Here is a 72,089-nt window from a genome sequence, read left to right as displayed (position 1 = left end):
GATTCTGTATTCAATGTACTATTAAAATATATAATCGATGAATTTTTGGCTCGTCTTAAAATATTGGAAATCGATACTTTTTAACGCTAACCCTATGCGACGCAACCTTATTTTATGTATATCAAGTTAAAAAATTTGTACGCTGGCGTCTGTTTGGTACCAAATGATTCTGTAATCAATGTACTATTAAAATGTATAATCGATGAATTTTTGGCTCGTATTAAAATATTAGAAATCGATACTTTTTTACCGCTGACCCTATGCGACGCAACGTTATTTTATGTATATCAAGTTAAAAAATTTGTACGCTGGTGTCTGTTTGGTACCAAATGATTCTATAATCAATGTGCTATTAAAATGTATAATCGATGAATATTTGGCTCGTCTTAAAATATTAGAAATCGATACTTTTTTAACGCTGACCCTATACGACGCATCCTTAATTTATGTATAGCAAATGAAAAAGTTTGTACGCTGTTGTCTGCTTGGTACCAAAAGATTCTGTAATCAATGTTCTATTAAAATGTATAATCGATGAATTTTTGGCTCGTCTTAAAATATTGGAAATCGATACTTTTTACCGCTGATCCTATGCGACGCAACCTTATTTTATGTATATCAAGTTAAAAAATTTGTACGCTGGTGTCTGTTTGGTACCAAATGATTCTGTAATCAATGTACTATTAAAATGTATAATCGATGAATTTTTGGCTCCTCTTAAAATATTGGAAATCGATACTTTTTACCGCTGACCCTATGCGACGCAACCTTATTTTATGTATATCAAGTTAAAAAATTTGTACGCTGGCGTCTGTTTGGTACAAAATGATTCTGTAATCAATGTACTATTAAAATGTATAATCGATGAATTTTTGGCTCGTCTTAAAATATTGGAAATCGATACTTTTTACCGCTGACCCTATGCAATGCAACCTTATTTAATGTATATCAAGTTAAAAAATTTGTACGCTGGCGTCTGTTTGGTACCAAATGATTCTGTAATCAATGTACTATTAAAATGTATAATCGATGAATTTTTGGCTCGTCTTAAAATATTAGATATTGATACTTATTTGACGCGGACCCTGTGCGACGCATCCTTATTTTATGTTTATCATATTAAAAAGTTTGTACGCTGGTGTCTGCATGGTACGAAAAGATTCTGTATTCAATGTACTATTAAAATGTATAATCGATGAATTTTTGGCTCGTCTTAAAATATTGGAAATCGATACTTTTTACCGCTGACCCTATGCGACGCAACATTATTTTATGTATATCAAGTTAAGAAATTTGTACGCTGGTGTCTGTTTGGTACCAAATGATTCTGTAATCAATGTACTATTAAAATGTATAATCGATGAATTTTTGGCTCGTCTTAAAATATTGGAAATCGATACTTTTTACCGCTGACCCTATGCGACGCAACCTTATTTTATGTATATCAAGTTAAAAAATTTGTACGCTGGCGTCTGTTTGGTACCAAATGATTCTGTAATCAATGTACTATTAAAATGTATAATCGATGAATTTTTGGCTCGTCTTAAAATATTGGAAATCGATACTTTTTACCGCTGACCCTATGCAATGCAACCTTATTTTATGTATATCAAGTTAAAAAATTTGTACGCTGGCGTCTGTTTGGTACCAAATGATTCTGTAATCAATGTACTATTAAAATGTATAATCGATGAATTTTTGGCTCGTCTTAAAATATTCGAAATTGATACTTATTTGACGCGGACCCTGTGCGACGCGTCCTTATTTTATGTATAGCAAATGAAAAAGTTTGTACGCTGTTGTCTGCTTGGTACCAAAAGATTCTGTAATCAATGTACTATTAAAATGTATAATCGATGAATTTTTGGCTCGTCTTAAAATATTGGAAATCGATACTTTTTACCGCTGATCCTATGCGACGCAACCTTATTTTATGTATATCAAGTTAAAAAATTTGTACGCTGGTGTCTGTTTGGTACCAAATGATTCTGTAATCAATGTACTATTAAAATGTATAATCGATGAATTTTTGGCTCGTCTTCAAATATTGGAAATCGATACTTTTTACCGCTGATCCTATGCGACGCAACCTTATTTTATGTATATCAAGTTAAAAAATTTGTACGTTGGTGTCTGTTTGGTACCAAATGATTCTGTAATCAATGTACTATTAAAATGTATAATCGATGAATTTTTGGCTCCTCTTAAAATATTAGAATTTGATACTTATTTGACGCGGACCCTGTGCGACGCATCCTTATTTTATGTTTATCGTATTAAAATGTTTGTACGCTGGTGTCTGCATGGTACGAAAAGATTTTGTATTCAATGTACTATTAAAATGTATAATCGATGAATTTTTGGCTCGTCTTAAAATATTGGAAATCGATACTTTTTACCGCTGACCCTATGCAATGCAACCTTATTTTATATATATCAAGTTAAAAAATTTGTACGCTGGCGTCTGTTTGGTACCAAATGATTCTGTAATCAATGTACTATTAAAATGTATAATCGATGAATTTTTGGCTCGTCTTAAAATATTCGAAATTGATACTTATTTGACGCGGACCCTGTGCGACGCGTCCTTATTTTATGTATAGCAAATGAAAAAGTTTGTACGCTGTTGTCTGCTTGGTACCAAAAGATTCTGTAATCAATGTTCTATTAAAATGTATAATCGATGAATTTTTGGCTCGTCTTAAAATATTGGAAATCGATACTTTTTACCGCTGATCCTATGCGACGCAACCTTATTTTATGTATATCAAGTTAAAAAATTTGTACGCTGGTGTCTGTTTGGTACCAAATGATTCTGTAATCAATGTACTATTAAAATGTATAATCGATGAATTTTTGGCTCGTCTTCAAATATTGGAAATCGATACTTTTTACCGCTGATCCTATGCGACGCAACCTTATTTTATGTATATCAAGTTAAAAAATTTGTACGCTGGTGTCTGTTTGGTACCAAATGATTCTGTAATCAATGTACTATTAAAATGTATAATCGATGAATTTTTGGCTCCTCTTAAAATATTAGAAATTGATACTTATTTGACGCGGACCCTGTGCGACGCATCCTTATTTTATGTTTATCATATTAAAATGTTTGTACGCTGGTGTCTGCATGGTACGAAAAGATTCTGTATTCAATGTACTATTAAAATGTATAATCGATGAATTTTTGGCTCGTCTTAAAATATTGGAAATCGATACTTTTTACCGCTGACCCTATGCGACGCAACATTATTTTATGTATATCAAGTTAAAAAATTTGTACGCTGGTGTCTGTTTGGTACCAAATGATTCTATAATCAATGTGCTATTAAATGTATAATCGATGAATTTTTGGCTCGTCTTAAAATATTGGAAATCGATACTTTTTACCGCTGACCCTATGCAATGCAACCTTATTTTATATATATCAAGTTAAAAAATTTGTACGCTGGCGTCTGTTTGGTACCAAATGATTCTGTAATCAATGTACTATTAAAATGTATAATCGATGAATTTTTGGCTCGTCTTAAAATATTCGAAATTGATACTTATTTGACGCGGACCCTGTGCGACGCGTCCTTATTTTATGTATAGCAAATGAAAAAGTTTGTACGCTGTTGTCTGCTTGGTACCAAAAGATTCTGTAATCAATGTTCTATTAAAATGTATAATCGATGAATTTTTGGCTCGTCTTAAAATATTGGAAATCGATACTTTTTACCGCTGATCCTATGCGACGCAACCTTATTTTATGTATATCAAGTTAAAAAATTTGTACGCTGGTGTCTGTTTGGTACCAAATGATTCTGTAATCAATGTACTATTAAAATGTATAATCGATGAATTTTTGGCTCGTCTTCAAATATTGGAAATCGATACTTTTTACCGCTGATCCTATGCGACGCAACCTTATTTTATGTATATCAAGTTAAAAAATTTGTACGCTGGTGTCTGTTTGGTACCAAATGATTCTGTAATCAATGTACTATTAAAATGTATAATCGATGAATTTTTGGCTCCTCTTAAAATATTAGAAATTGATACTTATTTGACGCGGACCCTGTGCGACGCATCCTTATTTTATGTTTATCATATTAAAATGTTTGTACGCTGGTGTCTGCATGGTACGAAAAGATTCTGTATTCAATGTACTATTAAAATGTATAATCGATGAATTTTTGGCTCGTCTTAAAATATTGGAAATCGATACTTTTTACCGCTGACCCTATGCGACGCAACATTATTTTATGTATATCAAGTTAAAAAATTTGTACGCTGGTGTCTGTTTGGTACCAAATGATTCTATAATCAATGTGCTATTAAATGTATAATCGATGAATTTTTGGCTCGTCTTGAAATATTAGAAATCGATACTTTTTTACCGCTGACCCTATGCGACGCATCCTTAATTTATGTATAGCAAATGAAAAAGTTTGTACGCTGTTGTTTGCTTGGTACCAAAAGATTCTGTAATCAATGTACTATTAAAATGTATAATCGATGAATTTTTGGCTCGTCTTAAAATATTCGAAATTGATACTTATTTGACGCGGACCCTGTGCGACGCGTCCTTATTTTATGTTTATCATATTAAAAAGTTTGTACGCTGGTGTCTGCATGGTACGAAAAGATTCTGTATTCAATGTACTATTAAAATGTATAATCGATGAATTTTTGGCTCGTCTTAAAATATTGGAAATCGATACTTTTTACCGCTGATCCTATGCGACGCAACCTTATTTTATGTATATCAAGTTAAAAAATTTGTACGCTGGTCTCTGTTTGGTACCAAATGATTCTGTAATCAATGTACTATTAAAATGTATAATCGATGAATTTTTGGCTCGTCTTAAAATATTGGAAATCGATACTTTTTACCGCTGACCCTATGCGACGCAACCTTATTTTATGTATATCAAGTTAAAAAATTTGTACGCTGGCGTCTGTTTGGTACCAAATGATTCTGTAATCAATGTACTATTAAAATGTATAATCGATGAATTTTTGGCTCCTCTTAAAATATTAGAAATTGATACTTATTTGACGCGGACCCTGTGCGACGCATCCTTATTTTATGTTTATCATATTAAAAAGTTTGTACGCTGGTGTCTGCATGGTACGAAAAGATTCTGTATTCAATGTACTATTAAAATGTATAATCGATGAATTTTTGGCTCGTCTTAAAATATTGGAAATCGAAACTTTTTACCGCTGACCCTATGCGACGCAACATTATTTTATGTATATCAAGTTAAAAAATTTGTACGCTGGTGTCTGTTTGGTACCAAATGATTCTATAATCAATGTGCTATTAAATGTATAATCGATGAATTTTTGGCTCGTCTTGAAATATTAGAAATCGATACTTTTTTACCGCTGACCCTATGCGACGCATCCTTAAATTATGTATAGCAAATGAAAAAGTTTGTACGCTGTTGTTTGCTTGGTACCAAAAGATTCTGTAATCAATGTACTATTAAAATGTATAATCGATGAATTTTTGGCTCCTCTTAAAATATTAGAAATTGATACTTATTTGACGCGGACCCAGTGCGACGCATCCTTATTTTATGTTTATCATATTAAAAAGTTTGTACGCTGATGGCTGCATGGTACGAAAAGATTCTGTATTCAATGTACTATTAAAATGTATAATCGATGAATTTTTGGCTCGTCTTAAAATATTGGAAATCGATACTTTTTACCGCTAACCCTATGCGACGCAACCTTATTTTATGTATATCAAGTTAAAAAATTTGTACGCTGGCGTCTGTTTGGTACCAAATGATTCTGTAATCAATGTACTATTAAAATGTATAATCGATGAATTTTTGGCTCGTATTAAAATATTAGAAATCGATACTTTTTTACCGCTGACCCTATGCGACGCAACGTTATTTTATGTATATCAAGTTAAAAAATTTGTACGCTGGTGTCTGTTTGGTACCAAATGATTCTATAATCAATGTGCTATTAAAATGTATAATCGATGAATATTTGGCTCGTCTTAAAATATTAGAAATCGATACTTTTTTAACGCTGACCCTATACGACGCATCCTTAATTTATGTATAGCAAATGAAAAAGTTTGTACGCTGTTGTCTGCTTGGTACCAAAAGATTCTGTAATCAATGTTCTATTAAAATGTATAATCGATGAATTTTTGGCTCGTCTTAAAATATTGGAAATCGATACTTTTTACCGCTGATCCTATGCGACGCAACCTTATTTTATGTATATCAAGTTAAAAAATTTGTACGCTGGTGTCTGTTTGGTACCAAATGATTCTGTAATCAATGTACTATTAAAATGTATAATCGATGAATTTTTGGCTCGTCTTAAAATATTAGAAATTGATACTTATTTGACGCGGACCCTGTGCGACGCATCCTTATTTTATGTTTATCATATTAAAAAGTTTGTACGCTGGTGTCTGCATGGTACGAAAAGATTCTGTATTCAATGTACTATTAAAATGTATAATCGATGAATTTTTGGCTCGTCTTAAAATATTGGAAATCGATACTTTTTACCGCTGACCCTATGCGACGCAACATTATTTTATGTATATCAAGTTAAGAAATTTGTACGCTGGTGTCTGTTTGGTACCAAATGATTCTGTAATCAATGTACTATTAAAATGTATAATCGATGAATTTTTGGCTCGTCTTAAAATATTGGAAATCGATACTTTTTACCGCTGACCCTATGCGACGCAACCTTATTTTATGTATATCGAGTTAAAAAATTTGTACGCTGGCGTCTGTTTGGTACCAAATGATTCTGAAATCAATGTACTATTAAAATGTATAATCGATGAATTTTTGGCTCGTCTTAAAATATTGGAAATCGATACTTTTTACCGCTGACCCTATGCAATGCAACCTTATTTTATGTATATCAAGTTAAAAAATTTGTACGCTGGCGTCTGTTTGGTACCAAATGATTCTGTAATCAATGTACTATTAAAATGTATAATCGATGAATTTTTGGCTCGTCTTAAAATATTCGAAATTGATACTTATTTGACGCGGACCCTGTGCGACGCGTCCTTATTTTATGTATAGCAAATGAAAAAGTTTGTACGCTGTTGTCTGCTTGGTACCAAAAGATTCTGTACTCAATGTACTATTAAAATGTATAATCGATGAATTTTTGGCTCGTCTTAAAATATTGGAAATCGATACTTTTTACCGCTGATCCTATGCGACGCAACCTTATTTTATGTATATCAAGTTAAAAAATTTGTACGCTGGTGTCTGTTTGGTACCAAAAGATTCTGTAATCAATGTTCTATTAAAATGTATAATCGATGAATTTTTGGCTCGTCTTAAAATAATGGAAATCGATACTTTTTACCGCTGATCCTATGCGACGCAACCTTATTTTATGTATATCAAGTTAAAAAATTTGTACGCTGGTGTCTGTTTGGTACCAAATGATTCTGTAATCAATGTACTATTAAAATGTATAATCGATGAATTTTTGGCTCCTCTTAAAATATTAGAAATTGATACTTATTTGACGCGGACCCTGTGCGACGCATCCTTATTTTATGTTTATCATATTAAAATGTTTGTACGCTGGTGTCTGCATGGTACGAAAAGATTCTGTATTCAATGTACTATTAAAATGTATAATCGATGAATTTTTGGCTCGTCTTAAAATATTGGAAATCGATACTTTTTACCGCTGACCCTATGCGACGCAACATTATTTTATGTATATCAAGTTAAAAAATTTGTACGCTGGTGTCTGTTTGGTACCAAATGATTCTATAATCAATGTGCTATTAAATGTATAATCGATGAATTTTTGGCTCGTCTTGAAATATTAGAAATCGATACTTTTTTACCGCTGACCCTATGCGACGCATCCTTAATTTATGTATAGCAAATGAAAAAGTTTGTACGCTGTTGTTTGCTTGGTACCAAAAGATTCTGTAATCAATGTACTATTAAAATGTATAATCGATGAATTTTTGGCTCCTCTTAAAATATTAGAAATTGATACTTATTTGACGCGGACCCAGTGCGACGCATCCTTATTTTATGTTTATCATATTAAAAAGTTTGTACGCTGATGGCTGCATGGTACGAAAAGATTCTGTATTCAATGTACTATTAAAATGTATAATCGATGAATTTTTGGCTCGTCTTAAAATATTGGAAATCGATACTTTTTACCGCTGACCCTATGCAATGCAACCTTATTTTATGTATATCAAGTTAAAAAATTTGTACGCTGGCGTCTGTTTGGTACCAAATGATTCTGTAATCAATGTACTATTAAAATGTATAATCGATGAATTTTTGGCTCGTCTTAAAATATTCGAAATTGATACTTATTTGACGCGGACCCTGTGCGACGCGTCCTTATTTTATGTATAGCAAATGAAAAAGTTTGTACGCTGTTGTCTGCTTGGTACCAAAAGATTCTGTACTCAATGTACTATTAAAATGTATAATCGATGAATTTTTGGCTCGTCTTAAAATATTGGAAATCGATACTTTTTACCGCTGATCCTATGCGACGCAACCTTATTTTATGTATATCAAGTTAAAAAATTTGTACGCTGGTGTCTGTTTGGTACCAAAAGATTCTGTAATCAATGTTCTATTAAAATGTATAATCGATGAATTTTTGGCTCGTCTTAAAATAATGGAAATCGATACTTTTTACCGCTGATCCTATGCGACGCAACCTTATTTTATGTATATCAAGTTAAAAAATTTGTACGCTGGTGTCTGTTTGGTACCAAATGATTCTGTAATCAATGTACTATTAAAATGTATAATCGATGAATTTTTGGCTCCTCTTAAAATATTAGAAATTGATACTTATTTGACGCGGACCCTGTGCGACGCATCCTTATTTTATGTTTATCATATTAAAATGTTTGTACGCTGGTGTCTGCATGGTACGAAAAGATTCTGTATTCAATGTACTATTAAAATGTATAATCGATGAATTTTTGGCTCGTCTTAAAATATTGGAAATCGATACTTTTTACCGCTGACCCTATGCGACGCAACATTATTTTATGTATATCAAGTTAAAAAATTTGTACGCTGGTGTCTGTTTGGTACCAAATGATTCTATAATCAATGTGCTATTAAATGTATAATCGATGAATTTTTGGCTCGTCTTGAAATATTAGAAATCGATACTTTTTTACCGCTGACCCTATGCGACGCATCCTTAATTTATGTATAGCAAATGAAAAAGTTTGTACGCTGTTGTCTGCTTGGTACCAAAAGATTCTGTAATCAATGTACTATTAAAATGTATAATCGATGAATTTTTGGCTCGTCTTAAAATATTCGAAATTGATACTTATTTGACGCGGACCCTGTGCGACGCGTCCTTATTTTATGTTTATCATATTAAAAAGTTTGTACGCTGGTGTCTGCATGGTACGAAAAGATTCTGTATTCAATGTACAATTAAAATGTATAATCGATGAATTTTTGGCTCGTCTTAAAATATTGGAAATCGATACTTTTTACCGCTGATCCTATGCGACGCGTCCTTATTTTATGTATAGCAAATGAAAAAGTTTGTACGCTGTTGTCTGCTTGGTACCAAAAGATTCTGTAATCAATGTTCTATTAAAATGTATAATCGATGAATTTTTGGCTCGTCTTAAAATATTAGATATCGATACTTTTTTACCGCTGACCCTATGCGACGCAACGTTATTTTATGTATATCTAGTTAAAAAATTTGTACGCTGGTGTCTGTTTGGTACCAAATGATTCTATAATCAATGTGCTATTAAAATGTATAATCGATGAATATTTGGCTCGTCTTAAAATATTAGAAATCGATACTTTTTTAACGCTGACCCTATACGACGCAACCTTATTTTATGTATATCAAGTTAAAAAATTTGTACGCTGGCGTCTGTTTGGTACCAAATGATTCTGTAATCAATGTACTATTAAAATGTATAATCGATGAATTTTTGGCTCCTCTTAAAATATTAGAAATTGATACTTATTTGACGCGGACCCTGTGCGACGCATCCTTATTTTATGTTTATCATATTAAAAAGTTTGTACGCTGGTGTCTGCATGGTACGAAAAGATTCTGTATTCAATGTACTATTAAAATGTATAATCGATGAATTTTTGGCTCGTCTTAAAATATTGGAAATCGATACTTTTTACCGCTGATCCTATGCAATGCAACCTTATTTTATGTATATCAAGTTAAAAAATTTGTACGCTGGCGTCTGTTTGGTACCAAATGATTCTGTAATCAATGTACTATTAAAATGTATAATCGATGAATTTTTGGCTCGTCTTAAAATATTAGAAATCGATACTTTTTTACCGCTGACCCTATGCGACGCAACATTATTTTATGTATATCAAGTTAAAAAATTTGTACGCTGGTGTCTGTTTGGTATCAAATGATTCTATAATCAATGTGCTATTAAAATGTATAATCGATGAATTTTTGGCTCGTGTTGAAATATTAGAAATCGATACTTTTTTACCGCTGACCCTATGCGACGCATCCTTAATTTATGTATAGCAAATGAAAAAGTTTGTACGCTGTTGTCTGCTTGGTACCAAAAGATTCTGTAATCAATGTACTATTAAAATGTATAATCGATGAATTTTTGGCTCGTCTTAAAATATTCGAAATTGATACTTATTTGACGCGGACCCTGTGCGACGCGTCCTTATTTTATGTATATCAAGTTAAAAAATTTGTACGCTGGTGTCTGTTTGGTATCAAATGATTCTATAATCAATGTGCTATTAAAATGTATAATCGATGAATTTTTGGCTCGTGTTGAAATATTAGAAATCGATACTTTTTTACCGCTGACCCTATGCGACGCATCCTTAATTTATGTATATCAAGTTAAAAAATTTGTACGCTGGCGTCTGTTTGGTACCAAATGATTCTGTAATCAATGTACTATTAAAATGTATAATCGATGACTTTTTGGCTCCTCTTAAAATATTAGAAATTGATACTTATTTGACGCGGACCCTGTGCGACGCATCCTTATTTTATGTTTATCATATTAAAAAGTTTGTACGCTGGTGTCTGCATGGTACGAAAAGATTCTGTATTCAATGTACTATTAAAATGTATAATCGATGAATTTTTGGCTCGTCTTGAAATATTAGAAATCGATACTTTTTTACCGCTGACCCTATGCGACGCATCCTTAATTTATGTATAGCAAATGAAAAAGTTTGTACGCTGTTGTCTGCTTGGTACCAAAAGATTCTGTAATCAATGTACTATTAAAATGTATAATCGATGAATTTTTGGCTCGTCTTAAAATATTCGAAATTGATACTTAACTGACGCGGACCCTGTGCGACGCGTCCTTATATTATGTTTATCATATTAAAAAGTTTGTACGCTGGCGTCTGTTTGGTACCAAATGATTCTGTAATCAATGTACTATTAAAATGTATAATCGATGAATTTTTGGCTCGTCTTAAAATATTGGAAATCGATACTTTTTACCGCTGACCCTATGCAATGCAACCTTATTTTATGTATATCAAGTTAAAAAATTTGTACGCTGGCGTCTGTTTGGTACCAAATGATTCTGTAATCAATGTACTATTAAAATGTATAATCGATGAATTTTTGGCTCGTCTTAAAATATTGGAAATCGATACTTTTTACCGCTGATCCTATGCGACGCAACCTTATTTTATGTATATCAAGTTAAAAAATTTGTACGCTGGTGTCTGTTTGGTACCAAATGATTCTGTAATCAATGTACTATTAAAATGTATAATCGATGAATTTTTGGCTCGTCTTAAAATATTGGAAATCGATACTTTTTACCGCTGATCCTATGCGACGCAACCTTATTTTATGTATATCAAGTTAAAAAATTTGTACGCTGGTGTCTGTTTGGTACCAAATGATTCTGTAATCAATGTACTATTAAAATGTATAATCGATGAATTTTTGGCTCGTCTTAAAATATTGGAAATCGATACTTTTTACCGCTGACCCTATGCGACGCAACATTATTTTATGTATATCAAGTTAAAAAATTTGTACGCTGGTGTCTGTTTGGTACCAAATGATTCTATAATCAATGTGCTATTAAATGTATAATCGATGAATTTTTGGCTCGTCTTGAAATATTAGAAATCGATACTTTTTTACCGCTGACCCTATGCGACGCATCCTTAATTTATGTATAGCAAATGAAAAAGTTTGTACGCTGTTGTTTGCTTGGTACCAAAAGATTCTGTAATCAATGTACTATTAAAATGTATAATCGATGAATTTTTGGCTCCTCTTAAAATATTAGAAATTGATACTTATTTGACGCGGACCCAGTGCGACGCATCCTTATTTTATGTTTATCATATTAAAAAGTTTGTACGCTGATGGCTGCATGGTACGAAAAGATTCTGTATTCAATATACTATTAAAATGTATAATCGATGAATTTTTGGCTCGTCTTAAAATATTGGAAATCGATACTTTTTACCGCTGACCCTATGCGACGCAACCTTATTTTATGTATATCAAGTTAAAAAATTTGTACGCTGGCGTCTGTTTGGTACCAAATGATTCTGTAATCAATGTACTATTAAAATGTATAATCGATGAATTTTTGGCTCGTCTTAAAATATTAGAAATCGATACTTTTTTACCGCTGACCCTATACGACGCATCCTTAATTTATGTATAGCAAATGAAAAAGTTTGTACGCTGTTGTCTGCTTGGTACCAAAAGATTCTGTAATCAATGTTCTATTAAAATGTATAATCGATGAATTTTTGGCTCGTCTTAAAATATTAGATATCGATACTTTTTTACCGCTGACCCTATGCGACGCAACATTATTTTATGTATATCAAGTTAAAAAATTTGTACGCTGGTGTCTGTTTGGTACCAAATGATTCTATAATCAATGTGCTATTAAATGTATAATCGATGAATTTTTGGCTCGTCTTGAAATATTAGAAATCGATACTTTTTTACCGCTGACCCTATGCGACGCATCCTTAATTTATGTATAGCAAATGAAAAAGTTTGTACGCTGTTGTCTGCTTGGTACCAAAAGATTCTGTAATCAATGTACTATTAAAATGTATAATCGATGAATTTTTGGCTCGTCTTAAAATATTCGAAATTGATACTTATTTGACGCGGACCCTGTGCGACGCGTCCTTATTTTATGTTTATCATATTAAAAAGTTTGTACGCTGGTGTCTGCATGGTACGAAAAGATTCTGTATTCAATGTACTATTAAAATGTATAATCGATGAATTTTTGACTCGTCTTAAAATATTGGAAATCGATACTTTTTACCGCTGATCCTATGCGACGCAACCTTATTTTATGTATATCAAGTTAAAAAATTTGTACGCTGGTGTCTGTTTGGTACCAAATGATTCTGTAATCAATGTACTATTAAAATGTATAATCGATGAATTTTTGGCTCGTCTTAAAATATTAGAAATCGATACTTTTTTAACGCTGACCCTATGCGACGCATCCTTAATTTATGTATAGCAAATGAAAAAGTTTGTACGCTGTTGTCTGCTTGGTACCAAAAGATTCTGTAATCAATGTACTATTAAAATGTATAATCGATGAATTTTTGGCTCGTCTTAAAATATTAGATATCGATACTTTTTTACCGCTGACCCTATGCGACGCAACATTATTTTATGTATATCAAGTTAAAAAATTTGTACGCTGGTGTCTGTTTGGTACCAAATGATTCTATAATCAATGTGCTATTAAAATGTATAATCGATGAATATTTGGCTCGTCTTAAAATATTAGAAATCGATACTTTTTTAACGCTGACCCTATACGACGCATCCTTAATTTATGTATAGCAAATGAAAAAGTTTGTACGCTGTTGTCTGCTTGGTACCAAAAGATTCTGTAATCAATGTTCTATTAAAATGTATAATCGATGAATTTTTGGCTCGTCTTAAAATATTAGATATCGATACTTTTTTACCGCTGACCCTATGCGACGCAACATTATTTTATGTATATCAAGTTAAAAAATTTGTACGCTGGTGTCTGTTTGGTACCAAATGATTCTATAATCAATGTGCTATTAAATGTATAATCGATGAATTTTTGGCTCGTCTTGAAATATTAGAAATCGATACTTTTTTACCGCTGACCCTATGCGACGCATCCTTAATTTATGTATAGCAAATGAAAAAGTTTGTACGCTGTTGTCTGCTTGGTACCAAAAGATTTTGTAATCAATGTACTATTAAAATGTATAATCGATGAATTTTTGGCTCGTCTTAAAATATTCGAAATTGTTACTTATTTGACGCGGACCCTGTGCGACGCGTCCTTATTTTATGTTTATCATATTAAAAAGTTTGTACGCTGGTGTCTGCATGGTACGAAAAGATTCTGTATTCAATGTACTATTAAAATGTATAATCGATGAATTTTTGGCTCGTCTTAAAATATTGGAAATCGATACTTTTTACCGCTGATCCTATGCGACGCAACCTTATTTTATGTATAGCAAATGAAAAAGTTTGTACGCTGTTGTCTGCTTGGTACCAAAAGATTCTGTAATCAATGTACTATTAAAATGTATAATCGATGAATTTTTGGCTCGTCTTAAAATATTAGATATCGATACTTTTTTACCGCTGACCCTATGCGACGCAACATTATTTTATGTATATCAAGTTAAAAAATTTGTACGCTGGTGTCTGTTTGGTACCAAATGATTCTATAATCAATGTGCTATTAAAATGTATAATCGATGAATTTTTGGCTCGTCTTGAAATATTAGAACTCGATACTTTTTTACCGCTGACCCTATGCGACGCATCCTTAATTTATGTATAGCAAATGAAAAAGTTTGTACGCTGTTGTCTGCTTGGTACCAAAAGATTCTGTAATCAATGTACTATTAAAATGTATAATCGATGAATTTTTGGCTCGTCTTAAAATATTCGAAATTGATACTTATTTGACGCGGACCCTGTGCGACGCGTCCTTATTTTATGTTTATCATATTAAAAAGTTTGTACGCTGGTGTCTGCATGGTACGAAAAGATTCTGTATTCAATGTACTATTAAAATGTATAATCGATGAATTTTTGGCTCGTCTTAAAATATTAGAAATTGATACTTTTTTACCGCTGACCCTATGCGACGCAACATTATTTTATGTATATCATGTTAAAAAATTTGTACGCTGGTGACTGTTTGGTACCAAAAGATTCTGTAATCAATGTACTATTAAAATGTATAATCGATGAATTTTTGGCTCGTCTTAAAATATTAGAAATTGATACTTTTTTGACGCGGACCCTGTGCGACGCATCCTTATTTTATGTTTATCAAATTAAAAAATTTGTACGCTGGTGTCTGGTTGGTACCAAATAATTCTGTAATCAATGTACTATTAAAATGTATAATCGATGAATTTTTGGCTCGTTTTTAAATATTAGAAATCGATACTCTTTTACCGCTGACCCCATGCGACGCAAGCTTATTTTATGTATATCAATTTAAAAAATTTGTACGTTTTTATTCGAAAATACGAGTTTTTCGTAAAAATTAATTGTTAAAAAAATTTTTTATTAATTTTTATCAAATGAACTTTATGGAAGGGCATTGTATATGTGTGCAACTGTACGAGAACTGTTTTAAAAATAGCAGAACTCTTGAAATTTTGCCTGATTTTATTTATTTATAATCAAAAATACGATTTTTTCGTAAAGAATAATTGTTAACAAAATTTTCTATTTATTTTTATCACATAAACTTTATGGAAGAGCATTGTACATGATTGCCACTGTACGAGAACTGTTTTAGAGATAACAGAACGCTTGAAATTTAGCCTGATCTCATCTTTTTATTTGAAAATGCGAGTTTTTCGTAAAAAATAATTGTTAAAAAAAATTTCCATTTATTTTTATTACATAAACTTTATGGAAGACCATTGTACATGATTGCCACTGTACGAGAATTGTTTTAGAAACAGAACTCTTGAGATTTAGCCTGATTTCATTTTTTTATTTGAAAATACAATTTTTTCGTAAAGAATAATTGCTAAAAAAATTTTCTATTTATTTTCTACAAATAGACTTTATGGAAGAACATTGTACATGTGTGCAACTATACGAGAACTGTTTTAGAGATAACAGAACTATTGAAATTTAGCCGTAATTATAATATAATTTTTTTATAGTTATTATACATATATCAAATAAATTGTTTTATTAGAGAATCGTATATTTATTTATTCTATTGTATTATTTTAAAATATTTATATAATATAAGCACAAAATTAAAAATAATTGTAAAAAAATTCTTGATATTAATATATATGTATACCAATCTTAAATATCAATGATACATTTGATATTTTGATATATTTAATGTAGTGCAATAAAGCCATTCAATTTTACATAGAATTTTAGATAAAATAATTAAAAGAAATTTTTTCAGATAGAATAATTTAGATGGAATAATAAGTATATTATAGTTCACAGAAAAAAAGTAAATACGTAAAGTTATATATGTCACATAAATTTATCATTCATTCAAATAATATGCAATTTCAGTATTACTTTTATATATCAACTTTGCTGTTTCACTTTTTTAACAAAGCATATGTATATACAATTTCTAGACACAGAATCTAATATAAAAGTTTTAAAAACAGTCTAATGTGAGAAATACTCTTGCGTCCTGCATCGATAACCCACATTTTCCACGCGAAGTGTAATTGTCACGACCAGGAAGAAAGCTTGGAGATCAACGTAATTATCATACGAATAGATATCTACTAAAACACACTTTCTCGAGACCAAACATGAGGGCGACCCGCAGCTTTTTAATTTCATCCAAGAGTCTACGCAATGTCACCTCATTCTCGTTCCGATCACGACGCGGTAACGATGGGTTCCCTCATGATCATTTTAATAGCCGTCACCATATATTGCAGTGGTAAACAACTTGAGTTTTCTTTGAGCTTCGATCAAGTGATTCATTTCGATCTTCTGATTTATCTCGTCTATTTTAATGATTCTTTTTCTTCTTGCAGAGACGCAATGTGATACATCTTCAAACTTGAAAATCATAGTTGCCAAACCTGAAGATACCGGATTCGTTGAAAAGAACAATACTCATGCGACCGAGAAGGGAATCTTCTGGAAAAATCTCGATCTGTCTAATCGCAAACCGATGCGTATTGAAGAGTCAAAGAGTCTGGACAACGAGACGAATAGTAGGAAGTCGCGACTTCTAAATAGTTTAGCCTTCTTAGCTGGTCTCGGCTTCGGGGGTTTAGCCACCGCAGCATCTTCCACTGTCAAGACCATCGCCAAACTGCCACAGACACCCTTTAACTTAAACTTAGGTTCCTCCAATGATCCACCTTATCTCTCCGCCTACAATCCTTATTCTCTGCTACCTTATCCGTTCTTCTTTCCCAGTCCCATCGGATTCGCACCGATCAATCTGGCGAAACCTCAAACGACATTGCATAGTGATTTAACGCCGCAAGTGATCAGCGTGTTCGACAACAAACAGTCGATCGATCTCGCGGAGGATAATGAAGAATATTTAGACGAGGAGAAGAAGAAGTCTAAAAACAACAAGAGCATGGACAACGGAAAAGATCGCACAAACTTGCGAGCCAAAGTCGATCGGAACGCGGAAGAGAAGGTAAAGTAATTTAATAGATTGCGCCGTGATGAACAAATAGAAATTAGAGCAGAAAGCCACGCAACGTTTTATCTCGATCTCGCATCTCACTCAGCGATGAGTATTATTGTACTTTCTCAAAAGTCAAAAGTGCCGGCATTTAATTCTCGTACGAAACCAAATTAAAATTGTGAGAAGAAATATCAATTTATAATATAATATAATATTTTTGCTACACTACTATGAATATAGTTATTCATTCTTGATAATTAAATAAAAACGTATAAAGCGAGCTTTAAAAATTTTTAGTTACTTGAGTGATTTATTAAATAAACATCTTTGACATTATAAACATCTTTGACAGTTTATTGACTGACAATTTAATACAATACAAAAACAGAATCTTATGAATGTTTGTATAATGATATAATTATACTGAAGATGTTCATATAACAATGATAATTAAGGTTTCTTTATGTCTATCATTATTCTATAGCTTTTATATATAAATTGCTAGACATATTGTCTGTAACTTTATTTAGGTTCGTAATGGTATTATATATTATACATTAAAGTATCGATTCATGTATAGACCTTATACAACAGATTACGCAATCGTTAATTTCATCGTTATTTTATTTATCTGTCATATTTCTCATCATGCTATTATTAACAAAAATATTCCTTCACGTGTCTTTATTTTAAAGTATGTATAATATAGTTTTATCTAAAAAAATTCTCAATAATCAAATACTTTTAAACTAGATATTTATTTACTGTATATTTGATGTAGCATATTGCACTTTAATACGTATTGTTGACGAATTTCGTTAGATACACGAGTGCAAGGGGAGCCAGCAAAAATACGGCAATTCCTTGAAAGGATCGATCAGAGAGCGTGAAGATCTCCAAGTGGATGCCGACGATTCGCGAGCAACCTTGGATTTTCAAGCTGTAAACATCGCTGCTGACGGGAATCAGGCCGTGACAGAAGCGACTATGGCTATGATAACAAGTCCACCTAGGTTTATCTTCGGAACCACATCGGAACCATCGAAACTTTCGGAAAACACAACGCATCCTAATTCCAGTTCTACGGAACATCCGCCCTTTCCAGGATATTACGGTGGGTATCCGCAGAACATAAACCACGTGGATCTCACAACAGATTTGAACACGCATCATGATTATAATCAGATTAATTACAATTTACCGTATGAGCGACCAGCTAATTTTTATCAAAATGACAAGTATAATGTTTACTCGAGCTCTCATTTTAATCCACCCTTCCCTGGACCATTCTCGTCCGATCACGTAAACGAATATACCGGCACGGATGTTAACCGATTGTATCATTCACCGGAATATCAGACACCGTACAATAACGGTTTTAGAGCTGTAACATAAGTCTTATTCTCTATACACATTCATTAAATTTCAATTCGAATTGTGTAAAGTAGATCGTACCTGATGAATTTGTGAAAAATTAAAATCTTTGTTATACACTTATTATTCAGATCTATTATTTAAATCTATGAGATAAATAAGATCTACAAGAAATCTCAAGTCAATATAAAGATACGAAGATTCGTAATATGTTTAGAATATATTGCAATTTATCATGTATATTTAATAACACGATAAAATTAATTTTTACGTCTAGCTTGTGCAAGTTTTGAGAAGCACGTGACATTTTTTCTATAATTTACATATAGTTACTATATGTATAATTTTTTTACTTTTGATACATATATATATATTCTTATTTTCTCTACTAAAAATATATTAATAAGGATTATTATAATAAAGATTTTGAAATGCATTTTGCATAATATTTCACAACATCCATTATTGTACGAATTAGGAAAAAATAATTATTTACGAAATACTTTTAATGCACTATAATAGCAAAGATATATATATTATGCTGTCAATTATTGAAATATTATATTGTTTTTTATTTAGCTGTGCATATTTGATTCATTAATTAAATTCTTATCAATTTAAATATAATTATTATCTTAATAAATTCTATACAATATTTATTTTTAGACTTTTGATATAAATATATAATGTTTTATAAACTGGTAATTTTATATACAATTATAACATTATTTGTATCCAATTCTATATCACTATTAATTATATTTGATAAAATCGTCTAAAGTTAATGAAAAATATCTAGAAAATAAACAAATGTTTTTTAAACAATGTACATTATTACCAAGAAAATTAAAAAGAAATTGGAAAACTATATTAATCCATTAACTTTCACATTACATCACATTATACATATCAAATTCTGTGATCGAATTCTCTGACAATATTATGGAAAACAACTCTGCGAAACGTTTAAAAGTATTACTCCATTACGAAAATGATGATGATTATGAGAAACTCACGCCCTTGATAATATAAGTTTCGACACGTACGTAATTTGTTTGGACAATTGCTCGCAGGATTGCACAGTTGTTCGGGATTGATTTTGTACACAAGCCGATCAATAAAATGATAATCTGCTAATGATATTCGAAACTCGCGTTGAACGCTGTAAATAGCATAATGACGACAATGTCAATCGGAAATAAATATCGGATAATAAATAAATGATTGTTCTATCAGAATCCACCAATTGCACGTCATCGTTTGCAAGAAAGAAACCTGTTTTATTTTCGGACGAGTTTGGAGGGCTGGGCTCCTCGTCTATTTCGAGAAGGCCGCCGCTGCTGGTATTGTCTGTCTAAAGACACTTATACTTTGCAGCTTTCGCGCGTAATTTTTCAGCTGGCAGATTTTCGCAATCTAAGTTGTGCATCGACATCTAATTCGCGGCAACAAGTTAAGGAACACATTAGGAAAGAACACACATTAATACGATTATTTCACCGTTTTCCCTCTTTACCAAATTTATACATATAAATATCATTAATATGAAAAAATATTATATATTTATATGTTTCATGTAAAGGCAGAGTGTGTAGTAATTAGAAAGAAATTTGCGAAATAGATTAATATAACATACCAATATATCTAAGAGAGACAAGTAAAAAACGTGTGCAAAAAATGCATAAAAAGTGTTTATATATAATAATTCAGTGATTATGTACTTTATATAATTTTCTTCGATGAAAAGCGTGCGAAAAAAACAATAGCTTTACAGACGGGTGGGCCAATGAAACTCTGATATAGGGGATTACAGTAATTTCCCTCGATCGCGTTACACTCTCGGCGTGACACGCGTGTATACGATACACAGAGAGTGGAATATGATATAATGGCATATTGTTATGTTCATATATTAGCCGGCAATTCCGTGGATTTTCACGTATACACATGCAGATGATATATATATGTGGGTGAGCCGATACAAGGCGGCATTGCGTGCGCGATTGTGCAATAAACACGAAGGAGAGGAAATGATCGACTTCCTTTGCGGAAGTGTCCTTTTCTTTAAAAATGACGATGCTATCTAACGCCACGTGGCCGATCAATTTAATCTCCATTTCTCTCGGACACGTCATAAATAATCCCATTTCGGAGCACATGTACGCTCCGTACAAGAATATGCATATCTGAAATATGTGTTTTCTAACGAGTTATCGCACGAGTGGTTGAACAGGTTCGGTTGCCAATTGACATCCTTTCGACGTGTCGTCTCGTGAACTTTGCCGTACGGTTTTATTCCTAGTACTTAACGTATTTCTGTGCATCGCAAATCAAAAATCTGACACGATTAACTTTGATGACATGAATGATGATTTAAAAAACATTTTCAAACTATTATATCTTGTAACAATAAGAATACAAAAATTGTCAAACTGCAATAAGTATAATTTTTAGTTTTGAAATTATAAAAATACTTTATTAATATGTAGAATATGTAATAAAGAAAATTAATATAATATTTCACCCTATTTTTGTTAACGAGAAAATACAATAGAGCAGTAGCAACTTTTACCATCGTTTTCAATGTTTCAAGTATCGTCCTTTAAAATATACCGTATCGCCAAAATTATTAGATATCTTTTTGATAATCCATCATCTTTTTTCTTGTATATTTTATAATCGTTCTCACATCCCACAGGTTGTTAAGAAATATCCTAAAAATATTCTTCTCTCTAAATATACTCTCTCTAGACTTTAATAGATCTTTCAAACAGCAATGGATGTGATTCTGGAATAAATGCTGATATTGTATAAGATTAAGGGTTATTTTAAAAATTCGGACTATCAATTAATCGCGTCATGTACAATACATATCTACGAGAAATCGGGTCTCTTTAAATCTAAATATATACCGGGTGTCAGAGTTGAATGCCCTGGGATTTCCGGCCCTTGGCGTGTGCACTTCGCTTTTCCCCCTTCCCGGTCCTTTTTATTTTTCGTGTGAACACTTACTCCTCGTATATCCCTTTCTCCTACCCACTTTCTGTCGCGAACAACCTCGTTTTTTTCATGCGAAACTCAATAGCCCTATATCCTCTAGGATACTCTGCAGGACTATTTCCTGCGAGGCTGCGCCGGTCGAGCCGGATGAGAAACCGCAAATGTAAAACCCTATGCGTAGCCCTGTCTTCCAATGACATCGTATATGCAATTCAGCATATGTATTTCGCACGAGAAAGAGCGATTACTGAACCCTTAAAAAAATATCATTCTTTAACCGTAACGTAGTATATTTCAGATTCATATATACATATATATTGTTCTGAATTGTAAGAATATTTTATATGACAAAATTTAAAAATAGATTTCAATAATTAAAATTTACATTCGAATGTGTGTGTGTCGAGAACATATATAATTATGTTTATAACAGTTGTGTTTATAATTACATTTAGGAATAACAAAAATTGCAGGTGAGCGAACTTACTTAATGAGTAAATAATGGACATCAGAGTCGTTGACAATAGTCGTAATTTTATGCGATTAAAATGGCGATTTGGCGAAATGGTTGGGAGCATTATTATAGATTTTTTCTACCAGATTTTTTTTCGATATTCGCGTTTTTTACATACGTGGGATTCGAAAGGGCACTTCAACAAACGTCGCAACGTGCACGCCGACAAAATATGGTCGAGTCGCGCGTACGCACGTGCGTCGTGCACACAGAAGCGAAACGGTTCGTTCGGTGTGGTAAATGCACCACGGTCGGGTAAGAACCCTGGCCTCGTGTATGGGGGACGACAGAGGAGAGACAGCTGTGTGGCAGCTGGCAGCGCGTGCCACAAACCTATGGGGTCTCTCCTTCGAACGCGGACGGACGATGATATCCTATATTCCGTCGTACATAACTAACGGCAGGTTTCGAACAATGCAAACTTCCCGAGCGTCGTCGTGTATCTTCAAAGGTATCAAAGGGAACTTAGCTGGGCAGCTACGAATTATCGCTGCCTGGTTGCTTATCCTCGAGAGTTTGCGCAATAAAATTGTTTATGATGATTTTTACGATCGTAATTTGTATAATGTGCAGAAGAAATACAAAGAGACTATATATTTTCATAACGACATAATTCTAACTTGTATATCTTTATTGGTAAACAATAATCCTGTCTAAGATAGGAAACAATGTAGAAGACTCTCTGTGAGATTTTCTATTGATTGAAACACATATTATAATTGTGTTGAAATAGTTACATTTTCAGTATAGCATAGCGTTTTCATGACAAATGTTTTCTATATGTACGACAATAGGATTATTTCTATATATTAATAACATAATAATAACAGACAATACGATAATGAGACTATATATAAATTATTTCTGTGGAAGTAAATTATCTTAAAATTTGCAATAAAATTATAATGTTAAATTAATACGTTCCATTGCTATGAATTATTAAATAAATTTTTCGAGATTGTTATTTTAAATATATGATATTTTAAATATAAGCGATATATAAACGTATAAAAAGAATATATTTTTACGTCAAGATTTTTGTTGATACAAGTTTGAAAAGATAAGGACTATGCCGGATATTTTTTATTCTACAATTCAAGATAATATGCATTCGATTGGCGTCGGAAAGGTGCGCTTTCTTCGCGAGTTTTTCACCGGTTCGAAAGAAAAAAGATCAGCGAGTTCAAAGCTTTCGGGGGAGAGCGTTTCAGGCTTAGCGAACATCTGCCGTCGTCTGTAACGATAATAATTCGAACAGCTGATGTTCCTTCGCAGACCATCGCCTCGCCTCGTAGATCCTCGGGATCCTCGGGATCGCTTCGCTTTGTTGTCCATTCGCAAGAGAAATTCTTGCAGGACAAAAGAGAAAGGAACTTATTTTTCTGACGTTATAATAAAATTCTTTTATATAATAACTGTTTCTACGATAAATATTTTTCAAGATAAATATATTTTTATATTTATTTTTAGTTTATAAAAGAGGATTTATAACAGTTTCTGAATAATTGTTAATATATTTTAAATACTTTATATATATATATATATATATATATATATATATATATAAAGAAAGAAATATAAAAATAAAATTCAGTTATAGTAGAATAAATAATACTTGGATAAAAAAATATTATAGACGTATTCAATTATATATTGTATGCTTTTTTATTTTTTCGTAACATTATGTAAATAATTCTACGTCTATTAATAATTCTGCTTTCCAATAAATGCTAAATTAATTTACGTAACTATCTTTGTAAACTTCGCAATTGTGACTAGTACTTGTTCAATAGAATAAATTAGAATTGTCTATGAAAATGTTGGATCACATTCTCAATCAATATAAGGAATAGGAAGAATGTTATCAATAGATACACTATTTTGTCAATCATTATGTGTGACCCGAAAAAATCTATAGTATAATACATATAGCATAAATACTCTTGAAGAGAGTAAAAGCGATCGAGGCGATAATACGGAGCATCTGCACGTGAACTTACCTGCACACGTGGTGTTGGAGACACAATCGATCATCCGGACACGTCATTACCCCTTTGTGAGGCGCATCTCGTTGCGGAACAAGCGTCTGCGAGTATCGGCCGATCGATTTGACTTTTCGAATTTCAGCGCTTGTTTCCCAGGTGATCATTGCGCGAGCACGTGACCGAGGCGAGCCAATCGGAACGCTCGATGACTAGCCAGCTGGCAAGCTGAAGCGCCGCGCACAGTAGCCGCGACAACTCAAACTCGACGCAGCATTCGCACGTGGGCCTTCGTCGGTGTCGGTTGCGTTTTTGCGCGCGCTCGCGGTCGCAAAGAGAGCGCCGTTTCAGCGCGTGGTGATTCGCTAATACGCTACTCGTCCGAATAAAGAGGTGCCCGCAGCGCGTATATTCTCTTTTTCCAACCGGGTGGAGCAGCCGTCTCTTCTAAAGTGCGTCCGCGATCGCGTGGATCCCTTCCAAATTTTGCTGTGTAATACTGATTGTGTATCATCATTGGGATTATCACGGCGGCGGATTGTGGTGCGACACGTACGGACACACATATACGTATTATACATATATACGAACGGCACGCAGCGGGAGTAAACATAGGTGAGTAATCTTTTTTTCTGCTGATTCTTCGCATGAAGGAGAAATATACTTTTTTCAAACCATTATATTTTATTGCGATAAATATAGAAATATTTCGAGGCAAGTAGCGGTATCAACTTAGATTGTTTCTCCAATTGTCTTTAGAGGAGTAATTAAGTCGCGCGGCACGCTTTTTCTCTCTTCGATCGATCTATTTTCGATCGGCGCTCACCGTTCACCGTTATTTCTTTCGAAAATAGCACACGCTTGGCTACCAGATAACTCGTAAAAAAGTCATCGCTCTTGCGCGTTAGCACACGTCATATTTAATGCATACCATGTATAAAGCTGCTATCGTTGCGCTCGCTGCATGAATTTTGGAGTCGCGCGGCTCATTAACGTTGATAGCATCGTTCCTTAATTGCTATCATTACAGCGTATCGCTTAACGCGTTTTCACATCGTGTGGTTTTATAATTACAAAAACGTGTGCGACGACAAGATCGATTAATTTATAATTTCTGAGCGTATATAAATAAGAAATGTTCTTTTTTTATTTAGAGAATGACTAATGGCACTTTTTTTTATAATTCAGATATACATTTATCATTTCTATTTGAATTTTATATTTATTTTCACATCATTTTTTTACTATAGGAAATATTGATCGAGAAATAGAAGAAATTAAACAATGATAGGAAAGAATAGACATAGAAAATAAATAGAGAAAAAATAAGATAATATGATACGTTAAAAAATTATGATACGGACAAATCACGTGCGCAGCAATTTGGTTATATAAAGAATATAAAAATTGCAATTCCGATACAGTTTTATCTAGTCTTTTAATTGTTGCAAATAAATTCCAAGCACACATTCGACATTTCGTAATATCGATTTTAATCCATTTAACTGACGAGATAACAATGGTCGTCGGCTATTTCATTCTTGGAAAATGAGTTTTTATAATTACGAGAAGAAAATACTGTCGCGGAAGGAAAAGGGATCGTTCTTTTCTTCTCTTCCTCCTCACGACATTGAGACGCATTGATAAAATATTGGACGACTTAGCTCGCGCTTCCCTGAATCCCTGCTCTTTGGGATGCGATCTATGCGATCAATCGGCACGAAACTACGCGGCATCTCGACCGAATTCGATTTACTCAGCAAATTGTATATACATGTATATGGTGTGGAATCGCGTGGCGCGCAAATTTGTGCGCGCAGGAAATTCTGTTTATTCTCCTCGACGAAACCTCGCGTGGCCATCTTGCCCGCGTTCGTAAAACCGTCTGCTTCTTCTCTTTCTCTTTCACTCAGCTGTCCCCTCTCAACCCCCGTTCAACGGCCCGGTGGCAGCGACAAAGGGCTGCCACGACGACCGGGCACGTGTTCTCCGATGTTTATTAATAAACCCCGACGGTTGTGCCCGGCAATTTCGTCCGAGCCAGTACGTCTGGAAACGGGCGCAGGTGATGGCACCTCTGGCCGAAAAACTGCTCGGAATAATAATCCGCGATTATTGCAGGATATTCTATCGCATTCATTGTATAATATCCGTGAATACCACCTTATGACTAAGCGGATTAAAATGTTGCGACAAAAGGCCAGAGCTGTATGAAATTATCAAAATTATGAAGCTCGTAAACTTCAGGTTTCCATTTAGCTTATAAAGCAGAAATATAAAAATATACATATTAATATACATATTAATCATATGGTAATGTATTCCTGAAAGCATTTCGACCAGAAGGATTTTCAACGGTAAGGCTTACCTGATCGCTTTTCTTTTTTGCGAGGAAGGCCTCGCAAAAGATTGGTACTTCATAAGTTTGCACAAGAATGTGGAAGTTATTTGCTCGCGAAAGTTTGCTACGATTTTTATGTTTGCCTTATCTTGAAAGGTAACGGGACTGGTCTAGACCGAGTTATGCTAATGTACGATGTTCTTTCGGAAGTTCGCTGAGTTCTGAGGATTTTATAAAATTCTGTAAACGATACAATGGTATAGGATCTATTTTGCATCGTATTTATGTAAGATTTTTTCATATCATACACTGACAGCTGCAGATGTCTTTTTTATTATAATTTTGATAATATTAATTGATTAATTAAGAATTTTTTACAAAAGAATATTTTTTCTAGTATTCTTCTTATTATATTTTAAAGAGAGACGTCACATTATATAATTTATATGTGTGTATGTGTAGTATTTGTAGTTCTTTTAAATATCTAATTAATATGTTAATAAAATCATCATGATTATGATTTTGATATTAAAAAAAAAAAGTTATAAGCACGTAATGCATAGAGATTTCGAGACTTTTCAAGTTTTTTTTTAAATTTTCCTAATAACACGGAAAGTGTTTTTCTTTCTCTAGAGATTCTAGTACTATTTTCTTATGTAGCCGGTATATCTTCAATGCAAAAAAAGCAAGCCATGTACAATTTTCACGCTATTAACGGGCAAGTAGCGCAGAACGTTCTTCGGACGATCCGTACACCGTCGATGCCGACAGATATAAACTTTTAGCAGACATACACGCTTATTGTCAATCGTGCTTCAACAAGTGTTCCTGCACGAGATGCAAACAATTTGATAATGACGTTATCGGTTGCGTGGCGAGGCTGCGCCGTATATAGTATATAAGCATAACTTACCGTGGCAAGTTTTGCAGAAAGACGCGATGAATAACGTGCCAATTAGCTCCGAAAGGAAACAGTTTTAAAACTTAATTAACAATTACGCGCTACCATATGTAAATATTACGAAAAATTACGAGCAGGTGAATTGAATCCGCCTAAAAATCAATTAGAGTTAATTAAACGTAAGTTTGAATATAGTGGAAGCATTTGTTCTTTTTTATCTTGCCTTTTATAGAATCAATCAACGGAGATACTAATTCCTTCAATAATAAAAAGAAACGTTGCGAGAATTTTCGCGGTAATGAGTCTTAAAAAAGCCGCAGGCATGTCTTCGGGTTAATGCACTTTTCACGCTTGTGCAATTAACTCTCCTGTATATGGCTTGACATTTTTTTCTCGTAACTTGACGAAAGCCAAGCGTCGCGTTGTGTTTTCCGAAAGTCTGCGTCTATCTGCGACTTTGGCCGAGAGGATGGATATTTTCGTGGGTTTCGCGAAGCGCGTGGCAATCGGCCAGTGCCGAATGTACACCACACGGTTGATGCGATCGAAAGACGACGACGTTAACGCGATGGGAATTTGTCGTCTAAGTGCAGCACGTCTCCGAGAAGTACATTCTTCTCGTACACCACGGGGTGTCTGCATGGTCCACGTGTGAGCTATTAAAAACCAGTGTCTCTCAACGGGTGTTCCGTAGAATAGGAGACCGTTTCACGAGCGTTTTTTTCTTTCCTCTCTTTCCTCTCTTTTGAGAGAGAAAGAGAGAGTGAGAGATTTCGCATAATTTCCGTATCGCGAAATTTTTCTTTATGATTCTCTTTATTTTTCGATGCAAATAGATTTTATTGCGCGCGAACAAGACCGGAAGGACACTTTGTTCCGTGGAATGCACACAGCTGAGAATCGAAAGTTTTGTGTTTTACGATGGTGAAGGAGCCCGATTGCCGTATGCTTCCGCTGGCTTACGAACCAGCCGGCGTACGGCCATTGTTTCTACCCTTTGCAAGCGGGTACTTCTTACTACCTGAAGGGTTGAAACTGCTTCCACCAACGTCAGGACTGGTCGACACTGCACGGCTAAAGAACTCGAGAGAAAAATATATTATGACGGAAAAACAGTATTTTTTAGAAATAGAACTGTCAGGATTATAAATTATGATCTGTCAAAGAACAAAGGCTTTTGAAATAGATAGGATAGATAAACTGTATATTCTAGAATTTATTAATAACGAGGTTTTTATTTTGATTTATTGAATTCAATAATGTATTGAGAAAATTAATTTCCTAGTTTAAAATGATTGTTATCAATACTTTTAGCTTCACGAATTATCAATATTATTTTCGTAGACTATTGGAATATTTTAAAATTAAATAATGTAGAGTTATTCTTATATATTCAACTTAAAAATCTCTCTGATTATTTTTAAGCTATATTATATCGTTGAGAAAATGTTCGGACAAACTTGGCGTGAACTAGGACGTCTAGGACGAAAGATGGTGAAGGAGGAGAGGGCGGTGATGGCAATACAACAATATGATTATACGGCGTGCTGCACCGGTTTTCTGCAGCAGCTGCCGCCGTCGTTTTGGGGGATCTCGACCGGGAACGGACGATCGTTCTGTCGAAGTACCGGTAGAAAAAGGCATGGAGAGGGATGGGTAAGGAGAGTAGGCGGGGGTTACAGCAGAGGGGCCCCTCTGTCCTCGCCGTAGGGCCCGGCGAGGATAATACGGTATGGGCAAGGAGAAGCGAGAACGCGTTGGGAACATGCTGCGATGAAACGAGAGAGGAGGCAAGAAAAGGCACGAAGGAGAAAGGGCCTCTTTCCCTCTTCTACATCGGGAACCGTAGAACACATTGCAGAAACTCGAAAGACGAGCCACACGAAAAATGCCCTACTACCTGGTTCCCTCGAATCGTTCTCTCTAAGCGAGGAGCAAAACTGGCTCCCTTTTCAGGCTTCTTTAAAGAAGAGAAGAGAAGGAGAGAGAGCCTTGGATGGAGGTCAGGGTTTCTCCTCCCTGTCCTTTCTTCTTGTCCCTCGATGTACAACTTTCTTCGTCGCTCGGGGTAAAGCCCTCTCTCGCTCTTCGTCGTTGTTCCGTCAGATTTTCCCCGACAGAGGGGTTCAGCTTCTACGCAGAAGGAGATTTATTTGTTCTCTTTGTGCTCGGAGGAGTCATCGATTCGAGCGAATCGGACAGAGAAGATAGACGAAAATAATGTGAGCGTCAGACGAAACTAGAGGACGATTTGCTTTCGTCGTCCATCAGTTCTCGTGCTGCGGACTGCAGGAAGTTGCGAGCGCAGATGTATACGCGCATGTACACATGTACATATGTGTGTGCGTGCGGATGCCATGTTGCATCACTATATTGCTGATGGTATCTTCGAAAGATTTTTTTTTTTCATCTTGTATATTTTCTTCGTTAGATTGATTTTTATATGAATATTCTCTGTGTTATATAAATGAATAAATATTAAAATATTACAATAAATACTACAAATAAAATTTAAAAAATTGATCAACTTTCTTGAAAGACATTAATACATTCTTTATTTCTTCATTTCTCTGCATGTTTTCTTATAAAGAGCGTTATGATATTTTAATACAAGTTATTTATATTAATTTTTTTATTGAACTAATCATTTTATATTATTCGAATTTTTAGAGATAGAAATATTAGAAAAACATATTAATTACGTTGTGTACATCAAACACATATATCTACGCGCACTATGTTTAATGTTTTCATATAAATCTATTATTTCAATAATTTTAATATTTTTGAACGTCGTTCTCTATGTTATGGTTGAACTCACGTCATGACATGATTTATTACGTAGGCAATGTTATTTTAGATAGCGCATTACTCACGCGCACTCGGTTCTATTTTTGTGAATCTTATATTTATAAGTAAAATTTCGTTATTGAATGTATGATATACCTAATATAAAATCATTTCTTCCCGCAAAATCAATTTTTTTATACATTGGAAATGATAATATTATTTTACCGCTGTTTTGTATATCTATAGAAAATATATGCTAATGAAATTAATTTTATGCTTGAAAATAATTGTTTAAAGAGAAACGTAAGAAATATTTTATTTAATTTGTTTGTTTTATCGCTTTTGAATTGCGTTTAAAAATTGTTTCATATAAATCTCTTTTTATATGAATCTCTTCTTGTTGATTACACATTGGACTTGTTGATTATACGTTACGCGTAATTAGCGTAATTTCACATCGTTATGATAATTGTTTTCTAAAGTTCTGCTTGGCACCTGAATATATATAGTGGCGATATCTCTTTTTTTGCGTAAGAATTTCCGCGTTCATTTCACTCAATTATGATTCCCCTTTCACTAAAGTTAATGCGAGTGGAGTCTACATTCTTACAAATCAACAAAATAAAATTTCTCGGGAGAAAAGTGATAGCACTTCGTTTATCGCCGTCAGATCACAATTGTAGCGTAGCACGTACGACGTACGCATTAAAACGCACGCATCGTTATAGCGCACGCGTGTCAATTTGGTTGCAATATGTAATTGCATGAAACTCGCACATGCACATTATGTATCGATCCTGCATGACCAAGTGCAGCAGTTCTTTCACCCTCGTAGGGATGAGAAGTGAACCTTTTCATCAAAGCTTTCTAAACCGCACACGTGCGGCCTCCTTAATTGGACGCAGTTGAATTAAACAGCAACGCGGTACACAAATTAATCTCTCCGTAACAAACATGCTACTTTAAGGGCACAATGTAGATCGAGCATCATTAAATAAACGAGAACGTTTGATCGTTTGTATCGATTTCAGTGAAGCTTCCTTAATATGTTATGTGACGTGCAATTATTCTGTCCAGAACATCTAGTGTACATTAGAAATGAGAATATATTTCAATAAATAATTGAGATCTTGTTCAATTATGTTAGACTAAATTTTCTCGTTGCGTGAAGAGACAAAATAAATAAAATAAGAAAAAAGTAAGATATACATACATACACTATGATGCTATGTCTATTTTACACGGGCAAGATTTAAGGAAAGTTAGGTGTGCTATATGCAGATTTCACTCATCGTGTGTTCTCGCGTAGGATGCAATAGATATTTAAATCTGGAATATTCACGATAGACGAAAATACATACGTATTGATTTCATTCAAAATATTGTGTTCACTTTACAAGTTTTTGCTCCTGCAAATTTTATGGAATAAGAAATTCTATTATTAAGACTGAAAAGGTATAATAGAACTCAATGTTTTTAACGAGAATTAAAAATTAATTTTAGATTTAATTAATTAAAAAATTCAAATTAAATTTTGTTAATAAGTCATAAAAAAAATATTAATCTTCTTTGAGAAATTAAATATTATTATTTCTTTATATTCTCGATGAGAAAAATATAACCATCAAATTAATCTTCTCTTTATTTATATCTGTACTAAATATATACATGTATGTATATATACTACATTTAAGATATCAATTCTAAAATCAGCTGACAGCAAAACTCACAGGCTTCCTGTTGTTTTATTCTTATATATATTTTTTTCTCTTCTTATTTTAATAGAAATTTATTCTGTTTGCAGATCAGAGAGCGTTCCGTGTCTAAATGCTGCACGGCCTGTGGCGTGATTAACATTGACCGAGGTACCAAAGAAAGTATCAAGATTGAGCAAGTCGTTGTCCCGTCCGGCGGCGATCTCGCCAAAATTTGGAGGATGCTGATGCCGGGTGCCGCGGGTCTCGGTGTGGGCGCGGTTGGTGCCCCAGCGCCCGATGAGCTGGTGCAAGGGCTGGGAGCCCTGGCCGGTACTACTCCGCAGCAAAAGGATACGACATGGACGAAGCTTTTTGTCGGTGGCCTGCCCTATCATACTACCGACAAGAGTCTCAGGGAACATTTTAACGTTTACGGAGATATCGAAGAGGCGGTCGTCATCACGGACAGACAGACCGGCAAAAGCAGAGGCTATGGCTTTGTAAGTAATTAGCAAATAGATTAATGAGTAGTAGTTCGTGCGATTTAATGCGATATTGAATATATATATTGACTTCACAATATAAATATCTATTTCGTTATTACATACTTCTTTTTATCGAACGGCTGATAGGAAAAAGTGATCGATAGAATTGATAAAATTAATTAGTTAAATGCTTTGTCTATACTAACTTTATAGTTTGATATTATAAATTCAATTTGTTTTTATCTATATGAAACATAACAAGTTTAGTCTTTCTGCTTGTAAAAGTATCTTTTCTTTCACGTTGTGTAATGTATTTCCCAAGAGTTATCATATCTATTATTTTTGTATCGTCTTTATGTTATCCATATCGTTAGATACGCTGATTATATAGAAATGTTTGCCGTATTTTGTTTCTTGACAGACTAATATTGAAATGTAAAAGCGTTCTCTCTAAGTTTTATGATCATTTAACTTGTCGATCTCGAAAAACATTCGCATAAATATTAAATAAATATTAATGATGAAATACCAGATTATTTAAATATAAATGATATTGATTTTTTCTGTTTAAAACATCAATTTATTACATAATTCTTTATTTAAAAAAGTTTATCGGCAATTATCTCATAAATCAAAATACTTTTAATGTGCGCTTAAAAAAAACGTTCTCTTTATATTCGTTTGAAAAAAGTTTTTTGTAGAAGAATATATTTTTTGTACAGTTTAAATTGCATTGTGTAGCGTTAAGTCTGTTTTAAACCTATTACCTGTTCAAAAATATTACTTATATTTGAGACTAAGATAAGATTGTGTTGAATAACAAAAGATCCTTAGTCTTATTCTCTCACTGCATTCTTTGGTTCATAGAAACTTTACGATGCTACCTGCTACTTTCTTATATTTGTAATAAATGCGTACCATAAAATTTAACTTTGTTACATTTAGGACCATTAACCTTCTTTTGAAAAGTTTTTCTTTTGAAAATATCCATTGGAAAATATAGAAAGTCTAATTTATGTATGTTTGAATGACATAGTAATTCATAAAAAAATACGTAAAAAAAATATTGCGTATTCGTAAGCACATTCATTTTTTATTAATTGAAGGAATCTAATCTGTACGCAGGTAATTATGGGGGATAGACCGGCGGCAGAAAGAGCATGCAAAGATCCTAATCCTATCATCGATGGTCGCAAGGCAAATGTCAACTTGGCCATTCTCGGAGCTAAACCCAGGGGTAATTTGCAAACGAGTAAGTTTTATCATTTACAAAGTCATTTTTGTGATTGTGTAATAAGATGTGAGTGTGTGCTAGCCATTTATTTCTTCTGACATAATATTGTAATATATTCATTTATTTCAAAAATTATACAAATTCTACGTACACAGTAAGTTCCAATTATTTAAGTGAATTATTTTGGTTGATAGAAGACGTATTTGTACTGCTTTGTCTTCTATTTTTAGTACTATAATAATGGCTCTTAAAATATATCGAGGTTTTTAGATCGTGCCACAAATTTAATGCCCATATTATAATTAGTCGAATTAAATTTTGTACGTAATTGTTATTGACAGGGTTTTGCGATCGCGTTTAATTCTTATAATTAACCATATGCAAAATTTCAAACGTTTCTCAAGTTAGCTGGATTAACTCGCGACTGGAATAAATATATTTGCGCATTTCTGATAAAGATTTAAGAATCGCGATTACATCATTTCTGTTTAGAGTCACGTCGTACTTTGTATTTGGTTTTCGTTGTTTTTGATATTTGCGCGTCACAGTCACAAGTTTTCCGCTGTTGATCCATTGCCAGAATCGCTGAAAACTCATTCGCGTCGTAATGATATGTTGTCACGCGCATTTTAGGATGCGTAGAATAATCCTGTCGCATTTATTATTAATTATTATATTTATTATTAATCGTGCACGTCCAAATCTAATGAAAGGCTAATGAAACGATGTATAATGATTTAATCAAAGCGTTAATGTTTTATTTTAATTGCTAGAAGAAAAAAATATTGTGCAATGTTCAAAATATGAAAAAATAATTTGATATATTAACAAAAAGAATTTCATTTAAATATACCTGTACGGATAAATAATAATGATCTTTCTTAAACGATTAAATCGTGGTATACATTGTGGATGCAAAAGATCGATAGGGCCAAAAGACGGAATAAGACGATCAGCCAATAAAGTGTTCCTTGAGTCACTCTCTCGAACTCTCCCAATGGCTTTGAGCCAACATAGTTTGGCGCTTCGAGACCTAAGTCTAAAATTGCCTTAACCCGAGTACCGAATTGTCTAGTTTCTTTTCTCTCCGAATTGCTTTTAATTTATTGCCGTATGCACCCTATACAGATCATCATATTTGCAATCACTAACGCAGATCACTTTTTGCGTTTACATCCGCTCTTACCTTCACATTTTCATATCTTTTTCACGGAATAATTCTTTTGAAAGTTCTAAAGAGATACTTCAATTCTATTGAAGTGTCATAATATTCTTGATTAAAATAAAAAAGTTGTACAACTTTTTGTATAATGGAAAGATTATATTTTGCATATACTTGGATTTTTAAATATTTTTTTTTACATTTACTTTTTATATTTTTTTACATATAATGGAACTTTATCGAGAACTTTAAATTTTGATGAAAAAGATATAAATAATATTTTATTAATTCAGAAAATACGGACACTTCCAACTTCATTTATATTGCGCTACGGAAAGGGCGAAACATATTCTTTCTAGGTTAACAATCGTTATATTCGGTTGCATGGTCATTTCAAGTTTATTGTGCGCCGTAATGCACTCTCAGATAGCGAGCATGCCATCGGTGCATCAGTATCTCAGTTGTGTGCACGCGTCACGTACTTATATGTCCGCTCCTACGCACGTGTGTCCGTTCCTATCTGACGGTGTCGCAATCGCGCACACAATTATTAAATGATCGTTAACAGGCAGAAAGTTTCGATAACACCAAAAAAATAAAAAATAATGACAAAACACACACAAATGTTATTTATAAAGCAACTGTAAGTTGTATACGGGATGATTTGTTCAATTACCAATGCGACACGAATTCTCAATGTCCATGATAAATCAAATACAAATTTTTAATCGCTTAATTATCTCTTCGAGAAATATCACGTTCGCTATTTTCGTAATACGTAAATTTCATATATCGTTAAATTTCGTATATTGATTTGGCAAGATTCTTTTAATGGAACACTGATGCTATATTGATCAAATTAATGAATAAAACATGACATGGAAGATGACACAGATTTTCAGCTAAGAATATGAATTATTTTTGTTGGAAATTTTCTACTAACTTTGAATCGATGTAATGTTATATGTTTAGATAAATTATCATGCTATCATAAATATATTATTCACATTTGTCATTTTTTAATTTCTATTTCTTTATTTATAATAATTTTTTTTAAATAAAGCGTTTTTAAATTTGTTTAGTTACGCATGAGCTCATTTATTATTTTTTATCCTTTTCTTTTAAAAAGGATGTCGAAATATCAATAATCAGAATAAGAATTGTCACTTTTTAATTTTATTTATTTTTCATAGAAATAACAAAATTATATTATTTCTAGGAAAATTTTTTGACATATTTATTGCAAAATATAAAAACAAGATTGTTAATAATTTTATGTTTGTATTATACATATATGAAAAAAAAAAGATTATATACAAGCTCGATTATGATAACAGAAGAAGAGACTTAATTATTAAAAATTGAGATTTACCGATTACATCTGTGATTTTCAGCATTCCCGTTCGCTACAGGCATCCGGACCGGTTACCCAGCAGTACTTCCTAGCCAATACGGGTGAGTACACATTTATGTGCTTTGTCGAGGGATATTAAGAACGCATATGTCGTAACTGTAGTTAGAGATCAGAGTAATCTAAAGCCTACGGCACACGGTACGATTTTTCGTACTGGATCTGATAAGATTTAGTAACATACTAAAAATGCACCAATCAGAATACAGCATTTCTAATATCTTACTAAATCTTATCAAATCCAGTACGAAAAATCGTACCGTGTGCCGTAGGCTTAAGTCGAGAAGAATCATTCGTAGTGCGATCGTAATCACTGACTACCAAATTCTCTCGCTGCGAATCAACGAAATCATTTTTCCGCGCGATTTTTCGCTCTCTCGAAGGAATTCTTTTTTTTTTTTTACCGCGTATATAGGTGGGTCAAATAAACGCAGCGTTTATACAAATTTGCTGATCAACATTTGTCGCGTGACGGAAAACGGAACCGAGAATTTTTGTTTTATATTTTGTGAACATTGTCGATAGATACAATTCTTGAACCACCCTTAAAGCGAGCACGATTTACGATTCGTTCGCTTTCGCGTAGAATTTCCCGGGAATATTGGGTCGAGATGTGATGGGAAATTAATAGTCGTTGATGCAACGTTTGAAAAAAAAAAAAAAAAAAAAAAAAAAACTAAGAAGGTACTCGCTTATAACGGATTCGCACGGTCGAATAATTTTACGAGCCTTTTTGTAAAGACATCATATATATGACATTTCAGCATCCTGACGCGCGCGCGTAAGGAGACGGGCAGAGAGTCCTCTTTCCGAGATCTTTGAGAGGGCCAAGGGCCGTTCTAAGGACTCTATATTAATGCGAAAGAGCGACAAAGACATGAGAAAGAAAGAGAGAAAAAAAATGGAGAAATATATTAGCGATCGATGAGAGAAAAAGAAAAAGAGAGGGAAAGAGGGAATGAGAGAGAAAGCGGCACACGCACACGTATCAGAAACCTACACGTATGAGTACCTACAAGTTTCTTTCCATGAAGTACGATAGCAAAGATCTTCCGTGGATCGACCTGTTGTTCTTCTAACGTACTTTTTTTTGATTGTGTTTTTTTCTTTCTTGGTGAAACTGACGTGAAGTGATGATAATGATTGCGGTTGCTGAGAAATTTGCGATTGTTTGTTACTGGTTTTTCATATTTTTTAATTTTATTTTATATCTTTACTCTTTTACACTCTTTTTTTCTTAATTAGCATAATATTACTGATGATAATAATAATCAGAGTGATAATAAATCGCAATATCGATAGCTGTTATACCTCTTCGATTCGACACTATCGTTCATACAAAGTAAAGATTTTATCGAGATATTCTAGTCTACATTTAAGTCTAATTTTTTATTATTTAAATATACAGAAAACAAGATATAAGGGATAATGTATTTATTGTCAATCTAAGAAATATTTATTTTAAATATTAAATAATTTGTGTATGGAATCACATATTTAATTTTAAAGTCTTCCAAATTACTCCGGCACATTGAAAAAGCGAATTTTTACAATAAATTTTTTTCTTTCATTTATTGAGATGCATTGGAAAAAATTAAACTTGGAATAAAAAATATGATATATTTTTAATTAAGCAATATTTTAACGATATTGCTATTTAGTTAATTAAATGATGATATCACGTAATTTCTTTTCTTGATTTACGATATTTAATTATTGGAATTAGCAATTCAGAAGTATAAATTAATAAGTAAATTTATTCTCGTCTGTTCTCTCAAAGATGAGCGGTTTTTCTTAAGTAATTTTAAATGCAAAAAATTTCTTTTTTCGTTTTAGCGCCTTTTAGCGATTCATTTATTTTCGATCATGTATGTATATCGTACTTCGTTTATTATAATTGCTGTCTTGTTTTGCCCTTGGTGGCGGGAATGCTAAAACGGAACGAGAATAACATCTTCCAATTTTAGATGCAAATTTTCGAATCGCAGTGCTTCCTCTCGCGCCGGATTATTTGTCTTGTAGTCGAAACGAACGAGGTACTTTATTAGACACTTTAACGAGATTCGTAAAAAAAGCTGCATTCAAAGCTGATTTCCAAACGTAGCTCATATCCGATTGCATTTTTCATTTTTTAGACTTAAAGAATTATTAGAACAAGAATATGGCATAAAGAGGCCAGAGATAAATTTCGAAATAGGTTTCTTCGTTAAATTAAAACGCAAGCCAAGGAAGAAGCGTATCTGATCCATTCCGATCCGCTAGGAAACCGTTCGGCCATTGCTTATAAATATTTAGTCTTTCGGGGTACGTAGACCATGCAGGCTTCGCGTTTGCTCGCCGGTTTAGAGCGGTCTTTCGCGATTCCGCGAGAAACGTATAGTACGTGGCATATATGGGGGAGTCGAGCCGCGAGAGATGAAAGAGACGTTGTGGAATTTGGGTGAATAAAGAGGAACGCGGCCGCGATTCCGCGAACCCGCGTACGGAGTCTCTTCTGAAGAGCCCTTCTGGCCGGAAATCGACCGGCGCCGAGAGACACGAACGGTGCGTATTAATTTTTGATCGCGCGACGATCGATCCCATCGCGGTTCACCTCGTTTGGCCCGGTGGATTCTTCAATGCCGCACGAAAATTTCATTCGAACGCATACAAGGGCGGCCGCGTCGATAATAATTAAAGTAAGCCCTTTCGGAAATGTGCTCTACTCAACAATCCGCTATTTTTTTAGAGATTACCAATCTTGTCCAGATTATTAAGACTCTTACTGGTACGATATGTATAAATAATAAATTCGAAAAAAAATTCTAAAAATAAAAACCTCGAGCCTAAAAAAAGCGAAAAATTCGCATACAGGAAAAATCGATCTTTTGCGAAATTATTTTCGAAAAATTGAAAAACACAATTCAGGATCGGAATGAAAGCAACGCGAGCTATATTCTTTCCTTGGAATGCGATAAGGTTGATCGAAGTGTCTTCTTTCATGGAAATACAGATGTCCGCTCCGAAACTTGTATTAGGATCCGCTAACCACTATAATATTATTAATAACCTTGTGTGTGTGGTGAAGGCTTACACTACACTTGGTGTCGCTATTGGTGTTGTATTTTTTGGTGTTGTACGTGGGTGATTTTTTGGACTTTCAAATAACACGGTATAGCTCTCTATCGTATAATAACGAAATACGGTGCCGTTGAATGTTTTCTTTGTTTTTTTTTCTTTTATTCGAGTATTTATCGCGTAATTGTCAGTTTGCAGCATGACTTCAAGTTGGCATCATCATTGGGAACAATTGCGTGACGTCTTTCCGAGATTATCCACGGTTGTCTCTACGACTGTGGGAAAAAAAGCAATCGTAGTGAAATGCTTCTTACAGTTCAATTTTTTAATCGCCCTTTTGAGTGGCGGTCTTTCCTTTTTTTACAAAGTAATCTGAGAGACTTATTTTTTCTCGTTTGTTAATGAAAGACCACGGGAGACGTCTTAACTTTTCCCTCGTCTCGCGGAGAAATATGTCGTAATCGTGTGAAAGAAGCGTGAATATGTAAATGCGTCATGTGCAAGGGGGAGGAAGGGTCCGTTTTTTGTGCGGTTTAGAGGGGCCCCATGCAAAGGGGCCAATCGATTCTCGCGCGGTCGAGATTGCGGATCCGAATTTTTCATAAATTCAACGAACAGATTAATTAATCTTAGCTCTATATTAATTAAATTTTTTGTGCGTTTATAACATAAAAAATTGCAATAAATAGGAAAAATCATAGTAAAAGATTTCGAGTTCATTTTATCTTTAAAAAAAATAATAGGTAAATTGTTTATTAGTGTGTTATAGTTTCAGATATTTCTATAATGTTGTTTGCTCAAATGACATCATTGATGCGATCTAATTTAATCGAATTTTTTATAAAATCAATGATTAGATTAATTAATCTTAATTCTATTAATTAAATTCCATTTGATGCTACGTTTATAACATAAAAAATTGCGATAAAGAAAAAATCACAGTAAAATTAGATTTCGAATCTGTTAAAAAGAAATATTTCGTAAATTGTTATTAGTTATATTCTCAGATAGTTTTATAATATTGTTTCGTTCAAATAACATCAATCTCATCAACGCACTCTAATTTAATCGAATTTATCGACGCTACAGCTGCGGAACGCAATGCGGCGCAGTTCGCTAATGTACGTGGAACAATGGCGGAAATTTTTCCGTCGCGAGTGAACAGACCGTCGATTAATCCACAAACTACGCGAAAATTCTAGCGTCTAACATATGCGTTACTGACGGAAAGTCACGTCGGTGTCGTCGGCAACGGCGTCATAGGCGTAGATGCGTAAAAGCTGCGGCCGCGCGTTTCGGAATTAGCCAAATGTAGGTGGAGAAGTGAAATCCAACACCGTCCCTCTCGGACGTCGAGGAGGTAGACGTCAGAGAGCGGGGTTCTGATAAATCCGTGTCGTAAGCGAGCGCCGTCGTCGACGACGACGACGACGACGAAGACGAAGAGCGACGAACGTCTCGGATCGACCATCTTGGAGCCGCGCTGGCGACGGTCCAGTCTTTATTTAGCACCACCTGTCCCTCGTGTCAGCTTTTCGCTACCAGCCACCGCTCGCTCGAGGGCTCCATCCAGAGGATTCTAACGCGATTTACGTGTACGGTATCACGTCGGACCCGCTGTTGAAGATCCGCGCTTATTTATGCTCTCGCTCGCCACTTCCGCTCGTACACTTAGATCGAGTGAGTGAGTTAAGGGACACGATCGTAATCTCTTTGGATTCAAACGCGATGTTCCCCACTTGGATTTTTCCTCTCTGCGAGAGTGTTTAACATTTCCATTTTATACATAAACATCCAAAGCTATATTTCTCTTTGAACAGCACTCTACGTTTGAGGTATGCCGTTCTATTTTATGTACAATGGGTTTTTCTTTTTTTCAATCAAGTTCCTCTGCGAATCGATCTATGCATATTCAATCAATGGATGTATCACAGACACGAAACGTAAGACGCTGCAAAAGTATAAGTCGCCACGTTGCAAGCTGCATATCTCTTTTATGCGGGGTACTAAATGCTATCTTAGAAAAAAAATTTACTGTTTCTGACTCATTCGTAAAAACGTTGACTCATGGCCTTTGTGAAACCGTCGACTCAAACGTTGAGTACCACTTCGGTATAGGGAGAGAAAGAGGAACATTTCCGTCTCGCGCATCGTTGGCGGAAATAAGGAGTCTACGATCCATTTCTTTTCCGAGAGATGAAACGTGGGCGCGGCGTTAAAGGTCCATTTCTATTTTCATTGCCCCCGCGGCTTCCATCCACCTGTCGTCGTCGCTCTTCTGACGCAAACTGTAAGCGAGAGACACGAGCTTTCTGTATCGCATTTACATAAATACATTGAGGCCGCATCTAAAGCTTGCATTTCGAATTTTAGAACGATGAACGAGCGTATAATTCCGGGATACAATCTCCTGAAATTTTAGAACTCTGTCCGCTCTGGACGTTATAATATATATTTCGGGTGAACGAGCATAATTTTAATATCATCATCTAATTCGAACTATCTAGTGTATAAATTCTAGCTTGAAAAAACAAATGAGCTAATTTACACGCAAACATATTATCATAATTTAATATTACGAGTTGCACATGGCTTTATCAGTTCGGGCATCTGATGGTTCTTAATCAGAATGCGTTTCCGGCGTCTTAAACGAGTTCTCTCGGGGAATAAAGAAATTTTTTTCGATCTCCCTCCTTTCACGGACGGGTGTGTCTCGATTCCGAAAATTCCGCGTGTGTCTGCCGAATTGTATATTTTTAGCGGAATTTGAGAGAAACTATGCGCGTATACCGAGAATAATTAAGCCGTAGCACCACCCTTCGCAGTTACCATTGGTCCGGTCTGCTTTTCAAGGATTGGCAGATCATCCCATTGGATTATCTACGGCGCCGGCGCCCGCACAATCCGTGCACTGCGCATAGACATCCGTCGTGCAATATACATATATATATATGTATGTAGGATATCCGCGCTCGCGCACCGTGCAAAGTGCTTCGCGCAGGTGACATCGATGATGTGTATGTATGTGTGCGTCGGTCGACACACATACACCTACACATTATCCACACGCAAGTGCAAGAGTGCATCACGCGTGATGCGGAAACAGATGACCGCGCGATCACAGACTATCCCCGGACATCACGTGTCGCCGCCGCCGCACACGTGTGAAAACTGACCGCGTCGCATTCCGTGACACACTTACGCGAATATACGGAAGGAGACGATGGCGAAGAAGATTACGCATGAACAGACGCACGTACGATACTTGGACGCGGGTATACGGATGCCAAATTGAAAATAGCGTCAATTTCGCGAAGAATATTCTCAGCGTCGAGCATTTTTTTTATATTGCACTGTTGTTCAATTATATATGACCAAAATCGCGATACTGATGGAGAAATAGCTGATTCCTTGTGCAAAAATAAATCGAAATGTCGGACACGCATATTTTAATTTTACAGAAACTGTCTGAATTTATTTATTGAAATGAGATCTAATACAATAAAAAAAATATTAGCTACCATAGCTAAATTCTAGCCATGGTAACTAATATTTTTTTTCTTGTACGAATTATTTGAAAAAAAAGATGAAATATTTACAGAGAAAATAATATATAAGATTGCAGTTATGCGCTGCTTATCATTTAATTAATAGCGATTTAAATGTATCCAAAGATGTCGGCCTTATACAAATTAATAGTCCATCGGTATTCCTGTAAAAAAAGAAAGAACAAAAATATCGGTTACCAGATCCGGGATCTTCCGTGTTGTAACGTGTCGTGCGAGGTGTTTTGGTGGTTTCCGGTCCGCTAACACGCGCTTCCGCTTCGTCCTCCCCATCGTTAATGATCGCCCCATAGTCACAGGGGTCGTAGCAGCCCGCGCACACGAATTAATGGGTTTGATTGAACAACCCCCGTCGTTACGATTCGCCTGGGGAGTTATACTACGTCATTACGTATGTCATGGTACAACGTAGGGAAAAGTCGGGAGATTTTAATCGCGACGCGCGGCCACTTTACGTCGGAAATCGAGGGTGGTCACTTAGATCTGTCACGAGGGGACGACACGAGGGGGCCTCTTCGTGACTGCGGAACGATTTCAACATTTCTTACCTGGCCGATCTTTCTCGTTAGCGTTTTACAGCGTTTTATCGCGCAGTTTTTTTTTACCCCCGACGAAAAAAAGTTGCTAAAAAGCGACTACGGAAATGGAATTTCGTGGCTATAATTATGAAAAAAATATTTATTTTAAACATAGCGAATTAACTATTCTATTTTATATCACAGTTAAAAGTGTAAGCTATCCTGATATGTCTATTTTATTGTAAAAAATTCGTTGCTCCACTTAATTCACTCGATGATGCATTTTTTAGTAGAGGGAGATATATATTTTCATAAAATTGCCATTATTTTCATTAATCCGGATGTTTATCAAAATGTTTCCTTTCTCTTGTTTCCTAAATTGCTATGACGCAACAATAGCACGCGCATTTATTCTCATGGGAATCGCCCTAATGCAATGTATATACGGTGTTTTTTCGTCCGTTCGTATGTTACATCGATCGTGTAAAAGGTCGTACGTCGCGTCGCGATATGTCGTCAACGCGGTTCTTCATTGTGGAAATTATGCGCGCCCATTAAAACCGCCCCGTTTCCGCACGAAGGTCTCAAGGACAAAAGGTAGTGCAGGCCGAAGGATGACATTCTATGCATATTATTTTGCACATACATATGAGCAGGCTAAGAATCTCCTCCTCTATAAATATCTTAAATTAAAGTCAAAATTTTTTAATGAAAATTGTGATAGGAGTTTGCTTGTTACATTTTTAATATTAAATATTTCGGATATTAAGTGTAAACTAAATTTTTTTTAGGAACAAAAATTTAGTTCTTTTCTCTATTAGAAGAATATATAATTTTTTATTAGCCTTATATCTCTTGATTTGGCAGAAGCTTTCGGCTTTTCACATAAGTAATTTTGTAATTATTGGAATCTAAACGTTAGAACAAGTTAGAATTCTTTCTTTAATTTAACTTTTACGTCTGTAGCACAGAATGCACCGGTGGCACGAATGCAATTAGCATGCCTCTGTAGTTTTTTTAATCGTTAATGTGGCGAAATTAATCGGTATGTTTCTTGCAATCAATTACCGTCTATATTTTATTACAACGACATTTGCGGATATGGGATAAAATTCATCGAAACAACTGATCAGTACGATTAAATCTGTTTAGCCGTGAGTTTAATATATTAATTTTGTCATATACGTGTCTCTATTTTAGAATTATAATAGATATGTTAAAATATCATCATTTTATCTATAATCTTTCCATAAAGCGACGAGTTCGAAATTTATTGTTAGCCTTGCATCGTGTGAATTATCATATCAACCATAAGGATAAATATGTTTATATCGAAATATTGCCGCGTGATCGTGAAAGATATTTCCGGACGTCGCTGTAAGATACCGTATATCTCTTTCCGCGCCATTCATAATTTTCGATCGAAATTGAAGAAACATGCATACATATATATAATATATGCGGTTTCTATCAATTATATACCGATTCTCGCGAGACACGCGCGATATGCAGGCCGTGTGCAGAGGACATTTTTTCGCCCACACAGACATTAAATATTTATAAACATTCCCTTGACACCGCATATTTAAAGATATTACTGTTATTAGCGCCATTAATGCGCAATGCCGTCGCGCATTTATTAATGTATCTTTCCCCAACGTATTATGAAAATTACACTAGAGCACGAAAAAAAAGGTTCTTCGAGAAATAATTTCTATTTTTTTTTATTCTGTCTCCTCGCGACAATTTTTCGGCGAAGCAGATTTCATGGCGCGTTAGATGAGATTTTCTCGTGCATGGTTCACTCGGTGAACGAAGGGAGAAACGAAGGGGAACAATTGGGATTGAAAATCACCCGCTGGACGGGGACGGTCTGAAAACACACGTGGAACGAGGAGTATAGAATGGAAACAAGAAAAGTGGGGCTGAGGACACGCGAGCCATCCATAATGCACGTACCTCGGTCGAGATGCGACCGACAGATAAATTCGATGGAAAATGGAAGAACAAAAAAAGAGGCGATGGAAAAGCGAGACTATATACCAAGGAGGGACTGTATACGTCATGTTCGCTACCACGCGTCCTTCGTGTCCAGGGTCTTTGTTTCCAGGCTACCATAAATAAATACCGAAATACCGAACATTGTTACAACTTTTGACTTCTCGTTCTGGAAAAAATAGTAAAATCTTTCTAAAAACGCCCTAGAAACAAGAGGAGATTTACTGTCTTCAGAAACTGTCATCTTTCAAACTAAGAGATATATTTTATTCAAAATTTATTAATTTTCTTATTTTGTGGAATTAATTTTATCTAAGGATATTCTTAAACATTTGATACTTTTATTTTGCATGAATTGTTATACATAGTGACACTATACCACCGCTCAAAAATTTGGAGAATCCTATTACAATTTTTTATATAAATTTATATTTTTTCATAGATACAATTATTTTATCTAAAATATCTATACTTATTCATGAACGTACTCTATTTGGATAAAATTAAAAAATAAAACAGCAAAAAGTTACATGCATTTACAATGATACAAGTAATCCAATCTACTAACAGTTTTTATAATTTTTTAATTAAAAACTTTTTTGACTGTGCCCTTATAAAATGTAGAAAAATATGTCGTCTCGCAAACATTTCGAACTTGAATTCGTACTGACATATGTATTTTATCTAATGTTTTTGAAGCTATTAAAATAGCAGGAAAATGTTGAGTTTCGTTTTAAGCTTTAAAAAGACAATTGTAAAGGCCGCGATAAAGTCAATTGTTCTCGGACAGCGAGTGAAAAGTTTGTCTGAATTATATACAATTCACACATGTTCCTATTCTTCTGCAAATAAATCTTATCGGAGAAACTAACTCAGTACTTAATATATGCTTAGGCAATTACTTTTTCTTAGACAAGTTTCTGCTAATGAATAGAGAAATTGATTCCCCATATTTTGGCTCGTAAATTTAATCCAAATTAATAAGAATTCAATTTAAGATTAACGAAAAATCTGGAATGAATGGAAGCACAAGTGAGATATTTTTACAACGCTCGTTCATCAACTAATCTTTGTTTGTGCGTCTCTGGCACTGAAAACTTCAGCAGGTGGCTGACAGTCTTCGATGTCAATAAAATTGACAACGCTCCTATTCATTTTTGCGCGTTTGTTTATACAGATAGATCGATTGTCGTGCAATGTGTCGCGTTTTTTTTTACCACACATGACATTCTGTTCATTTTTATTTTTATTCTCCCCTGCGAATCTCTTTGTCTCGGTTAGGAATGACGTCGAGACATTTGGATGGTTTACGCACAAGAATAATTCACGAAAAATATAAATTTGGATTTAGTGAGTCAAGATAATTTGCGACAGGAAAAATAAAAAGTCGCGCCAAGTAGCATAAATTGCATAAATTTTCTCTCTTTACGCTTCTTGATTCTTTTACTGCACTTCACCGCGCCAAGGTCGCCGATTTTATCTTCCTTTCGCAAACCATCGTCTCTCCATCAAGTTACTCGGGGTTTTCCTTAAAAACTCATACAAATAAAAGTGTAATTAGTTGTACGAGCGAGAAAATTATAATTAATGTTATATTTTCCATCTCTAGTTCATATCTAGAAGATCAGTCATCTTCATTACAATATATTTTTGGACGGACTGGCGTCTTTCCTCATGCAAAGTAAGCTGATGAAAGTACCGTTCATCCGCAATGCGACGTCGCGTTATAGCGCGACATGGACATACAATAATGTCGCTCTTTTCTACCTTTATCAATTTCGCCCTTCCCGCGTCATGTAATGTTCATCGATCGCGCGCTCATCCATCCTGGATGACAGTTCCAATTCAAGGTCGTCGATTACCATGTCCATTGGTTCCCTTTCCCGTTGCACGAGAGACTCGTTGGAATTAACGCGCGACGTGTGACACGCGTGTCCAAGCGCTCTCGATTGTCCGCGATTGTTTGCGATAATGGTGAGCGGGCGCCAATCCGATGTAACGGAGGAGGCCCTCCTGTGTCGTTCGAAGCCGCAGGACGACATATTGATTTCCTTCGTAGACTGGACACTGGCTATTATCGATCCGCTAAAAAGTTCAGGGCTGTCTCCGGGAAAGAGGCCGGGCTCCTTCGCCGTCTCTCGAAATGCTTCGGAATCGCCCGTCTTACCGTTTAATCGGTCAATTGAATATCCGTTAGCTCTCAATTCATAATTTACTACGCACGCTATGCGTTCCATAGGTAGAGGGATCATTGGAATCGCGTGTCGAGAGTAGGCTTGCTTAATTTACTTATACCATTAAATTAGACTGTATAATCGGATGAAATTACGATCAAGACGGAATATGTGTGAGAAATACGATTTTAAAACTTGATTAATCTGTTCGCCAATATCCTTCAAAGACAGCGTTCTTATTATTTTTATATATAAAAACTTGTTTATATATATACCGTATAAAATATTTTAATTTTTTATATCTCCCATGTAAATTGCACATTTGATTTTTATGTGAAAATTTGCTTAGTTTGCTTGATTAATTTTTTTTAAACTTTGAAATTATAAGTTAAGCATTTTACGACAAAGAATGCCAATCATATTGTTTTATTAATATTATATTTGAATAATTAAAAATAATAATAGTAATATCACGTATGATATAAATTATCGATTTCGGAAAACGATGAGTTTGAACAACAAATTTATCTGTATTTTTATGTATTCGCAGAGTACACATCGATCGATAAGACACAATTGCGAATCGGTGAACAAATTTCGCGGGTGATCGAAGAACGCTCGCCAGGTCGGGATCTTCCGCGTGTTATTATTTAAGAAGAAATAAAGAAACGCAAAGAGAGAATAAAAGAGAATGTGTAAGAGAGACAGAGGCACTGCCGTGAGAGAGATGTACTATCTTTTTTTTCTTCCTTTCTTGCAAGGATGCGTTTGGAGACGTCTCGCGTCGATTTTCCTGAAATTTTGACATATTTTGGAGTAGTTTAAAATAAACAGCATTCTGTTCTATGTTTTGTCGCAGATTTAGGAAATACGACAACCTCTTGATGTAATATCAACGTATTTAACCGAATATTATTAATTGATTAAAGCAATATTATTATATAACACGCGCGCGAATGATGCACATATGCATGAATGCATGCAGTCAACAATGCTTGCCTTCGTCGTATATAATGAACAAGGTTATCGAACATGGTGTGCGCAAATTTTTTAAAGTTGAAAATTTTACAATTTTTACTTTACGTTTTTGTTACATTTTATTACATTTTTATTAAATATTAGGAGCGTGACTATAAATACTTGTTTGAGCTTTTATCTTTTTATATATTTTCTAATTTAAACGATAATTGATACAAATTATTTCGAGTTTATGTTTTGAATCTCGAGTTTGTCCCCTAAATTCTTCAATGAAGTACAATACTTATAAAAATATATATGTCCTTTACTTTAAGCTACTCTACGGTATATTCGAAGATTGATAAAAGTCGGAGAGAGCGAACTCGAGACGTTTCTTTAGATCTGTGAATTTTTAGGTACTAACGTTGGTGTTAGATAATCGTGTGCCGTGTGCCGAGAAGTATTTATATTTCGTGCAGTCACCTACATACACGTTTGTCGTTGGTTTGTTGTTGTTTTGCCAACACGTGAAAGATTTCTTTTTTTTTTTTCTTGGATTGTTGCGTACGTTTTTCGCCTTATTATTGATACCACAGTGAGAGCAACGTTTACCGTTTTTACACCAACTTACTTTTCCCTTTCACCTCTTCTCCCGTCTTTCCCTCCTTCTCCGACAAAATATTCGACAAAACATTCGTACATACATACACTTACATATTCAATGTGCATGCTGATACTAGTCAAAGAGAAATATTTTTTTTGTTTTATGCGGTGGTAAGAGTTTTCATTCCAAAATAAAATAATATATAATAATATATAATAATAATCTATATACAGTAAAATTTACTGAAGTCATTGTATAATATACTTTTATATACAGAGTATTCTCTATGTACTCTTTAAATTTTATTCGAATACATTTTGGTAATGAAGAGAAAAATGAAAGAAGTATGTAATTGCAACCTTTTTATATTACCAGTTTTAATTATCTTTCTATAATCATCGTGATACATGATCAGAATGCACATTTATACACACATTTACAGCATATTAGAAGACGCGCGTTTCTTTCAGTGAATAGATACGCCAGTGAATACAAAGTCGATTTTTTTTCTAATGAGAATTTGATGAAAGGTCTGATTATAAAGAATTTTGTCAAAAATCAAGAGATTTGGACAAATTATGCTTTGAGACTATAGAACAAAAAAAATTAATGTTTACACAAAATAATGAAAAATCCGATCTTTAATTAATTTTAAGTAAAATCTCTGCGTGCAGCGGAACTTTAATTCTCGACATAATTACGCAGACATTTAATCTCGCAAATTAGAAAGCTGCCGCTTATCAAAATCGCATTAAGGAAAAATTAGCAAAAAATTAGCAAAAATTTATAACTAAAGCTTACAGAGAAAGCGCGATACACTAACGATTCATCAAATAAGTTTCAAGATTGCGCATCTTTTGAAATATATATTTTATATATCAAAGATATAAATATCATATTATATACACAAGAAAATGTATATCTTCTATTTTTTTTTTAGAATATACGATCGGGTTAAGACTTTGAAAGATACGCTATTTCGGAACTCGAAATATAAACACATCTTGTATATTTATTATTTATTTTCCCTGGCACACCGATCGATACATATCGAGACACAGAGAAGCGCATCTTCCGGTATGATCGTCCGTACTCGCGAAGATCGATTAAAGTAAACTCGGTCCCTCGCTCAACTCTGCCGTTTGGTGTTGCGTGCTTTTGGTGTTGGTAGAGAGCTGTTCGAGAGCGAAAGACCGTCGAGCCGGGAATTTTCTTGTAACGCGACACCTATTGAAGAAAGTTTGTTTTTCGTCACGCGTTTCCGACAAATTTCTGGCATACTCCGTGAGCCGAGGAATCGACAATATAAGATGTATAATAATGCATGCGCGCGATTATACGAGCTTATCTCTTCGCGATTCTCAGGACACTTAATGATCATCATCTTTATCTACGCGTGCTCGAGTTTTCAAATATTTATTCCGAATAACAATCCCCATAATCGACAACTCGCGAATTCTACATTAATTATATATACACGTTACACGAAGAGAATTTTCATGCATACATGTACACGCAATCATGTAACATTGCTACTATCATCATTCTTCCTTCCTGATTCTATTATATTCCATAAAACGAGAGAAGTATATTGAACCGAACGAGAGATTCATCCAGATTTATTTCGCTGCGCCTTTCTCCAATGTTAGTGGCATCGAATATTGTCCGATGGCTCTCGGTCGGTCTAAAACTAGGTGTATTTGTTTGTAAATTATTGCTTCGCGATCTGGACGGCGTATTGTTTATCTACGTATCAATCTTATGGCAAAAAAATTGATAAGATGTTTACAGCTGATGGTATTTTCATATTTGACGTGCGAAAAGGATACGATTATTTATACAGATCAAGTTGTGAACATGTTAAAACACAATTGTGCAAAATTTCGTGGAGCACTTAACGTGATGAGCCCATTTCAAATGCAGATCGATAGTAATCACGTAATAATTATTTTACTTAATTATTTAAAGTCTGCAACGAAGATATATATATATATATATATATATATATATATACACATATATCTGAAACATTTATTATCTAAATATTCCAAAATTAATTCTAATTATTTTTAAAATTAGCTAAATATTTCACACATAATTTTAATTAACAAATGAACGAATTATTATTTCATCGCTCGATCGTTTATGATCCAATAGTAGATCCAATAATACGTATGTAAATATTTTTATCTCCTCTCTATTTCGAGTTACTTATTCATCACGCTCAATCTAATAATTTCGCTCCTCGCGTTCAAAGAATAAGAATATCTCGCCGTCGTCGTCGCAATAAATTCACAAACACATCCGCCGCAATTGGCCTCTACGTCCTCGTCGCATCAGCATCCATAATCGACAAGCGTTCTCGTTTTGCAGGGTACCACCAGGCTACGTGTACCAGTCGCCCTACCTGGCAGCCGCGGCGCCAGGTGGTCTGGTACCACTTCCGGCGACGCAGTTGAGCCACGCAGCAGCCGTCGCCGCGGCGTCGCAGTTCTACGAGTACCAGAACGCGGCGGCGGCCGCAGCAACCTACCCGGGCACCTCGTACAACTTCGCCGAGGCGTATCCGTACACGACCGCGGCCGCGGCTGGTACGTGTTTGAATAGTGTCCAGAGTAAGGGTAGCAACTACCCGTTACACCATCACCACCAACACCACCAACAGCAGCAACAGCAGCAGCAAAACGGTCCCGCGACGTTGGCGCATCAGCAACGGCTGGAGAAAGCTCTCTTACCGCAATTTCTGCCGTCCGTGCTGCGTGATTACGGTAGAAAATCTCCAGAGATAGGGGAAGAAGAGAGAGAGAGAGAGAGAGAGAGAGAGAGAGAAGGAGGGGTGGGAAAAGGGAGGGTTGCGCTGCACCTATCTCGGGGTTGCCTGTGTAGTGCTTAATATAAATATTTCGCGGGGTTCTCACAGGATCTGGTTTTTTCGTGTTTCACATGGGACGAGGGGGGAAGTACGTGTGGATAATGCGAAGGGGGATTGAATCGGGGAAACGTGCAACTTCCGACGTACAGCTTCTCCGTTAGACATCGTCGGATTATACGCGCGGTTAGGGGGAATAATAATTCCGACGTCGGATATGTGTGTCGGCACTTAAAGGCGGGAATGCAATGAAGCGTCGTTTATCCTGTCCAAGAGCCTTGGGCATTTCCTGACGGATCCTTCGTGGGAACCCTGGTTACATGTTTCTCTCTCTCTTGCGTTGATACATATATCTCGCCTTCTCTCAACTTCGATTCGTTTGCAATTTCTCTCGTATCAATATCAATAATTTTCTCGTAAGAAAAATTCTCAGCCTTCTGCGAGATGGAACATCTCACTTCTTATTAATATAACTTTTTTTAAATATTTTCTTATTTTTTTTTATTTATATCTTTTGCTTCAATAACTGCATACATTATCGTATGTTACGTTGTAGTATATTGTACGTTCGCGCGCTTTATTGTTCGATAGTGGATGAACAATGAATAGGATAAAGTCTTGCATGCGCTTCATGAACTAGACATTGACGCATTATATATACATATATATTGTCATTTTGTCTGCGCTGTCTGTGGTGATGGTGGCGGTGTTCTCGCGATGAGTGATGGTGGTCAACGAGCGCCATTCGCTTTTCGTATTGCGAATAAACAGCACTCCAAAAAAAGCTAAGGCACAAGATAAGAAGGTTTACAATGCGCACAAATCGCTTGCATACGCTTCTTTTGTTATTCATTATTTATCTTACTTTATGTAGAGTCAGGATGTCCAAAATGTTCTTTTAATGACGGATTCTTTGGCCAATTTGAAATCTCTTTTTCCTTAGCGAAAATATCATCAATAATTTTCGGAATTATAAGTGATTGAAAGAAAAAAAGCTAATTAAACTTTGGAGGCAAACGTAGATAAAACTATATTTTTCTCTAAAAAAATCGAAAAATTCTCGAAAAATTCTCTAAATCTCGACAAAAGAATCTATCATTAAAAATAATTTTGGAACACCTTATTGTAGTGTTAATTTGCACTTGTTTAAATTCTAGAAATTCTATGATGACTCTTTTCAGATGAAAATTTTATTCAAGTATTATATAATTAAATATTATAAGTATACATATTATTTACGAGAGAAAAAAATGTCGTCTCTTTTTCCAGCTAATGCAGCGGCGGCGGGTTACGTGGCGCCGTACACCTACGCGACTTTACCAGGTGCCGCGGGTCTGCCAGCAGCAGCAGCGGCTGCGGCGACAGCAGCTGGTGCAGCTTTCCCAGGCCTGCCGTATCAAACGACACCTCAGGAGGCCAGATTGCAATAAAGCGCTTTCGACATTAGATCACCATGAGACAATTGTAGCCGAGCCTTCTTACGTGACAGAGATAAAACGAGGGATGGGGAAGGGGGGGTGAAGCTGCGTACTCGATCTCGCTATCTTTGGGGAATTGGCTCATCAGCTTCCTCTCGTTTCACCTATTTATCCATAAGACTTTTATGTTCCCGATCGTATTTCGCATAAATCTAGTGAAATGCGAGAAACGCGAAGAGGAGATGAGATTTGACGAAGTGGCAGCTCCCTCGAGATCAGACAATCCCCGGCGACTTCTCTCGCTAACTCTATAGAATCTGTACTCTTCCTTTTTCGCTTCCCTGACTTTTAATTTTTCTCTCCAATTTTTCTCGCGAAGCTGAATATATCGATATATTCATCGATATATACCCGCTCTCAATATTAATTATTACGCGAAATTTTAGAAAGGAAGCTCTACGGTTTTTAGAAAACTATGATTATTTATAACAAACTCGGATAAGCTCGTTCGAGAAAGTGACCTTTAACCAAATTGGAACCTTGCGAGCCAAAAAGGGGGTTGATTGCGCTATCACCTGCAATTTACAGGAGTTATTTGCGCGAAAACGCCCTATAGGTTTTTGGGCACAATTGCTATTCTGTAAGATTTCTATTTCGAGATATTACAATGAGAGAGATGAGGCGGTGTATCGAAATGTCATCGCGTAATATGATTCTTAAAATTTAATTTTCTTAAAATTCACAAGCTCATCGAGATTATAATCATGTTAGTTTCTTGCTCCTATCCATTTTCGTCGGTGGTTCCAAATTGGATCGCGACTTGTTCGACAGTCAATCTTAATAATATCAGTCAAACGATGTACACGTGAATCTGTTCTCTCATAGCTGCGACACAATCTGTCTTCGACAAAGTTAGACGAATGCGTTAAACTAAAAAAAATATCGATAAAAATTAATGCGAGAGCTCCGTAGTATAATTTCGGAACCATTTACATTCAGGTTTAGAGATGCACGGAGAAAAAGCAACGTGTTTTAAATTTTAGGTAAATTTTCAGTAGATCTTAAAAATTTAATGCGGTAAACAAAATTTCTAGTATCATAAGCTGTTAGGATATATTTTCAGACGTTTGTTTTTTTTTTTTTTTTTTTATAAAGAAGGAAGAAATTATGATTGCGTTTAATCTGTAATGGATCGATTTTTAGCATTACACTTTGGTCGGTATTCATAATCGTTTAGCGCACAATTGTTTATACCAGTTTGGCAGCTGGAGTAATACAGGTAGAAATTTCATAAATAAAATTTCCTGACTTGAGAAACGAGACTAGCATCCGATTTCTTTATCATTATTGCCATCGTCCTTGATGACGCTTGATTTACGTAGAAAATTATTAGAGGGAAACTAGAATAAATGCCTATAATTTTTCTGTCAAAAACAATTTTGAGAGGGAATTTTTCTTCATTTTTATTTTTTTTTTCTCATCCCGCTCAACAATCGAGAATTCTTCGAGACGTCTATCCAAAAATGTATTCATTCTGTGCAACGGATGTTGTTAGAGCAAAAAAACGCATCAGTATTAGCGCAATTCAACTGTTTATATCTATCGTGCTTTTTATCATGCCAGTTCTTCGCATATCTATCTCAAAATTGCAACTACTTTTCTTTTTTTTTAATTCTTTTCCTCAGATCTAAACAAACTAGCTAATTTCTGCTTCGAAGCTTATTGTTGAATACGACGTTTGAAAACTATGTTTTAAATGCAGAACTAGCAATCTGTTGAAGAAATCTCGCTCTTGCACTGATTTTTTAAAAGTTTCTTATTGAATAAATATTTCTCATCGATACAAGCATCTACATATATGTGTGTGCCGATATATGCACATATGCTAATTATATAATTATTATATAATTATTGTTCTTATTTTTTTCTTATAATTTTATTGATATTCTAATTCTTTGTTCTCAAGGAAGGCGATTATGAATACCGTTCGTAAAGATATCTATACATAGAGAGAATGCGTCATAGTAACAAGGTATACGTATCTTCCAAAGTACTTGTTTACCAATATCTTATTATTGCGCACTGTTTGTTTCGGCTCTCTGTTGTTTAGCAGACTATGTTTTTATGTATATTATATGTATACATATAAATACGTCGATATTTATTACAAGCTATAAAATATTATACATATTACTAGTTAAGACGTTAACTGATTTATCAGGAGGGTAGGGTCACACAAATGTGATTTAGAAAGAGAAGGGTCGAGACATACATGGTTATCGAAGACGTCTAATCTAGCCGCAGTGGCCTTAAATTCGCATAACAGAGCGAAACAATAAAGTGTCTTATTTCGAGGCCTTGTTATGTTAATTAATCAACTAAATGTATTAGACAAAATGTAACACCGACCAACTTAATGGCAACGCGAATATGCCGAGGAGCGAATGAATCGATTTGATTTACAAATCGTTTTTAATTGAGAAAACCTAACGCTTCTTACCTCTTTTCGACACAAAAAAAAATTTAAACTTTTTTAACAATTAATTATTATTTCGATGAAGGCGTCACTTTGTGTTTTAAGTATTGCATTGCCTCTTATTATACGGTATTGAACTGCGATATGTAATTCCTTGACACCTGATCGACTTTTCTTAAACTCGAACGTTCGTCTACTCTTAGTGATCCAGTGCCTTAATTAGCACAGTCGAGTAGCCGTAATGATTAGAAACTAGTCAGCGATTTGTTAGTGCAACACTCGACGCGCTAACTCGTACAGACGTGAGAGGCTCAACGAAAGGGTGAGGAGCTGAAGGAATATCAAAACATAATCAACTAGGATCGGGTTGAGGAAAGTGGTTGTCTAGTCCCAAACCCTTTCAAACCTTAAATGAGGTTAACTCGGTTTGTTAGATTTGTAAGTAGAAGTTAATGCGCAGGGTGGAAACCAAAAGCGAAATTCTTTGTAAAAAGTTAGGATGAGAAGACGTTAGGGACGGATTAGTTTAAGTATTATTACATAACATAATAGGAAAATAAATTATTATTATTCTATTATTATTATTATTATTATTATTATTATTATTATTATTATTATACATTATTATATTATTATTGACATTATCACGTTTTATTATTATTATTATTATTATTATCATTGTCGCTATTAATTATATAATATTATTGTTCATGTACTTAACGAAGAGACAGAATGTAACGTGATTGAGGAATTTGTTATAAAACACACTAAAGCTTCCGTTACGAATGAAGAGAGGATAATAATAAAGAAAGTCTGGTATATGAAGCTGCAAGGAAACGTACTCTTTATCAGATACGATCATCTTTTTGAATATCCTATATTCCTAGGATTAATTGTATATAGGCTTAATTATATATAGGTTGTAATATATATATTGCCTGTTATATCTTCAATAATATTAAAATATTACCGCTCTATTAATAGATTCACGAGAACCGAAAACAAATATATTATCATTAAGAGAAAGACGCATATTCTTGCCAGTCAATTATACATATCCCTCCATGTATTAATTCGATACACACAGGATAGAATATAAGAATTATAAATATAAATCTTTTTTTTCATACTATATTTAATATATTATCTATATCAGGCATATCTCATTCAATTTCTTTATTTTTTTCATTTTTTAATGTAAATTTAGAGATTTGTGATTTTTTACATTTTACGATAATTACAGTATTTATTAATATATATAATTTATTGATAATATTATTAAATAGTGGGATCTATATACGGTTTCAAGTTGTTCTACACTTTCTTCGTCGTCTGACAGAAGAGAGACTTCACAACTTCGCAACGTCGTTTTTCGTAGCTAAAGATAAATCTAATGGCCTTGTGTATATGTATGCGAAAGATCGGACGCAAAAGAACGTCGCGACGATTCGCAAAAACAAGCAAAAGGGAGAGCCGCCCTCATCGCGAGACCGTAACAACTATGCAAAAATAACTAAGCTACTCCCATCCTCCTGCTACCAATGACACGACACGATGATTTGGCACTCCTCTATCCAGCAACTGTCGTACAATAATTTAACAACGTATTCTAAGGATTAATTAGCATCAACTGTCTTAATGTACGATAGCATCGACATTAGTTTCAATTACTCGAAGATTATTGTGATCTCAAGTATTTCTCAAATTAGGAAATTAAATTTTCATTAATTAATTTTTAAAATATGCTATTAAAATATTATAATTTCAAGACCCTTTGTGCATATAATGCTGTTAAATTTTAATGTATAATCGACAAAATTAATAACGAAATGATATTTTTAATGTTTTTTTTATATAAAAAATGTTTATTTATCACCTTACGATATGGATATCACAATACGATATATCACGAAATTAATAAAGTGAAATAGTAATTATGCAATATAACAATAAGAAATAAATTATACTAAAGAAAATTGAGAGAAAAATCTATGAAATTATAGAAATAGAAAAAGTCATTAGTGAAGTCTATATACGCAGTTATAGATGCGTAAGTACAAATAAAACAATTCTTATTCTTTAGAATCTATCTGTAGAGATTCTGTAGAGATGTTAGATGTATTTGAAAATTGCATGATAAATTGATAGATTAATTCAATAAACTTTATCTCATAAGATTTTTAGATTTTTACTTAATGACTCATACTTTTACAATAACAGAACAACGAATTGACTAATACATGATTCACAGAAGTTTAATTATTAATAAAGTAATGAAGTATCAGATATAAAAAATTTGTCTGTAAATAATTATATATAAATTATGAATCTTTAGTAAGAGATCCAGGAAATACATAATTTTTGAAACGCTACATAACAATCTGATGATAGGAGATGTTCTCATCAGCAAATTTCGCAAGAAGAGTTCTATTTTATTTATATTTTTATTTATAATACCACATGAATATTTAGAACACTAATTGTAAGCTTATTTATATATAGCGACGTAATTTTCTACATAATTTTCAGATTTTTATTAAGAGCTCTGTTCCGTCAAAACAGACAGTTGCATCAGCTGCATGATGCACTTTACCTAGCACAGATCCCAACCGCTGAAAATGCACTCACTACCTTACGATTGCAAACGCGTAAAATCACTTGGGATGCGAATAATAAGATGTCAGCACTGGTGTCTGATTGGCGGTGTCCTTTGAATGACGTTCCTCTTATCATTCGTTTTGATAGAGAAATAGTAGGGGAGCATTGCCATTGACATACACCGAATAGGCTCAGTTATCCGGCGTTTATCCGTGCAAAGTAGAACGACCGCGGCGCGTGGTGGTGATTTCCGAACTACCCGGTAGACAGGAGCCGCCTCGGCGACTCGAGGATCGCGATCCAGTGGAAATCGCGGCCCGGAAGTCCCTCCTGTGTCCACGAGTCCAAGGTCAAGGTAAGAGTGTAGCCTTGATGCATTTTCTTTATTTTTAACATCAGAAAGGCATTTTTGCACATCTTATAAATACACTGCTGTTTGGCAAAATTGCAACACCATATAAAGCAGGAATAATGATATTAGCTGTGTTGCAATTTTCACAAACAGCAGTATATTTCTTTATGACATTCCATACGCGATGTAAAACAGAAAAATTTTTGAAAGATATCTTTTAAAATGTTAAATATATGGTATATGTGTATATATATATATATATATATATATATCATTTTGTTGTATTTTTGTTCTCGGGAATAACGGATGACATTGAAATAGATCAACAACTCTATTTATTTTTCAAATATTTTTGAAGTGAGAACAACGATCATTTATCCATCAAAAACGATGATAAGGTATATTCGCATAAATCATTAAGATAATGCATATCTCAAATATATCGGTATTCAATAATTTTATAAGAATTTCAATGATTCTATATTGCATTTTCAATTTAAGATATTAATCGTTATCTTATATAAATAAATAAATTATTTTGTGTTCTATATGAATAAAATTGTAATTATTTATTTCTATAGCTGTTATTATATAATTAATATCAACTCACGATCATAATTTTTAAATATAATTATATTCATAATAATAGAAAATAAAACAAAAGAAGTTACAATAAAAATATCCTTCTGTGTAATGTTTTTTTAAACAATTGTTTTTTTCTTAGATAAAATAATTATAGAATTTTGAATAATTGTGCAATTGTGTAATTGGACTTTTTACGAGAAATGTTTATAAAACGGAAGTGATAATTGGCCAAAATTTTAGATTAGCATACGTGTCTGATTCTGAGACTCATACTTGAGATAACAATTACGTAAGTATGCATTTAGGTACATAAAGAATAAAAATAATTGTGAAAAAGTGATTAGTATTTTCCGGTATTTTCATTGACATATAAAACAGAATAAAAAATCATTAAAACTTATACTCACAAAGTAACTATGTAGCTCTTCATTATATAATATGTGATACATTGTTATCTCTAATTCATTATTATATATATAATAGCGTGTTTTTAAAACTAAAATGTTTGGCCAAATATTAAAAATGTATTCTATAAATATTATAACACATCCGTAATATTTTATAATATTTTTTAATTTTTTTCAATGTATAGAAATATTAAATAAATTGATTTTATGATTGTTCTTTAAAAGCAAATGGAAATTGATGGCATATCGATGTTATCATATTAAGAATACAAAGTACTTCATTTTGATTGAGAAAACTACGTGCAAAAGATTTATTTGAATTATTCATTCGTTTGATAAATTTAATTAGATTTGTTAATTAAATTACTTAAAATAAGTATTCAATCGTGCATTGTAACAAATACGAAAAAAACTTCTTAATCTTAATTCTTTAATCTTTCCAGATAAGTCAGAAAATAAATTTAATATATATTATATATATTATTAATTATTTTATCTATTATTACATATATAGATATTAATTTATATTAAAACAGATTGATTGCAATTATTTTTTATAAACCCATAGTGCAAATAATTGATAGAGGTAAACACTATATAACAGAATGGAAAGGATATTTGTGATCTTAACAAATAATAATATATTCGTTCGCGTTAATATACAAAATCGTAATCGAAAAATTGAATAAATTAAATTGAATTAAAAGATACGATAAATAAAAAATTTTTCTATTTTACTATGTTTTATGATTTATCGTTTGCATTCTGTTTGCGGATGCACACATTGTAAATACCAGCGAGATTAGGTCGGTGTCTCCTGATTCAAAGAAAATGAGTTATGTAACGTTACACGTTTGCATACATTCGAAAGACGTCATTGCTACTGTCGTTGCTACTGTATACTGATATATATCTGTAGAGCAATTAAATTTATCACATCCTTATATTAACGTATTTAATAATTACGACTTATATATGAATGATAATGAGCCTTATCGCGACACATATTGCACGCACGAGTTCTATGTTTTTCAAACTTTCGCGAATGTGCACGCAGCAAATTTTATGCACGCTGGAAACTGAATGCATGCGAGCGAATGCAGTCATCGACCACGATTCGAAAACAAATCGCGAACGATTGCTTCCAACTTCTTTTTTTCTCTTTACGCTATCCGATACTTGTCTATAGCAGTGATCAACGATGCAAGTCATCATCGACTTCCGTTATCGCTGCAACGATGCGCATTTCCCCCCTCTCGCTTATATACTTTATATAATGCATTGACTTATACTTAATTAATGATATCGCGATGTTTTTATCGCTAAATTTAATTTTCCGGAATTCTCTTGTTCGAAGCTGCTGTTGATTCATACAAAATAATGACTGATCTGGCAAGAATCGATTAAAAACTGTAATGATATTTGACTAACACGATATATGATACAGATATCTATATAAAGAGATAGAGGTAAATATAGACAGATTGGAGCATATATTTATTACATATGCTTGATAAAAATAGTTAATAGAAAATAGGATGTACATTCTACGTGATTATCTATATAGATAAATGCCAACTAATTAATTTCGAAAGAAATAAAAGTTCCGACAATCAATCTTTTTTAAGGCTATCAGAGGTATGAGTAAAGACTGCGGAATATGCGGGATTTATCCCAAATGGTTGCGAAATCGGGCGACCCCAAGAAATTTCATCGCGGTCTACGGTCTGCTAGGCACCGTCCAAGCGATGGCCTTCATTTACATCATCGTCACCTTGACGACTCTGGAAAAGAGATTCAAGATACCTAGTCGTACGACTGGTGAGTCCTCATTTCCGTATAACATATGTAGAACCTCATGACACTGACTGTCAGCGACTGTGCTTTGACAGCTTATGAAGATACACATTTACGGGTTACGTGATTCGAACTCTGTAATCGGAGATTAATTGGTGCTAAGCGTCGTACTAGACAAGTCGTTTAAAGAAAAAAAACTTATGGATACGCATAAACTTAATTATTCATGCTCGAAGAATTGCGTTTTATCTCGACACAACAGAACTTTGAACGTCATCTCTCGTCTTATAATCGCCTTCAGGCTCGGATTCCATTGCCGGCGAAGCCGAGTAGCCGAGCATTCGCGGGCTATACTCGTATTCGCACACACGCGCGAATCATGTTTCCGTGTGCGTTCATCTAGTAGGTAAGTAATGTGTCGCAATCATAGAAGTGATAAATCTGTCATAGAACGAGCGCTGTACACGTACTGACGAGCAAAGACGCGTATTATACATACGAATTCGGAACACGCGAGATGTCACACGCGTTTGTGGAAAAACATCTCTATAATTCTCCAAAAGAAATAGACATAAATAAACATTTATTATTAAGAATTATTTATTAAATAGAGCAAGATAGAATTTAAAAAATCTGTTTTTCTTACAATAATACAGATAATTCTTTTTACATATAATACAATAGTATTAAAAAATGTAATATATATATAATATTAGTGACAAACACATATACACTCATACACAAATGTTCTTATATAAAGAATTAAAAGGAATTAAAATTGAAAGATCGAAAGATGACTTTCTACAAATGACTGACATTTATGTATTGCAGTGAGATGATAAGGTAATCCTTTGTTTACAATATCATGTGAGCCACAGAAACAAGCAAGTCATTTAAATTAGCACAAAATTAAATATAATTTTTATGATATTTAATTTAAAAAATTCTCCAATAAAATCAATTTATATTAAATGATGAAATATTTTTATTTTTAATAAATTAAATTTAGAAAATTTAATTAGATGCCTTAATAATGTTTACTCATGATGCCTTAGATATTTAATGAAAATTAAACCTTTTCGTTGACTTGCATTTAAGCTACAAACGACATAATTTGATAGCTTAAATTCATAAACTCTGTATATCAATTATGTCCATTGAGTCTCATGCCAAATAGATGAGATTGCAATTGTATCAACGCTGCAATGTTACACTTTTTAACGAGGCAAAGAATAATTTTATTATCTAGAAACGATCAATTTAAACGTCTGTCATGCTATCATATCAAATTTTGCGCGATGTTACGAACATTTTGAATTTGCGTGCACAAAAAATTAATGAGAATTTTATTATTTTATATCGAAGAAACAAGAAATTCTTCCTTACGTAACATCTCGTTGAATTAACACACATTTAATGATTTCTTAAATTATTATATACATCCTATTTTATTACACATATGTTCTTTAATATAATTATATCAAGTTTCCATTCCGACAAAAGTGATGGAATAGAAAGAAGGATAATTGTTAAAGAAATTTCTAAAATATCACACTTATTCGTATAAATCTAATAATATAAAATTCCCCATTTAGGATTAATTCTTTCGGGTAACGAGATCTCGCAGATCTTGTCTCTGATCTTGACCTACTACGGAGGATCTAGTCATCGGCCGAGATGGATCGCGGTTGGAGTCGGCTTGAGTGCATTGTCCTGTCTCGTGTTGGCCTTACCGCACTTTATATACGGTCCCGGGAAGGACGCCTTAGCATTGACGAAGGAGTATCTCGATCAGACCTTACTAAACACGACTGTCCCGAACGATCTCACAATTTGCTCAAGCACGGATCAACCGGAACAATGCGACGCCGAAACTATGTTAAGCGTTAGTATTCTCCCACGACTGCTGGTTTTTGTCTCCCAATTTATTCTCGGTATTGGGACTACCCTTTATTACGGTCTAGGACAGACGTACCTGGACGACAACACGAAGAAGAAAAATACACCTATGCTCTTAGGTGAGTAATTAAGATTGATCAATTTATTAAGTTATTGATAATTTAAACCAGTAAAGAAATGTATCATGCTTAAGATCTAAATTAATTTTTATCTGTAGATGTAGACAAGCATTTTTTGTTAACGCGTCGTAATGGCTTCATTATCGCAATAGATAAGAAATAGGTGATGTAATTTGCATTCTAAGAACCTAAAATTATGAATTTAAAATAATTTTTTCAAACATGTGGCTTTATCTGGAATATTTTAGCTAATTTTACAAATTTTTGTTGAGCATTTATTATTATATTTTTAAATTATGCATTTCTTTCAATATATGCTATCAATCTTCTATGATACGATAATTGTTGCATTAATGATGGAAATTTAGAGAAATAAAATTTAATTTATTACTGATTCTTAATTTTATATTTGTAAGGCTTTACGTTTGCTTTACGCACTGTGGGTCCGGCGATCGGATTTCTGTTGGGCTATGGTTGTTTGAGTTTATACATAGATCCAAAGCTCCACCCCGTTATTACAAAAAAGGATCCGCGATGGTTAGGGGCGTGGTGGCTCGGATGGATCATTCTCGGCGTTACAATGAGTATGTTCGCCATTTTGATCGCTATGTTTCCACGTGATCTTCTCGCATCGGAAGATAAAACTCTCAAACAGGTAATACATTATCATTATAATATTATTAAAATTAATATTTCAGTTACCAGTGATGTAAAATGTATTAAAAGCCATTTCTCGTTGAGATACACATTTAATAAATATAATATTGATCGCGTGATATTTTAGTTTCTCGTAATCTTAAACTATGCGATATTATAATAAATGATACTTTTATCTGTCATAAAAATATATTCTTTTGTGTAAACGCACAATAAATCAATATTTATCTATATGGAAGTAATAAAGAATTCCTTTAAGACTTAATTTCTCGTAATTAAAAAAAATATTAGGAATTAATTTATAAACTGAAAATATATAAATTTTATACGCAGAAAATTTTGCGAATTAACTTGCGACAATCAAATTAACGAAGACATTTTGTTTCAGGATGGCGAAATACCTTTGAAGCTCGATTTAATGCTGCAACAGAAACCACGAATACAGATGGAACCTACGAAGCCGATTCCTCTGGAGACTGAGTACATACCGACCATCCGTGAATTTCCAAAGGCCATGAAACGAATATTAACTAACCGGCTGATAACTTGCAATAATATAAGCGCCGTATTTTACATACTTGGCGCTTCGGCCTACATCACGTTCTTGGCGAAGTATCTCGAAGTTCAATACAGTACATCCGCGGCTGGCGGTACTGTGATAGCAGGTACGTTGATCTACATGCATTTGTATTAATTTACTTTAGCTATCTTACGAAATATTTTCTCGCGCGATAACGTTTAATAAGAATCGCTATCAAAAAAAAAAAAAATTTCTTTTGATATTCATTACAAGATAAATTAAATTTTAATGCGAAATAATTTTCTCCTATGATGTTTTCGCTAGAAAATAATAATTGACTCCAAGTTATTTGCGAAAAAATCCGTTCGATTAAAAACACTCGCCATAATTAATGTTTTTTTCGATATTTTTCAGGTCCTATATCACTAATCGGTATGGTATTAGGATTCTTGTTATCAGGATTAATAATTAGCAAATTTAAACCTGATCCCAGACCGCTCCTCGCGTGGAATGTATTCGTCGGCATTTGCTTCGTCGCGGGACAAGTGTCCTTTATGTTTTTCGGATGCACGGACGCTGGAATTCGCGGCGTAGACTTCGAGACCATGCAGTGAGTGTATCTTCATAATTCGATTTTCTAAATAAAAAAGCCGAACGCACAAACTAACATCTAATCGCTAATATACTTTTGTGCGCGATTTTTTCTCTGCTTCTGTTTGTAGAATGAATTTGACTGCTGGCTGCAACGTCGATTGCAATTGCGCGAGTGTGAAATATTCGCCGGTTTGTCACGAACCGTCGAAGACGACTTTTTTCTCCGCTTGCCACGCGGGCTGCCGAACGATCCTGGATGACAAGCAGTTCGGGAATTGTAGTTGCTTACCGTTAGGGGAATCGAGGCAAGTCGGAGGCCACTTTGAGTATCTCAGCACCAGTGGATCCTTCATTCCGGAGCAGCAGATGCATCTGCTTGATTCGCAAGCGTTTCCCGGGATTTTCGACAAGGTCAGAGCCGGACCATGCACCAGTGATTGCAGCGGACCGTATCTGCTCTTTATAGTGCTCACTTGCGTAATCCAAACACTGGCTTGCTCCGGCAAGATCGGTAATGTCCTGGTGAACTATAGGTGTGTTGAAAAGAGGGACAAGAGTTTCGCTCAGGGTGTCACAATAATGATTGTTTCGTTGTTCGCTTTGATTCCGGGACCGATTATCTACGGAGTTATCATCGATTCGACTTGTCTCATATGGGAGGAAACCTGCGGAACCAGGGGAAATTGTTGGTTCCATCATCGGGAAAACTTTCGATATTTGGTGAACATCACGTCGGCCGGTGAGTATCGCGAGCCGGTGAACGACCTATATTTTGTTGACCATTCGTATTTATCCGTCGATTAGATAAAAAGAAAACGCAATAGATATTTAAAGAAGCGGTTATCAACCGTTTATTATCCGAAGTTATCTTATCGGATCAATTAAGCGTTCAAATATCGTCTCTCGTCATTTGCTTTTGATTATAAATAATAATACTTTGCTCATGTTGCAGGATTTTCCATAGTAGGAGTATTATTCGATGCTGCAGTTTGTTATCTCGGCAAGGATTTGGATCTATATGGCGCCGCAGAAAATGACAAGAGACGCGAATTTGTGAAGGAAGATGTCGCGATTGATTGTGCTGATAAGAAAAAAGAAGCCAATGGGAATGTGAACCAGAGGATAGAGCATAGTCATCTATAACGTTTGCTGCGGTTAAGTTGAATTTTGTAGGTTTTTCTAGGTACCTGAAATATACATATTCCGGGTTTACCGATTCTGACTGACGCTGAACATTCCGACGATTTGTAGATAAAACAATGATTAGGCGCAGCTAATCGTGTAAATATTGACATAGTGCACCTTGATTGTTACATTTTCAAGATTTTAGAAGATGTTACAGTTACAACTCCATTGTTGAATCTTTATTTCAAAATGCTTGTTCTTACTCCTTTGTAAATAAACTATGAATATTTTTAATAATACGTTATACCCTTACATTTCATCACGATTTATCAGAGATGCTGTCATTCTATTTTTACACAAATATTTAATTCTGATTTTCTATTTATCATTATAAAAAACAAGATTGCCAAAGAAGAAAAAAATATATTTAAATATGTAAAAGAATTCTATACATATATTAAAAATGCTTATATTAATTATTTCTATTTCCGCAATTTTTTTTCGTCCAACTTGGCCAAGCAAAACCAAACGGATTCGTTGGTCCGATAAAGTATTCACCCTTCATTGTTTTATCACTCGCCAAATCTCCCGCAAGCAGAACGTAATGATGGCGAGAAGGAAGGGTTTGTTCGAAAAAGTACATCGGTAAATCGATCGTGCTCGCTCCGCGGCTTTAGAATGAGAAAGAACGAATCGTCGAGGCGAGATGGAAGATGGAGGTAAAGTCTTGGGGTTTGTTTTCAAGCCACTGTCGAAATTCGAGGGGGTCGGCAGGGCACCGAGCGAAGGGATTACATCCCACGAGGCTGGAAGTAAAAAGAGAGTTTTTGTTTGAGAGCCTTTTAATTTTTAAGCCCACCCAGCTAAAGCAGGCGGCTCTCGGCCCGTGTAATGAATTCCGCGACGTTCCTGTGACGTCAGGTCGTCCCTATCGATCGCATCCTTCGGAACACCATTAGAGGATGCGCTTCGGCATTACGATTAAGCGTTCTACCTTATTCCGTCGCAAATAAAGAAAAATGAGGTCTACGAGATGGCTAGCAACTCCGACGAGGATGTGGATTCATTGCTACGTTGCTGAGAAGCTGCGATCTTCTCAAGATTCATAAAAAATCCTCGATTTTACTTTACATGGTTAAAATAATTTAATCTGAAAAAATACGCGTAGAAAAATTTTAGAGAAAAAAAATGATTGTATCTTTTGATATAGCAAATATAATTTTATATATAATAATTTTATATTGTATACTTTTGACTGTGATATTATAACATCATTTTATAATAATTTTTCTAATCTTAACCATCAGTTACCTGACAAATAATTAAAAATTTTTGCACGTTTTTACAACTCGTGCCCTTTTTGAATGCGCAGAGGGAAGGGGGAAAGGAAAGTTTGAAGGTCCTAGCCTGATCACTTGCGAGAATTAGCCCGGTCGAAGCAGCTGAGAGAAAGAGTGCGAAAGTGTATCATAGGGACTAAAAGTACCTGGTGAATTAACGGCGTCAAAAATAGCGATATTTGTGAAAATATAAAGTTTAAATAAATCTGTTAAAAACAGTGGATTTGTGCAATATAATGATAGAAAAAATTTCTGTGTTGTGTAAAATCCTCAAAAGTAAAATATTGTATTATATTGATTTAATAGAATCAAATAAATACTGTGGCTTGAAATCGGCATCTAGATTTTATTTTATTATTATACATTATTTTATTAGATTTTATAGTCAGTTGCTATGTCAATTTAAAAAAAATGTTACGTGGGGTAACTGAGGGTTAAAAAACGAATTTATATTTATGTATATAAATTGTTATATCTCTGGGATTTTATTTTTAACGTAATAATATTTTTTAAATATTTAACGAGATGTGAGAAAAATATTTATAATAAGGATAAATTTTTATTGGTTTTAGTAAGAAAATGAAAGAGAAATGTAGGCTGTTGCTTGTGTTTGCGCCTCGATCTGGTATTATAGGAAGTTTTGCTGTTGTGTGTACACGGTTGCATTGTGCATGACCCTGACCCATCTTTCATATAGATCTCATCAACGTCTTCTAAGTCGAGGTACAGTCCGATCTGCACTAGTAGCGAGACTGCCCGATAAAGAAGGACAGAAGCATGTGATACAGGCGACCGGAAGCAATCGGTTTACTCACCTTCCACCACTTCCAAGCTCGAGGATCGCGCCGTTTTTATTATCGATCGTGCTTTCTTGGTCCGCATCGATATTTTCTCTTTCTTTAAATCGCACATGACATGGAAATGTATCATATTTTTTTTATATCTAGCATGTTTTTCAAATTAATGTTTTTTTTGCCATATGATAAAATACGACACAAATTTGGGCGGGTAACGTGTGAAAAACTAATTGCTAGTAAAAGTTCCATAGTCGAAAAAAGTTTAGCTATTATTAATGTTTAGCTATTATCTCTACTGTTATAATAACGATTGTAATATAGCTCGTCCGGCATTCTTGCTACGAATACTGCGTAATTTACAAACGCAAGTGGGTTGTGCCGCTTGAAGCGCCTAACGAAATTTGTCAATGTGCTAGTGCAGTAACCTTGTATTTTACAAGTTAACTTGTCAGATAATTCAGGCCGGACATCGCGCAACTGGAGAGAAATTACTAACGACAGAATTAATTTATGGTATCGTGCGAAACACACGTGTCTCGCACGTGCGCGCTGTAGAAATATATTATTCAAAAGATTATTGAAAATAAAAAAGAAAATGTATCTAAACAAGAGCAATTTAATCGTCTTGAAATCTACTTATATACGTGTCTCGCGAGATGACATCTTAATATAACATTTGTTTCGCTATCTTATCTAGTTTTATATCGATTAATTTTTATCCTATTTGACACAGTTTTAAAAATATATTTTAATTACATAAAATCTTAATAGTATTACTTTTTAAAATTATGAATTATGACATTAATTATGTATTATCTTTAAAAAATAATTTACACTTTAAAATTTGATTCGAATTTATCAATATTTTTTATGTAAATTGTTAATAGTCTATAAAACGTTTACGAGATGTGCAATTTCGAAATAATATATAAATAACTGATTTGAATATTTATGGTTCAAAATTACATAGAGAGAAGAATTTAATTTCAAACCGCGGCCAAAAATGTAGCAGCCTTCGAGTGATATATACGTTTTAGGTTGCGTAAACATCTCATTACCACGAATCGTGTAAATACAAAGTTAATAAATCATAGCGGATTTTGAATTGTTCTTTGGTAATAAGAGACGTCTCGCCAACATTAAACCTGGTCAACGTCATGCATGTCGAGGTATCGTAAATCTGACGGCTACGATGCACTACAAGGAAAATGAATCTAGATTCTTTACATTAGTTTTTACTCAACTTAAATAATACTTGACAGTTGCAGTTAACAAGAACATTCTTTGGAGACGGAGAAACTTCCATGAAATGTAATCAATCATTATAAGGTGCAAAGAGAACCTGTCCACTATAAACTATAATATTGCGACAATCGTTGAACGTTAATATGCATGAAGATACAGATAAAGGTTGAAGATGATGTATCTCTCCTATAGTTCGTAACAAATTTAATTTACGTACGAAAAACTGCGAGCTATATTTAAAGAGAAGAGTCGAATATAGAATAGAGGAAGGAAGGGGAATCTTGTGCGAAGCAATGGTTTTAATGTGACAGTAGATTGATATCAGGTATTTCTACGAAAATTTTATTTGCATGTATCAAACGGCACAGATCGAAGAAATTTGTGTACACGTGGTGTATTCTGCAATGTATTTATGATGTTCTTATCGTAGATGTAAATTTTTCATTTGTCTCGGCAGATTTGCGAGCAAGTAAATACAGCCCCAGAAAAACGTCTCTTGCAAATCATGATGCGAATGCAAAATCACGACCGAATATCATTTAACTGACAAGTTGATTTCACGCGTATAAAGGATTTTTATGACTTTCTCTCTTCTCTCTTCAAAGAATTCTTCGATTTATAAATATTTAATAAATTTGTCCTTTTTTTTCGCGCGTCATATTTGGTCCAAATAAGACATGCATACAACCGAGGTTTGGTTAGTCATTTTTATGCATACGCATCACACCATCATGATAAGAAAATTTGTATCAAACGTCATTTCACACTATCGCTGCTCCTTTTCAAGATGAGATACCCAGCTATTTATTTAAGATTATTTTGAATAACAAGAATGATTGTCTCAATTCTTTCTCTCTTTTTTTTTCTTCTTCTTTTGAATTTATCGTATGATAATGGTATCTTAAAACGAAAGAGTACCATCGAGCATAGGAAACAAAAAAGACAATGATCGTTTTCGTACCTGAGATTCAAATTTAATTCAAATTTTCGTCCACGACGATCGATCGTTTTCCGGAAAATGCTCGGAAAATCGTCGCAGCCGACACGATCGTGAATCGAATGAATCGTGGTCCTATACGGCGCTAGGGGGGGTCTGATCTCGATATTCCGCCTTAGTATAAAAATTAAGTTGGAGCAATTACTCGTCAGCTATTAGCGACATAGCTGTTTGATGTGTGCCATTAGCAATGCGCGGGAATAGACGGAAGAGTTTAGACCGCGAGTGCCTGCGTGTTTGCGCGCGCGCGTATGTGTGTGTGTGTGTGTGTGTGTGTGTGTGTACATCACGTCGGCTTCTATTAAATCATAATGGGTCCACAATGTGAGCCTCTGCTCCCGGAGGTTGACTAGAAACGAGCTTAGGCAACGCCGTACCGAAAGCCAAGACCTCGCCGCGGTCTCCGTACGTCGCGAATAGTCCCAAGTAGGGATGCCCCGTTTCTTCAAACGGACGCCGGGCCCGGGCGTCCACTCGAAGGTGGAACGGCTCTTGGAAAGTTGTGCTTTCGCGTCGACGTCGCGTTTCCTATTTCCACGAGAGTCGGTCGTTGTAAGAACAGCATCGATGGTGTTGATCGAGGGTCGAGAAAAAAAACGAAAAATAACGATGCAATACGAGCTCGATGGTACCGCCGGGAAATAGGTAATCGCGTTGCCGAAGAGCAAGTACATTTATTTAGTGACGATTATTAATCTTTCAGCATCTTACATCAACAAAGTGCCAAATATGTATAAATATATCACGACGACCTGATAGTGTAATCCTTTGAACAAAGTTTGCTTCAGACGCGAAATTAAGCCTGTCACGTCACGGTAGCAATCATTTACGTCACAGTAGATTATAAAAGTGGCGCTT

At 34.4% G+C, this 72,089-nt stretch overlaps 3 protein-coding genes across 5 annotated transcripts; all 3 read left to right on the top strand.

The window, feature by feature from the left end:
• The first annotated feature begins 16,872 nt into the window (after positions 1-16,872).
• LOC145949088 (uncharacterized) lies at positions 16,873-19,218 on the top strand. Its single transcript, XM_083058798.1, has 3 exons — positions 16,873-16,960; positions 17,058-17,680; positions 18,494-19,218. The coding sequence occupies exons 1-3, from the start codon at positions 16,873-16,875 to the stop codon at positions 19,064-19,066; spliced, it is 1,284 nt and encodes a 427-aa protein (XP_082914924.1). The 3' UTR covers positions 19,067-19,218.
• Positions 19,219-24,813: 5,595 nt separating this feature from the next.
• Positions 24,814-54,109, top strand: LOC145932483 (RNA-binding protein 24). Of its 2 annotated transcripts, none has more exons than XM_083031462.1 (6): positions 24,814-25,156; positions 32,378-32,770; positions 33,881-34,007; positions 36,546-36,606; positions 51,810-52,027; positions 53,575-54,109. In XM_083031462.1, the coding sequence occupies exons 2-6, from the start codon at positions 32,510-32,512 to the stop codon at positions 53,733-53,735; spliced, it is 828 nt and encodes a 275-aa protein (XP_082887588.1). In that variant the 5' UTR covers positions 24,814-25,156; positions 32,378-32,509; the 3' UTR covers positions 53,736-54,109. The 2 variants fall into 2 exon arrangements, with proteins under 2 accessions (XP_082887588.1, XP_082887587.1); XM_083031461.1 differs by having other exon boundaries at positions 51,810-52,204.
• Positions 54,110-58,978: 4,869 nt separating this feature from the next.
• Positions 58,979-67,151, top strand: Oatp33ea (Organic anion transporting polypeptide 33Ea). 2 transcript variants are annotated; one of them, XM_083031460.1, is made up of 9 exons: positions 58,979-59,152; positions 61,499-61,610; positions 61,770-61,962; positions 63,534-63,956; positions 64,373-64,611; positions 65,002-65,278; positions 65,548-65,743; positions 65,856-66,466; positions 66,680-67,151. In XM_083031460.1, exons 3-9 carry the CDS (start codon positions 61,782-61,784, stop codon positions 66,868-66,870), a joined length of 2,118 nt encoding a protein of 705 aa, XP_082887586.1. In that variant the 5' UTR covers positions 58,979-59,152; positions 61,499-61,610; positions 61,770-61,781; the 3' UTR covers positions 66,871-67,151. The 2 variants fall into 2 exon arrangements, with proteins under 2 accessions (XP_082887586.1, XP_082887585.1); XM_083031459.1 differs by lacking the exon at positions 61,499-61,610.
• The last annotated feature ends 4,938 nt before the right edge of the window (positions 67,152-72,089 follow it).

This window comes from Prenolepis imparis, unplaced genomic scaffold, assembly GCF_030444845.1.
Source record: "Prenolepis imparis isolate NDT839.2.m4 unplaced genomic scaffold, iyPreImpa1.0 SCAF_2, whole genome shotgun sequence".
Taxonomy (NCBI): Eukaryota; Metazoa; Arthropoda; class Insecta; order Hymenoptera; family Formicidae; genus Prenolepis; species Prenolepis imparis.
Note: the sequence above shows the minus strand (reverse complement) of the source record. Positions and strands in the feature narration are given on the sequence as shown.

Bases quoted from the DNA above. Each gene is read 5' to 3' on its own strand.
- LOC145949088 (XM_083058798.1), top strand. From the start codon at position 16,873: ATGTCACCTCATTCTCGTTCCGATCACGACGCGGTAACGATGGGTTCC. The intron at 16,961-17,057 runs GTAAACAACTTG...TTCTTCTTGCAG, and splicing joins CGTCACCATATATTGCAGTG to AGACGCAATGTGATACATCT. The intron at 17,681-18,493 runs GTAAAGTAATTT...GAATTTCGTTAG, and splicing joins ATCGGAACGCGGAAGAGAAG to ATACACGAGTGCAAGGGGAG.
- LOC145932483 (XM_083031461.1), top strand. From the start codon at position 32,510: ATGCTGATGCCGGGTGCCGCGGGTCTCGGTGTGGGCGCGGTTGGTGCC. The intron at 32,771-33,880 runs GTAAGTAATTAG...ATCTGTACGCAG, and splicing joins AAAGCAGAGGCTATGGCTTT to GTAATTATGGGGGATAGACC. The intron at 52,205-53,574 runs GTAGAAAATCTC...CTCTTTTTCCAG, and splicing joins GTCCGTGCTGCGTGATTACG to CTAATGCAGCGGCGGCGGGT.
- Oatp33ea (XM_083031459.1), top strand. From the start codon at position 61,782: ATGAGTAAAGACTGCGGAATATGCGGGATTTATCCCAAATGGTTGCGA. The intron at 63,957-64,372 runs GTGAGTAATTAA...TATATTTGTAAG, and splicing joins AAATACACCTATGCTCTTAG to GCTTTACGTTTGCTTTACGC. The intron at 65,744-65,855 runs GTGAGTGTATCT...TTCTGTTTGTAG, and splicing joins GTAGACTTCGAGACCATGCA to AATGAATTTGACTGCTGGCT.